Raw genomic sequence first — 72,089 nt, 5'->3', positions numbered from 1 at the left:
TCATGGAATGGACATGTGCAACACACATCTTGAAGAACAGTTACAGCACAGGTTAGTAACCATTTTTTCTTCAAATGATTGCACATGTGCTTTCCACTCTTGGTGACTCAAGCTGTAAGACTGGAGGTGAGATTGGAGTATTTTAATAAAGATTGGAGAACAACTTTAGCATCATCTCTGAAGTCTTGGGCTACAGCATAGTGGGAGGCAAACGTGTGGACTGAGGACCAGGCTGCTGTTCTACAAATGCTGCATTTGGAACTTGTGCCAGAAAGTCAATGACACTGATTGTGACCTCATTGAATGAGCTGTGACTGTCAGGTGGAGCAACATTAGACAAGTCATAGCACATGGGTATGCAGGATATGTCCAAGAAGAAAAACTCTCTGGGTGGAGACTGATTGACCTCTTGCTTTTTCTGCCACTGCTACAAACAGCTGGAAGGATTTTTGAAAGTGTCTGGTTCTGCCCAACACACCAAGGCTCCTCTGAGGTCCAAGGTATGCAAACGCTCTTCTTCCCGGGTTGAATGTGGTTTTGGGTAGAATACAGGCAAAACAATTGGCTGGTTGATGTGGAAAGAGGAAACCACCTTTGAGACAAACTTCAGATGAGGACACAGGTAAAACCTTATCCTTTAAAAAAAATTCATATGGAGGTCCCAACATTAATGCCCTCAGCTCCCCTATTCTTCTGGACGAGGTAATGGCAACCAATAATGCCACTTTCAGTAATAGATGCAGCAGCCGGCAGGTAGCCAACGGTTAAAATGGGGACCCATAAGTCTTGACAATACTAAGTTTAGATCCCATGGGGGAACGGGGTCTTGCAATCGAGGGTATAATTTGACTAAGCCATTTAAAGACCTTATGGACAGGTCATTGGAGAAAATAGAGCAATTGCTCACTTTAGGATGGAACGCTGCAGTAGCGACCAGATGTACTTTAATGGAACTATCTGGCAAACCTTGGTGTTTCAGGTATAATAAGTAGTCCAGAATACGTTGAACTAAAGAATTGGCTGGAAGATGCATCTGGCTACATCTGCACATGTGGTGACCCATAAATAATCTGCTCAGGTGGTCTGCTAGGTTGTTCTACATGCCTGGCGGGTAAGATGCTTCTAGATCTATTGAGCTGGCAATACAGAGCTCCCATAGTAGAGTCACTTCTTGACAGACTGGAGAAGAGCAGGCTCCCCCCACTTGTTGAGGTAAAACATTGCCACTGTTTTGTCTGTGAAGACTAACAGGCTGCTTCCCCTAATCTGCAACAGGCACACTTGGCATGCCAGTCTGACCGCTTTACACATCAATGTCAGAGAACTGAAAGCTAAGTCCTCTGAGGACCACAGACTCTGAATTTGTAGAGAATCCAGGTGGGTTCCCCATCCCAGAGCCAAAGCATCTGTTACTACTGTGAGAGTCGGTTGTGGGTGGGCAAACAGAACGCCTACACATACACTGAGACATGGGAGGGCACTCTTACCACTGAGTCTAACTGACAGCATCTTGGCAAGTAGACTGTCAGCCAGCACAGTTCTGAATTGCAGTCTCGTATATTGAACCATGTGGGTGCAAGAGGCCATGTGACCCATAAACCTCAAACGGTTTCATGTTGTGATTGGGCAAGCCTTCAAATCGATAACAATAGATCAAATTGCCTGGAACCTGGAGTGCAGAAGAAAGGTTCTGTCTTGAGATGAGTCCAATACAGCCCCTATAAACTCTGCTCTTTGGACCAGGGACAGGAGAGATTTTTCTGGGTTAACAGTCCCAGAGCACTGAACATTGACTGGATCAGAACAACACTACTTTGCACTTGAAGTTTGGACCAGTCTTTGACAAGTCAATCATCTAGGTAAGGATAAAATGGAACTCTTGATCTTTGAAGGAATGCAGCTACTACAGGGGTGGGCAAACTACGGCCAGCAGGCCGCATCCAGCCCTTCAGACCTTTGAACCGGCCCCCCCGGAGTGGGGTCGGTGGCTTGCCCCACTCCAGCGATCCAGCTGGGGAGCGGGGTTGGGGGCTTGCCCCACTGCAGCCAGGGAGCGGGGGGGGGGGGAAGCTTGCCCTGCTCTGCCCACTCGATGCTCCCACATGTTCAGGTGTGACTTGCGTGAGGGCATGCATGTTACTGTGGCTGCACAACCCAATTACCAAATGCACCTCACACGCCATCAGAGCCTGGAATGTGCAAGCCCATGTGCCTGCTACTTGTTCTCTTAGATGATTCTGCTGTTTTAATAGTGTTAATTTTCCATTGTTGAGGATAAAACAAAGAGTAGTTGGCCAGAAAGTGCCAGCTGCATTGTTCACACTAATCAAAGAGGGCGTGGAAAGGAGATGTTTGGTTTAATTATTGTATTACTTTGTGATGATGGTATATTTATAATAGTAAGTAAGGTTTCATAGTGGTAGCCGTGTTAGTCTGTATCAGCAAAAAGAATGGAGGAGTACTTGTGCCACCTTAGAGACTAACACATGTATTTAAGCATAAGCTTTCGTGGGCTAAAACCCACTTCATCGGATGCATGCAGTGGAAAATACAGTAGGAAGATACAGATATAGATATATATACACACACACACACACACACACACACACACAGAGAGAACATGAAAAAATGGGTGTTGCCATACTAACTATAATGAGAGTAATCAGTTACGGTGGGCTATTAATGTTTATTTCCACTAAAATGTATCTTTATTAAATAAAGTTTATTTGAATATCTCTGAATTGTTAATTTCATGAGCATTAATGGCCCGCCATACAATTTCCATACCCCGATGTGGCCCTTAGGCCAAAAAGTTTGCCCACCCCTGAGCTATTACCACCATAACCTTTTTAAATAACTTGGGAGCTGCTGACAGGCTGAAAGGTAGTACAGCGAACTGGTCATGATTTTGACTTGGCAGAAATCAGGGGTACTTCCTGTGAGCTTGTTTGATTGTCACATTGAAGTAGGAATCTTTTAAGTCGAGGGCAGCATAATAGTCCCAAGGATCCAGGGAAGGGATAACAGAAGCTAGGATGATGATGTGAAACTTTATCCTTTTTAAGATTTTGTTGAGTTGACACAGGTTTAAAGTTGCTCTGAGACCCACTTTGCTTTTGGGATTAAGAAATATGAAGAATAAAACCCCTTCCCTCTAAGACCAAATGGAACCTCCTCTATGGCTCCCAAGTGAAAGAGTGATTGAACTTCCTGGATAAGGAGTTTCTTGTAACAGTGGTCCTTTAAGATGGACAGGCAGGAGGGAGGAGAAGCACCACACTGGAAAGTATATTCCACTCCCACAGTGCTCAAGGTCCACTGGTTCAAAGTAAACCAGGATCAAGCACTGCGGAAGTGGGGCACACAGTTTGCACAGGTGAGGGGGCTGGGGTCAGGAGAGATGGAGACTGGTATGTTGACCTCAACTGACCCATCAAAACTCCTACTTTACGGTTCCCGGGTGTTTTGAGGGGCCAAGAGCCAGAGACAAAGGAGCAGCTTGGGGAGTCCTATGCCTACCACCCCTGGATCTCTTTGTTGATAGGTCCTGCCAAAAAGAAGGATCAAAATATCAGTGTGCCTGCTGTGGCTGATAGTGCTTCTTGATCAGGGCAGGTGTGTACAGACCTAAGGACTTCAAGTTGGACATGAAAAACTGGAAGCAACCAAAGTCACTAGCCCCTTTTGCAAATCTTGGCCTAAAAGGCCATTTTGCTATCTGCTGTAATTTAGACCATTGTATATTGTTATTTTTAACATGCTTTTTAAGTATTCAAGACTTGTTCTCATGAAAGTATATTATCTGTGCTCTTTTGTGCCACATTAGCAAAAATTCATCATTTCCAAAGGCAGTATTGCCTTCTGCTTCTTCTGGCACTCCCTCCTCTGTTTCTCAGTAGACCATCAGAGCCTTATTCGTCCATCTGTTTGTCAGAGGATGAACAAAATGACCTAGTCAGAATTCTCTCTCTCTCGCTCTCAATTCTATGATATGACATGAGCCAAACAGAACTCCAGATGTGGAGATTGGTGGTCCAACTTGTCAGAAAAAGAGTTCCTAGTGCAAGCACTCAGAGAATTCCAACCACAGCACTTTACATTTATGTTATTTATTATGTGTCTTCAGCCCAAGTACTATTTATATTTTAATGCCGTACATCAGGAATCAAAGGAATTAACTCCCTGCAGATGGAGCCAGGTAGAGGGCCTGTACCACCCCCGAGAACTTGCTCGGACATGAGGTGCTCATCAGGACTGGGAAAGGAAATGGCTGGGGTGGGGGGCACGCTTAGAGGAAAACAGGCAGCAGACTGTCTTTCTTCTCCCAATCTAGGGGACAGCCAGGCAGATCCCAAATCTGTTCAAAAGTAGGTGGATTGAAAATTCCATAACAGACACTGCCTTATTCATAACCAGAGAATTGTGTTAAAAGCCGGGAGATTCCTAAACCATGCCTGATTAGGGCATTCAGACAACCTGGGAAACAGACTCCTTTAACCCTGCCGGAAGAAGAGTGGAAATTCTCACTGGAGACTCTCAGATAAGACTATTTATTTTCCTTTCATTTTGATTTTCTGTCACTGACATGAGCCAGCAGCATAGGCTGGCTGTGTACTCCATCTGGTACCAGATGGAGGAAAATCTTGATTTTGATCCCTGTAAACTGGCCAGAGCAGAAAGAGTATGCTGGGAGACAGGCACATTAAAGAGAGAATAGGTTATTTTGTTTCCATGCTGTTTTTGCTTGATTTTCAAATGTGTAATGCTATAGCCCTGATCAACCACATACAGCCCCTTTTATAAGGTACAGAGATAGTAAATACTTAGGCCTGGTCAACGCTGCAAAATTATGTCAAAGTCAGTCAACTTGAATCAACAAAATTATGCATGTGTGAGGTCTCCTACCAATGCAAGTAACCCGTTACAGCAACGCAACATCTCCCTGAAAAACGATGAGCCATAGTACTTAATTCGACACAGTTCAAGGGTAGTTGCTGCATAGTTTACTCCTGGGGAAATTTATATCCCCCCCAGATTTCTTTGCTTCCCTGCAGAAAAATGACTTTCTGACAGGGAAGCCACAAGAGCAATCCTACGACCCTCCCCAGCAGTATGTTTCGGGCGGTCAGGGCAGGCGGCAGAGATAAATCACTGTAAGGTGGGGCGGGGACAGGACTGGAGAAGACCCAGCTGGTGGCTCCTACCTTGCGCCGGGCTCGGCTGCTAGTCCCAGTTGGGTGGGGAGGACAGGATTTCCTCTGCACTGCATCCGGGGCCGTGTCAGACTCATCTCCAGATTTCTCCCTGGGCTGAAGGAAGCTCTGCAAACTCTTAACCCCCTCTGCCCCCCAGCCGTACTTCCTGCGCCCATTGCTTCTCAACTGCAGGGGGAGGGATCACACTCAACTGCAGAGGGAGCTTCTCCCCCATCCACCCAACCCCCCATGCATTCAGACCCCCTCATACCCAGACCCTCCCGCCGAGCCTCACCCCCACGCACCCAGAACCAGCCCACCCCAGACGAACCCCATGCACCTGGACCATCCCAACAAGCCACCCACACCCAGATCCCCATGCCACTGAGACACATTCCCCCATCATCTGGAACCGTCACACAGAACCTCCCACACCCATAACCTCCACCAAGTTCTATCCCCCCCACACCCAGACCCCCCTGCACTGAGCCCCAACCACATTTACCTGGACTCATAGACTTTAGGGTCAGAAGGGACCATTATGATCATCTAGTCTGACCTCCTGCACAATGCAAGCCACAGAATCTCACCCACCCACTCCTGTAACAAACCCCTAACCTATGTCTGAGTTACTGAAGTCCTCAAATCGTGGTGCAGAGAATCCTCCAGCAAGTGACCCATGCTACAGAGGAAGGCGAAAAACCTCCAGGGCCTCTGCCAATCTGCCCTGGAGGAAAATTCCTTCCCGACCCCAAATATGGCGATCAGCTAAACCCTGAGCATGTGGGCAAGACTCACCAGCCAGCACCCAGGAAAGAATTCTCTGTAGTAACTCAGATCCCACTCCATCTAACATCCCATCACAGGCCATTGGGCATATTTACCGCTAATAATCAAAGATCGCCTAATTTTGGCAATTAATTTCTCTCATCATACCATCCCCTCCATAAACTTATCAAGCTTAGTCTTGAAGCCAGATATGTCTTGACCCCACTACTCCCCTTGGAAGGCTGTTCCAGAACTTCACTCCTCTAATGGTAAGAAACCTTCGTCTAATTTCAAGTGTTGTGTCCACATTGGTACTGAGCTTAAATAATTCCTCTCCCTCCCTGATATTTATCCCTCCGATATATTTATAAAGAGCAATCTTATCTCCCCTCAGCCTTCTTTTGGTTAGTCTAAGCGAGCCAAGCTCTTTGAGTCTCCTTTCATAAGACAGGTTTTCCATTCCTCGGATCATCCTAGTAGCCCTTCTCTGTACCTGTTCCAGTTTGAATTCATCCTTCTTAAACATGGGAGACCAGAACTGCACACAATATTCCAGATGAGGTCTCACCAGTGCCTTGTATAACGGTACTAACACCTCCTTATCTTTACTGGAAATACCTCACCTGATGCATCCCAAGACCGCATTAGCTTTTTTAATGGCCATATCACATTGGCAGCTCAGTCATCCCATGATCAACCAATACTCCGTGGTCCTTCTCCTCCTCTGTTACTCCCAACTGATGCGTCCCCAATTTCTAACAAAAATTCTTGCTATTAATCCCTAAATGCATGACCTTGCACTTTTCACTATTAAATTCCATCCTGTTATTATTACTCCAGTTTACAAGGTCATCCAGATCTTCCTGTATGATATCCCAGTCCTTCTCTGTATTAGCAATACCTCCCAGCTGTGTCTCATCCGCAAACTTTATTAGCACATTCCCACTTTTTGTGCCAAGGTCAGTAATAAAAAGATTAAATAAGATTGGTCCCAAAACCGATCCCTGAGGAACTCCACTAGTAATCTCCTTCCAGCCTGACAGTTCACCTTTCAGTATGACCCGTTGTAGTCTCCCCTTTAACCAGTTCCTTATCCACCTTTCAATTTTCATATTGATCCCCATCTTTTCCAATTTAGCTAATAATTCCCCGTGTGGAACTGTATCAAATGCCTTACTGAAATCGAGGTAAATTAGATCCACTGCATTTCCTTTGTCTAAAAAATCTGTTACCTTCTCAAAGAAGATCAGGTTGGTTTGGCACAATCTACCTTTTGTAAAACCATGTTGTATTTTGTCCCAATTACCATTGACCTCAATGTCCTTAACTACTTTCTCCTTCAAAAAATTTTCCAAGACCTTGCATACTACAGATGTCAAACTAACAGGCCTATAGTTACCCGGATCACGTTTTTTTCCCTTTCTTAAAAATAGGAACTATGTTAGCAATTCTCCAGTCATACGGTACAACCCCTGAGTTTACAGATTCCTTAAAAATTCTTGCTAATGGGCTTGCAATTTCATGTGCCAGTTCCTTTAATATTCTTGGATGAAGATGATCTGGGCCCCCCGATTTAGTCCCATTAAGCTGTTCAAGTTTGGCTTCTACCTCAGATGTGGTAATATCTACCTCCATATCCTCATTCCCATTTGTCATCCTACCATTATCTCTAAGCTCCTCATTAGCCTCATTAAAGACTGAGGCAAAGTATTTGTTTAGATATTGGGCCATGCCTAAATTATCCTTAACCTCCACTCCATCCTCAGTGTTTAGCGGTCCCACTTCTTTCTTTGTTTTCTTCTTCTTTATATGGCTATAGAACCTTTTACTATTGGTTTTAATTCCTTTTGCAAGGTCCAACTCTATATGGCTTTTGGCCTTTCTCACTTTATTCCTACATGTTCTGACCTCAATAAGGTAGCTTTCCTTGCTAATCCCTCCCATCTTCCACTCCTTGTAGGCTTTCTGCTTTTTCTTAATCACCTCTCTGAGATGTTTGCTCATCCAGCTTGGTCTACAACTCCCGCCTATGAATTTTTTCCCCTTTCTTGGGATGCAGGCTTCTGATAGTTTCTGCAACTTTGACTTGAAGTAATTTCAGGCCTCCTCCGCCTTTAGAGCCACGAGTTCTTCAGTCCAATTCACTTCCCTAACTAATTTCCTTAATTCTTTAAACTTAGCCCTTTTGAAATCAAAAACCCTAGTCCCAGATCTATTTTTGTTTATCCTTCCATCTAGTTTGAACTGAATTAGCTCATGATCACTCGAACCAAGGTTGTCCCCTACAACCATTTCTTCTATGAGGTCCTCACTGCTCACCAAAACCAAATCTAAAATGGCATCCCCTCTCGTTGGTTCTTCAACTACTTGGTGAAGGAATCCATCAGCTATCGCATCCAGGAAAATCTATTATTATTACTAGCACTTGTCCTCCAGTCTATATCTGGAAGGTAAAGTCTCCCATGATCACACAATTCCCATTAGTGTTTACTTCATTAAAAACATTAAAGAGGTCTCTATCCATATCCAAATCGGAGCCCGGTGGTCTGTAGCACACCCCAAGCACTATCCCAGGGGAGGCTCTAGTAGCTTTCTTTCCCAATGTGATTTTTGCCCAGACAGACTGTCTTGTCCATTCCATCACTTATTTCTTTACAGTCTACCTCATCATTGATATACAATGCTACTCCACCACCTTTGCCTTCATTTCTGTCTTTCCTAAACAACACATACCCTTCAATACCTGTACTCCAGTCATAACTACTATTCCACCATGTTTCTGTTATCCCTATAATATCTGGTTTCACTTCCTGCACCACTTCCTCCCCTGCAGAATCCCATTACCATTGCACCCAGAACTCCCCCAACAAGCCCCTGTGCATTCAGATCCCCCACTGAGCTGCCGGCACCCAGACTGCCCAACACAGAGCCCCTCCATACTTGGATCCTGCATTGCTGAGCCTGCCTGCCCACACCTGGTGCACCTAGCAGAGGGGGCAGGGCCCTGGGGTGTTTCTGGGGCAGGCCCAGTCCTTGCACTGTGTTAGGGTTGGGTGCAGCCTCACCGCTAAGTCTGTGTCCCAGGAGGAAGCTGCACAGTGATCTCCCACCTCCGTGCAGCCAGTGGCCTGTGCTCCCCACTGCCAGGCTGGAGTCTCCACATTTATTTGACAAATAAAATTCGCAGAATTTTAAAATATTGTGTGCAGAATTTTTATTTTTTTGGTGCAGAATGCCTTCAGGAGTAATAGTTGTGATGACCCTAAGAAGTCACGCAGCATCTGTCCCACAATGCCCTAGTCCCGGTGTCAGTGACGGGTTGAATCATAATTTTGAACACCACTACCCAGGGATCACAAAGACTAGAAGCTCACTGTTCCCGTCTCCCCCCAAAAGCCTTCCACATGTTTTTGAAATGCCTTTTTCTGATTACCCACCTTGACAAGCACACGTACCAGCTCACCTTTGCTGTGTGCATCCGACCATCTCCACACAGAGAACTACTAGATGCACTCTGCCTGGAGCAGGCAAGAAGTCATGGATAGCCTCGCCCCGTGGAGTGAAGAAGCTGGGTTGTCCAAGCACTGTTATGGAACAGCCATAGAGGATGGTGCAACAGGGGCACAATAGGGATGAACAACAGTGCCACATGAAAGTGAAGGAACTTTGCCAGGCATACCACAAGGTGAGGGAGGGCAACCAGAAATGTGGTGCTGCCCCACACTCCTGCCACTTTTACAACATACTGCATGCCATACTTCAGAGTGATCCCACCAGCACCTCTCAGACAACTGCGGACTCTATGAAGGAACCTGAAGTGGAGACCCCTGCCATGAACAGCAAGGAGGAAGCAGGGCGAGATGCAGCAGGTGACTCAAACCATGCTGCAAACCAAGAATAGCTCAGTGGTTTGAGCATTGGCCTGCTAAACCCAGGGTTGTGAGGTCAATGCCTGAGGGGGCCACTTAGGGATCTGGGGCAAAAATCAGTACTTGGTCCTGCTAGTGAAGGCAGGGGGCTGGACTTGATGACCTTTCAGGGTCCCTTCCAGTTCTATGAGATAGGTACATCTCCATAATCAACTGTCAAACTCTGCCAGAGTCAAGCGAGTCCCAGAAGATGAGTCCACTGATTAAGGGAAAGGGCACTCAGGTAAGTGTGTACACGAATTACTCTTTCTAGGTTTTTTTTTTTTTCTTTTAATTTCCCTGAAACCTCATTTCTCCCACTCTTCATCCTTCTTCCCCATTTAAAAGGGAGATGGGATATCTCCATTAATTATTATTATTATTATTATTATTATTTAAAAATGGTGCCCATTCCATCCGCAAGTTTAGAGAACAGAGATATTGGAGTTTTGATTGCTTTACTGGTATAATGTTACAAAATAAAATGTTAGGGAATAAATTTTAAAAAGTGTAGTGTTGAAGCCTGATTACACAGTCCACATCAGTGTCCTGTGCTCAGGTATGGAGAGAAAAAACAGAGGCAGAGTCAGCATCCACTTTTAATTTCTTTGGTTTATTGGGCTAGGCAGGGAGAGCCATGAGAGAATTTTGTTTACCTGAATAGGGATGACCCTTTTGTCCTCAAGAGATCTCGATGAAACTTTCATGGGGATACTTTGCAATCCTCTCCTGCAGATTTCTAAAGAAGGCAGCCTGCCTCGTTTCTTCCACCACAATAGAAGATTTTCACACATCACTCTGTGATGAGTTCAGCTGGCACCATTGCACTAAACAGGATTGTGGCATACTGGCCCAGACAGCCTCAGGACTGCAGCAGTAACTGGGTCTTCCATGCCTTTGTCACCTTCAGGAGTGAGATATTAGCCAAACTCACCACTGCCTGTGAAAATAGTGCCAATATTCACTGCACTTTCCCTATACCCAGGGAGGGGCATCCAATGTTTAATGCTTCCATGAAACAGAACACCAGCCCCTCATCTCATGGTGCTGTAGCGATGCACTCCAAAACTAAAGTGTCAGCCTTTTTTTATTATTATTAATTATTATTATTATAGGTACATATGGGACTAATGTAAGGGAGTTTTGAGACTTATCTTTCCCTTTCCATTGTGATGGTAAATCTAAAGGTGTAGCTGTCTATTTTAATCTGAAGATCTGCTGAACATCTGACCCTGAACAGGAGCAGTAAGAAGAGGACTATGGAAGATATGTTCTGTGAGATCCTCCAATCCACTACAGCCATGATCCACAAACACAGGGCTTGATGGGCTCATGTGAATATGACCATAGAGAAGTACTACAAATGGAGAGAACAGTTACTGCAGGAGAGGCAAAAGGACTGAGGTGCATCAGGAAATGCACCAGGACATAAGTGGTATTCTCAGGCAACAAACTCAAAAGTTGCAGAGCAGTGTTGTTCTACATGCACAAAGATCCCAGACTCAGCAGCTTTTCCAATTCTTGGAAAACTCCAAGATCGCTGCTTCCTACCCACTACTCCCCAAATATACCACATGGAACCATGGTGTGTATCCTTACCCCACCACTCCACGCTGCACAAGGAGAACAATAGCCACATATGCACGGATTTGTAAAAGCCACAGATCGGTGTATGTGTAATCTACTACATTATAGTAGGTTTTAGATATATGGGCATAAATGTTGACTGTTTACTTCCATTTTCATTTTGGATTTTAAAGTATGGTTCATCATGTTACAGTGTTGGTAGAAGTTTGTAACCATGTATTTGTTTGCATTTTAATTTTGTTCCATGCTTCTTTGATCACAATAAAGTTCAATTTTGGAAACTCAGGATATATTTATTAATTTACACAAAACATTACAGAATTCAAAGCAGGAGACAAAGCCCCAACCAGACTTAATAGACAACACTACTGTGGATGATAATTAAAATGGCCTTCTAAGGCTTCCCTCACCTGCACAGCTTCAAGTTAGTCTTCGCATCTCGCTGCTCAAAGTCAGCAGACAGCTGGTCCACCTCACCCCTTCAACACTGGTGGCAGCTTTTCTCCCCTTCACCTCACAGATATTATGCAGTACATAACAGGCAGCTATAACCATGGGAATGTTTTTCTTGCTGAGATCTAATCTAGTGAATAAACACTGCCAGCATCCCTTCAATCTACCAAAAGCACATTCAACAGTCATTCTGCACCTGCTGAGCCAGTAACTGAATCTTTCCTTAGTACTGTCCAGGTTTCCAGTTTACAGCTTCATGAGTCAGAGGAGCAAGGGATAGTCTGAATCCACCAGAATCACTATTGGCATTTCAACATTGCCAGTAGTTATCCACCAGTTGGGGAAGAATGTCCCTGCTTGCAGCTTTTTGTACAGTCCCATAATCTTAAAGATGCAAGCATCATGCCCTTTCCCTCATGATCTCAGTGAAGTGTCCCCAGTGATCAACTAGCACATGCATAACCAAGAAAAAGTAACCCTTTGTGTTGATTTACTCACTGGCAAGGTGAGCTGTTAGAATAGGGAGATGCATGCCCTCTATCACCCACCACTGCTGCAAATCCATCCACTAGTGTTCTGTACATTATCAAGAGTCCGAGTGCTGTGTAGCAGGATACACTTAATGGCCTTACACTCTTGGGTGTCAATGACCCCCACTGTGGATTTTCCACTGACTGCCCACTGACCAATAGCAATTCAGCGCTGCAAATTTCCAGAGTGCAATCACCCTTTGCTTTCAGTGCAGCTCTTGTTCTCATGTCCCTGCACTGCTGCTCTGAGCCAAGCTTGGCACACAGATCAAGGAACATGACCTTTTGCATCCAAAATCCCAAATCTGCATTACGATGCAATCACACCAATCAGTGCTAGTTTCTCAGGCCCACAGGCAGCAATCCTCCATGGGGAGCTGTTCAGTGAATACTAGCAATGACTTTACTATGACCATCAGCATCCAGTTGTTGAGCTCAAATATCTGTCTCTTCCTCACTGGAATCCTGAATGTAGCAGTAGCCCACAAAACACTACAAAAATGTCTCACAAGACACACAGAGCCAGATGGCATCACACTGGGATACCTACCTGTGAGATTACACTCCATATTATTTATGGAAATATGTTTATATGGATATGATATAACTGAGATGTACTTTATGGAAGATGAGTCTTGTGAGGTATCATTGGAAAGGTTATGATTTACTGGATGTGAGTATCCAATTTATATGCCTGTATCATTTCTGTATCTGAAGTTAGGAATACTGACTATGTAACTGTATTTCAAATGGGTTACTTTGGGGGTCATCCCCACCTAGCCCTTCAGATACAACACTGAGAAAGCCAGACAGTGCTAATGGCCCATTAGCAAAGACAATGGACTGTAAAAGAGCTTAGTCTTTCTGTGGAAGCGGGAGACAGCCTTCGAGTAATGGCTGCCACAGCCTTGCAGAGACATGGGTCTGAGTCACCTGGTACTGGACACCTTTCCTCCCCTTTTGGAATCCCAGTGTTTTTCCACTAGAAAACAAGGGGTTCCCGCCTTACACAAGAGCTATATAAGGCAGGGGAGTGACATCATCAAAGTTCTCCTCTGCCTCCTCACCCAAAGAGAGACTGAAAAACACCTGGAGGCAAGAGCTGAACTGGGGGAAGAAGGGTTGAGCCCAAGCTGGAAGGGCATCTAGCTTGTGAATAATACCACCTGAGGTCTCAAGCTGGAGACCAGTGCAGCTGCCTTTCAAGACTTTCTGTAATCTGCCTGCAACAATATATAGGGTAAGAAATTACTATTTGTAACCAATTTCTTTAGTTAAACAAGCTTAGTTTGCATGTTTTGTTTTATTTGCTTAGTAATCTGCTTGCTATCGCTTTAACCACTTAAAATTCACCTTTTGTAGTTAAACTTATTTCTTGTTTATAATATAACCCCATTTGTGCAATTCATAATGGGGGCAGGGGGGAGAAGAGGCTGTGCATTGAGGGAGGCGGCGGATTTCATAGTATACCTTTGGGTCTGCATTCCAAGAGAGGTGGACACCTTGCAATTTCCACTTACTGATATCCAGGCTGGGGGGACCATCCAATGTGAAAGGTGCCTGCTGGTGGAATCTCTTAGGCAGCAGGTGGGAGAGCTACAGGAGGAGGTGGCTAGGTTGAGAAGCATCCGAATCCACGAGCAGTTCCTGGACAGTGTCCATGTGGAGACAGCTGAGGTAGCTGTCCCAGTACACAGGACTGCTGATACACCACTGGTGGAGGAGGAGATGGCTCAGGGTGGACACTGGCAGCTGGTTACTTCTGGCAGCAGGCAGTGCTCCACCCCTGCTCCGAACCCTCCCACTGTGGTAATAGGTAACCGTTATGCTCTTCTTGATACAGGAAAGAAGGCATCACCCCCTACAGTAAAGGAGGAGAAGCCTCGTACCCCTAAGGCTGGGAGGTCTGCTGCCACCACTGCGAATAGGAAACGTAGAGTAGTGGTGGTCGGAGACTCTCTGCTGAGGGGGACGGAGGCGCCCATCTGTCGCCCTGACATTTCATCTCGGGAGGTATGCTGCCTGCCGGGAGCCCGTATCCGAGACGTTACGGAGGCATTGTCGAGGATTATCTAGCCCTCTGATTACTACCCCATGCTACTCATCCATGTGAGCACAAATGATACTGCGCGGTGTGACACTGAGCGGATCAAGAGTGACTACAGGGCTCTGGGAGTAGGGGTGAAGGAGTTTGGAGCGCAGGTGGTATTCTCTTCGATTCTTCCTGTCAAAGGTAGGGGCCCGGGCAGAGACAGATGCATCATGGAGGTGAATGCCTGGCTGCGAAGATGGTGTCGCCAGGAGGGCTTTGGCTTCCTAGACCACGGGATGCTATTTGAGGAAGGACTGCTAGGCAGAGATGGCGTTCACCTTTCGAGGAGGGGAAAGACCCTATTTGGACACAGACTGGCTAACCTAGTGAGGAGGGCTTTAAACTAGGTTCGACGGGGACAGGTGAGCAAAGCCCGCAGGTAAGTGGGGAACATGGAGACCTGGGAGATGGGTCGGAAACGAGAGGGAGTGTGGGCTATATTGGCAGAGAGAAAGGAGGGTCAGGACAAAACTGGGAGGAAAGATCAAACCAGTATCTTAGATGCCTATATACAAATGCGAGAAGTATGGGTAATAAGCAGGAAGAACTGGAAGTGCTAATAAATAAATACAACTATGACATTGTTGGCATCACTGAAACTTGGTGGGATAATACACATGATTGGAATGTTGGTGTGGATGGATACAGCTTGCTCAGGAAGGATAGACAGGGGGAAAAGGGAGGAGGTGTTGCCTTATATATTAAAAATGTACACACTTGGACTGAGGTAGAGATGGACATAGGAGATGGAAGTGTTGAGAGTCTCTGGGTTAGGCTAAAAGGGGTAAAAAACAAGGGTGATGTCATGCTAGGAGTCTACTACAGGCCACCTAACCAGGTGGAAGAGGTGGATGAGGCTTTTTTTAAACAACTAACAAAATCATCCAAAGCCCAAGATTTGGTGGTGATGGGGGACTTCAACTATCCGGATATATGTTGGGAAAATAACACAGCGGGGCACAGACTATCCAACAAATTCTTGGACTGCATTGCAGACAACTTTTTATTTCAGAAGGTTGAAAAAGCTACTGGGGGGAAGCTGTTCTAGACTTGATTTTAACAAATAGGGAGGAACTCGTTGAGAATTTGAAAGTAGAAGGCAGCTTGGGTGAAAGTGATCATGAAATCATAGAGTTTGCAATTCTAAGGAAGGGTAGAAGGGAGAACAGCAAAATAGAGACAATGGATTTCAGGAAGGCGGATTTTGGTAAGCTCAGAGAGCTGATAGGTAAGGTCCCATGGGAATCAAGACTGAGGGGAAAAACAACTGAGGAGAGTTGGCAGTTTTTCAAAAGGACACTATTAAGGGCCCAAAAGCAAGCTATTCCGCTGGTTAGGAAAGATAGAAAATGTGGCAAAAGACCACCTTGGCTTAACCACGAGATCTTGCATGATCTAAAAAATAAAAAGGAGTCATACAAAAAATGGAAACTAGGACAGATTACAAAGGATGAATATAGGCAAACAACACAGGAATGCAGGGGCAAGATTAGAAAGGCAAAGGCACAAAATAAGCTCAAACTAGCTATGGGAATAAAGGGGAACAAGAAGACTTTTTATCAATACATTAGAAGCAAGAGGAAGACCAAAGACAGGGTAGGCCCACTGCTTAGTGAAAAGGGAGAAACAGTAACAGGAAACTTGGAAATGGCAGAGATGCTTAATGACTTCTTTGTTTCGGTCTTCACCGAGAAGTCTGAAGGAATGCCTAACATAGTGAATGCTAATGGGAAGGGGGTAGGTTTAGCAGATAAAATAAAAAAAGAACAAGTTAAAAATCACTTAGAAAAGTTACATGCCTGCAAGTCACCAGGGCCTGATGAAATGCATCCTAGAATACTCAAGGAGCTAATAGAGGAGGTATCTGAGCCTCTAGCTATTATCTTTGGAAAATCATGGGAGACGGGAGAGATTCCAGAAGACTGGAAAAGGGCAAATATAGTGCCCATCTATAAAAAGGGAAATAAAAACAACCCAGGAAACTACAGACCAGTTAGTTTAGCTTCTGTGCCAGGGGTTTAACTTCTGTGCCAGGGAAGATAATGGAGCAAGTAATTAAGGAAATCATCTGCAAACACTTGGAAGGTGGTAAGGTGATAGGGAACAGCCAGCATGGATTTGTAAAGAACAAATCATGTCAAACCAATCTGATAGCTTTCTTTGATAGGATAACGAGTCTTGTGGATAAGGGAGAAGCTGTGGATGTGGTATACCTAGACTTTAGTAAGGCATTTGATACGGTCTCGCATGATATTCTTATCGACAAACTAGGCAAATACAATTTAGATGGGGCTACTATAAGGTGGGTGCATAACTGGCTGGATAACCGTACTCAGAGAGTTGTTATTAATGGTTCCCAATCCTGCTGGAAAGGCATAACGAGTGGGGTTCCGCAGGGGTCTTTTTTGGGACCGGCTCTGTTCAATATCTTCATTAACGACTTAGATATTGGCATAGAAAGTACGCTTATTAAGTTTGCGGATGATACCAAACTGGGAGGGATTGCAACTGTTTTGGAGGACAGGGTCATAATTCAAAATGATCTGGACAAATTGGAGAAATGGTCTGAGTTAAACAGGATGAAGTTTAACAAAGACAAATGCAAAGTGCTCCACTTAGGAAGAAAAAATCAGTTTCACACATACAGAATGGGAAGAGACTGTCTAGGAAGGAGTACGGCAGAAAGGGATCTAGGGGTTATAGTGGACCACAAGCTAAATATGAGTCAACAGTGTGATGCTGTTGCAAAAAAAGCAAACATGATTCTGGGATGTATTAACAGGTGTGTTGTGAGCAAGACGCGAGAAGTCATTCTTCCGCTCTACTCTGCTCTGGTTAGGCCTCAGCTGGAGTATTGTGTCCAGTTCTGGGCACCGCATTTCAAGAAAGATGTGGAGAAATTGGAAAGGGTCCAGAGAAGAGCAACAAGAATGATTAAAGGTCTTGAGAACATGACCTATGAAGGAAGGCTGAAAGAATTGCGTTTGTTTAGTTTGGAAAAGAGAAGACAGAGGGGACATGATAGCAGTTTTCAGGTATCTAAAAGGGTGTCATAAGGAGGAGGGAGAAAACTTGTTCACCTTAGCCTCTGAGGATAGAACACGAAGCAATGGGCTTAAACTGCAGCAAGGGAGGTCTAGGTTGGACATTAGGAAAAAGTTCCTAACTGTCAGGGTGGTTAAACACTGGAATAAATTGCCTAGGGAGGTTGTGGAATCTCCATCTCTGGAGATATTTAAGAGTAGGTTAGATAAATGTCTATCAGGGATGGTCTAGACAGTATTTGGTCCTGCCATGTGGGCAGGGGACTGGACTCGATGACCTCTCGAGGTCCCTTCCAGTCCTAGAATCTATGAATCTATGAACAACCTGAGTGCTGGGGCAAGTCCCTTAAGATGAATCTTCCCAGAACTGATCTCAGTGTCTGTTTTGTTCTGCAGTTGGGTGTGGCCCTGCCTGTGTGTATGCTGGAGCAGGCTTAATAGCCTGGCTCAACAAGTCAGATAAAAAGGGTGCCCAGGCTGGCAGAACAGACGGGCTCAGCAGTATCCCAGTACATCAAGTGGCATCTTGAAGGTGGGCAACCTGTCACATTACCCATGGTGCACTGCATTTTACATTGATGCAAGAACTCCTGGTGAGTACGTGCAGTGCCAACAGAAGCACCCCAGTGTTGCATGCACACGAACAATATACAAACTTCATCGGCTGTACACCAATGTAACTTGCATGGACCAAACTTTCTAGTGTAGATGTGGCCGTAGTCATCAAGGGCTGAAAAAGAGAAGGCTCCATGTTGAGAGGAATTTTGAAGGGTTGGTGATCTCGGACTGTCAGAGCAGATGTGCTGCTTCCAGGAAGAACAGTGAAGAAAATGTTTCAGAGTGGTTGCCGTGTTAGTCTGTATCAGCAAAAACAACAAGGAGTACTTGCGGCACCTTAGAGACTAACAAATATATTTGGGCATAAGCTTTCATGGGCTAAAACCCACTTCATCAGATGTATGGAGTGGAATGTATCCAAGCGAAGTATGTAAGAAGAGAGAAAAGTGTTTGCTTAGAAAACAAGTTAGAGATAGAATATAGTGAAATACTAAAACGACATTTTACTCAACAATCGTAACAGGTGCACAAAAAGGAGATTTATAAAAAGTAATTTACTGTAAAATAAAGCAATCCATTTAGAATCAGTTTTATAAAAGAATCTAGTGCAAAGCGTAAGACAAGGCTCCAGAACAGCTTAGGTGGGCCCTTCAGGAATGCCCTCAAACCACCCTAAATCAGACGATCAATATCAAACCTGTAGGTTACAACTGACAACAGAAGTACTTTGAGACACTTCAATACAGCATTTGAGAGCAGGGGTAGTGCAAGGATCCAGGACCCAGAAAGCTACTCTAAGCAAGACACTGTTGCTTATTCAACCATTTTATATAATGTTCCTTTGGCATATTCACAATATAGAGAACACTATAATATGGTTACGTATTAATTGAGGATGAGATTTAAGATTTGGAAATACTTTTTGGAGTAATATGTTCTTCCCTTGTAAATGATCAAGTCAACCTATAACCTTCTCTTTGTTAAGCTAAATAGAGCTCCTTGAGTTTATCGCTATAAGGCATGTTTTCTTATCCTTTAATCATTCTCACAGCTCTTCTCAGAACTCTCTCCAATTTATCAACATCCTTCTTGAATTATTGACACAAGAACCGGGCGCAATATTCCAGTAGTAGTCGCACTTGTGACAAATACAGGGGTAAATATTACCTCCCTGCTCCTACTCGAGATTCCCTTGTTTATACATCTAAGGATCGCATTAGCTGTTTTGGCCACAGTGTCACACGGGGAGCTCATTTCAGCTGATTATCCAGTTTTCAGAGTCTCCATTTCCCAGGATAGACACTCTATGTTGAGAAATATATTGTCAAGGAAACTAGGTAAATAAATCCTCACCCACTGAGAGGAGAACATACTCTTGAACATATAATTTGTCTTTGGTGGGGGTAAGTCATTTTTATCTTGGACAACAATAAAATCTAAAATTATTTACTGGTATCAAATTAACAGTTGTACTTCTGCGGCCTCAAAAATAAGGCAGCAAATAAAGCAAAATATGATTCATGTTACCATTCCTAAGCTGTACAACAAATTGTAGGTCCCTGAAAATATTTTAAAAAACCTTATCTGAGCTGGTACTAAACAGCCTGCTAAACCCAGGGTTGTGAGTTCAATCCTTGAGGGAGCCACTTAGGGATCTGGGGCAAAATCAGTACTTGGTCCTGCTAGAGAAGGCAGGGGGCTGGACTCAATGACCTTTCAAGGTCCCTTCCAGTTCTAGGAGATGGGATATCTCCATTAATTTTGGGGGGAGGGATAGCTCAGTGGTTTGAGCATTGGCCTGCTAAACCCAGGGTTGTGAGTTCAATCCTTGAGGGGGCCACTTAGGGATCTGGGGCAAAATCAGTACTTGGTCCTGTTAGTGAAGGCAGGGGGCTGGACTCGATGACCTTTCAAGGTCCCTTCCAGTTCTAGGAGATAGGATATCTCCATTAATTTATTAAATTTATTTATTAAAAGAAGACATAAGTCAGACCAAAGATGATCAGTTTGTGCAAGTACACTACCATATTTTTACCATAAAACATTTTTGGTTGCTGCAAACAGACAATATGTGAATCAGTTATCAGAAAACATGGAAAAAAATTCAAAACAGATCAAGGTGATCAAAAAGAATCAAAGTGAATTTTTATTATTAAAGTACAGAAACTCTGTAAACCCTACATTATGCATAGTCTTCAATACACTGTTAGTGCTCAAAATAAATAATAAACCCTAAATTATAAAAGCTGTTCAGACATGGAGCTAGCTATAAAGGTCATTTCTGACCCTTACTGCAGGCAACTTCTTTAAGTTATAGAACTCTTTTCATAGCACAGAAAGCCAACTGAACACCAGATAAACTTACGTGATGGTATAACAGTCCATCTTACTGACTGCCCAAAACAGTAAGGCTGATGTGTGTGTGTAAACCTGTTAATGTTAAAAAAACCTTTTCTCTTATTATGCTGTGTTCCTGCTGTTAAAATTAAACAATACTTTGTTTTGGAAAGGCTGTTTTGGATCACTGTATTCACCACTAGCCAAAGATCTCAAAGGGAAAACTTGAAGGTAGCCAAACCCAGTTGGACCTGCTGACCATTCATAGTTGGTACACAGAGTCCTATCTAATAGTGTTCCAGGCCCTGGCTAAGAGTGGGAGAATCACACTAACAGGTATGCCCAGAGAGACTAGAACATTAAGGGGCAGCTATCTCTGAACTGAGACAGTCTTCTCCCATTTACACTTTACACTTATTTAGTGACTAACATAGCTGTTGTTCTTTACCTTTTGCATCAATCTACGAGCCTTGAAATACTTCATCCTTTTATTTCCTGTCCAGAGTATGCTGCTGAGTGGAGGATGGCGTGTGGCTGAACATCAACCAAAGTGCAGATTGCTGCTAGCAGCTCAGCTGCAGAAATAAGAGAAGCTACAGCTTCAATGAGTACGTTCCCAGGCTGAACAGACTGCACATAAAGATTTGGCAGCGGAGACCTTAAGAGTTGCTCCAGATAGAATATTACAAGCTTTTCCTCTCTGGTTCCATCTCTAGCTCCTTAAACTAGAAAAGAATCAAAGCAGGTATTTTAAAAGACTTCACACTAACTAAAATAATCTAACCTAGCAGTTATCACTGTCACTTGTGTTCTGACTTTCCTTGTCAGCAGCAGGAAGCAAATCTGTTACATGTAAAAAAGGAATCTAATCAGCTGAAGATCATGGGACCTGTGCAATCCCATTGATCACCAGTCCACCTGCATTATTGTCAACCAAAGAGAAGACTAACCACAGCACTCTGCAACAGTGGCAAGAGTCAGAATAAAATTACTTACTTCACACTGGCCTTAGGATACTATAAAAAGCAACAGAGGGTCCTGTGGCACCTTTAAGACTATTGGGAGCATAAGCTTTCGTGGGTAAGAACCTCACTTCTTCAGATGCAAGACTTGTGCTTATGCTCAAGTCTTATGCTCCCAATACTTCTGTTAGTCTTAAAGGTGCCACAGGACCCTCTGTTGCTTTTTACAGATTCAGACTAACACGGTCTAGTATCCCTCTGATACTTAGGATACTATAACACTCAATTCATTAATTCTGATCCTAGGAAAGGAAAATTTAATTTTTTCAACTTGGTGGGCTTTTTTAATTATAATTATATTTCAGTGTAGTTACCTTTGCAATTTTCTCAGCCAAGAGCAACTAGAAATAGTCCACAGGAAACCAGTGTAGTTTCCTGAATACAAAGTTTACTGAGAATTATAGGTGGTGGAAAAAGTTAAAACAGGTTATGAAATTTTTACTAGGCTAAACACATAGTAGATGAAACAACGATCTTCGTGAGAGTTAAGTATCAGAGGGGTAGCCGTGTTAGTCTGGTTCTGTAAAATGCGTCTGGCAAGGTGCCACAGGACTCTGTCGCTTTTCGTGAGAGTTGTGGTTAAATATTACAATTGTGTGAAGACTACACAAAATTAGACTAATATCTTGTATAAACTAAAAATGACAAATCCTTATCAAAGTGGTAAAATTATTCCCATTCTGTACTCTGTTCAGCATCTAGTTATGGACATTTTGCACACTTGCGTATAATTTTCAAATTTAGAATATCTGGAGTTTGGGAACTAAATCCTGTTTAGATACCCAGATGAAATTGGTCTGATTTTCAGAGGTCCTTAGCACTTACAGATCCCAATGACTTTCAATGAAATACTTGCAGTTGAATGGCTAATTCTAACCTGGTATTTTTAAAGGGCCACAAACTCTATGGCAGAAAGCGTGTACTTTTCTAATTTACTTTATTAGTGAATTATATGGTAGTATTCAAATTACTTCTGGGAAGTGGTATTCTATAACATCCAAATTTATGTTTTGTTTTTTTATTTTGTTTTAAGTGTATACATCAACACACATATGCACCAGGGTGAAAGCAACCCCGAGTTCCATTTTAAAGTTTACAAATAAGCGTGAATGCTGTACTTAGCCACTTGCTACAGTCAGTATAAAAATAATTTGACTAAGAGCAATGCTGTGAAATTTCACTGGCTTAAATACTGTCCATCAGTTGTGCTGAATGATTATATTTATCTTGCATTTGTTGTAGATTTTTATCAAACAGTGCCATCACTGCCAATCTTCTTAAAAATCAGCCTATCCAAGCATTAGGCTGTTTTATATGGACAGCAGGTACATACTTGAAGTGCTAATGACTTTGTAGAAAATAACTTTAATGAGTAAGTGTCTTAGTGTAAAAATGTCCTATCTGTTCTAAAGCATCCCTAAGTAACAAATAAATTTTCATCCCTGGGTTCTGTCAAACAGTTTATAAAATTGATATCTATTATTTGTGCATAACACAAAAGCTCCAAGGAATATTGAGGCCCCATTGTGCTAAGCACTTTTCAAACATTTAAGAGACCATCTCTACCTTAAAGAGCTTATGATCTAGGTTACAATAGGTCAGTGGTTCTCAAACTTCATTGCACCGTGACCCTCTTCTGACAGTAAAAATTACTACACGACCCCACAAGAGGGGACCAAAGCCTGAGTTTGCCTAAGCCTTGCTGCCCCAGTGGGGGGTCCAAAGCCAAAGCCCGAGCCCCACCACCCCAGGCGGGGGAGGAGGGCAAAGCCAAAACCCAAGGTCTTCAGCCCTGGGCAGGTGGCCTGTAACCTGATACCTGCCGTCCAGGGCTAAAGCCGAAGCCTGAGCCCTGCTACACAGGGCTGAAGCCCTTGGGCTTCAGCCCCAGGTGGTGGGGCTCGGGCTACAGCTACGACCCCAGGGCCCCAGCAAGTCTAACACTAGTCCTGGCGACCCCATTAAAACGGGGTTGCGACCCACTTTGGGGTCCCAACCCACAGTTTGAGAACCGCTGCAATAGGTAGATGAAACAATTGCGGGAGGGGAGCCTTAAAAGGTAAGAACAAAAGCTTGTTTTACGTAATGGAGAAGCAAAGTGACAAATGGTTCAGCAGCAGCATTTTGAATGCATTTGAGGAGGCAAAACCCAAAGATGAGGTTACAATAATTAAGGTACAAGATGGATGACTGGATGAAGGTCTTGCTCGTGAGCACAAGAGGAAAACCTGGGTTTTGGAGATGTTGCACAGGAAGAATTGGCAAGACTTAATCACAGCCTAGGGGGTGTAGGTCTGAGGAAAAGACTGAGTCGGATGGTACTCAGATTATGGGCCTGGGTGGGTGGAAAGATGGTGGTGTTGTCCACAAACTAAGAGGAAGCGCTGGAAAAACAAGGGAGATACCTATACAAGGGCACTTCTGGAAATGTAATCTGTTCTACTTTGGCCTTTCTAAGCCTCTTACAAATATGTATGAAGTAGAAGTTTCCTCTTCTCTTACTAAGAAATGACAAGCATTCACTTATAATCAGACAGAACAGAGATATTTCAAGAACAAACCACAGCAACATCTGAACATCACTGTCTGTGACCCTGTATAGCACTAAGATAAGCATTCTCCAACTTCACACCATAAACAGGTGTGTAAGAAGGTAGCCAAATATAGGAGAAAGTGCAATTAATATTTGAAGAGAAAGGAGAACTTTTTTGTTTCCTTACTTTCTGGGTCGCAGGGCTTGTCTGCACAGTGCAGCAAAGCACGCCAGAAGGGTGTGATCTGTAAAGCGCACTAATGTGTTGTGCTCTAACTGCCCCATGTACATCCTATTGGTGCATTCTAAAATGTACCTAGTTTGGATTAATGTCATGCAAAATAGGTACCTTTGTCATCTCCTTGTACACAAGCCCCCAGATTCCATTACTCTCAGAGTACCAAGAAGTTGATAGGACATCGCCGTAAGAGTGTTTGACCTGTTTATTCACAAATGGAGGGAAGAGCCTTTACTGCAACTATAGATCAAAATATTTCCTCCACCTTACTGAATTGTTCCCTGAAGTCAGAAGAAACTGCTGTAAAATTCACAGGACACAGGTGTATTCAAGCCCGGGGAATAAAGCCTGACAAGGCTACCAGAACTATGCAAGAATTCTTGCCAGGAATCTCTCCTGATTGAATACTAACAGAATAAGAGCCTTCAGTTTCATACCTCTTGAGAGATCTCTACCCCTGCAGACAGTCCACGAGAGCTCCCAGATATGAAGTGTGCTAGGCAAGAACTAGAGAGCTTTTCTCTTTGTTGGCAGTCAATCCCAGAGAATGGAATAACTACTGTTCTGTGCAACCTGAGCCCGAACCAATCAGATGTTAAGGGAGGGGATCATGGGCTGTGATTCCTCTCCTTCCAGAGAACTGCCATCATTAATTCTTTGTTGAAAACTCTTGGTGGGTTTGCCAAGTCAAAGACATGGACTGGTTGGAATCTGTGGCATCCAACTATAAATTTCAAAAAATTCTATTGACTCAGGTACATGGGAATGCACAGATAAACAGCCTGCATGTTTACTGATGCCAGAAAAATCACTCAGGCAGTGATTAATCGCAGTTTTAATCACATTGTTAAACAATAGAATACCAACTGAAATTTATTAAATATTTTTGGATGTTTTTCTACATTTTCAAATATATTGATTTCAATTACAACACAGAATACAAAGTGTACACTACTCACTTTATATTATTTTTATTTATAATTTTTACAGTGCAAAAATTATAAACAAAATAAACTATTTTTCAATTCACCTCATACAAGTACTGTAGTGCAATCTCTATCATGAAAGTACAACTTACAAATGTAGATTTTTTTTTTGTTACATAACCACTCAAAAACAAAACAATGTAAAACTTTAGAGCCTACAAGTCCACTCCGTCCTACTTCTCGTTCAGCCAATCCCTCAGACAAACAAGTTTGTTTACATTTATGGGAGATAATGCTGCCCACTTCTTATTTGCAATGTCACTAGAAAGTGAGAACAGGTATTCGCATGGGACTTTTGTAGCATTAAATTTGTGACTCAACTCCTTGGGGGAGAATTGTACATCTCTGGCTCTATTTTACCCGCATTCTGCCATATATTTCATGTTCTAGCAGTCTCTGATGATGACTCAGCACGTTGTTCATTTTAAGAACACTTTCGCTGCAGATTTGACAAAACGCAAAGGTACCAATGTGAGATTTCTAAAAATAGCTACAGCACTCGACCCAAGGTTTAAGAATCTGAATGCCTTCCAAAATCTGAGAGGGATGAGGCGTGGAGCATGCTTTCAGAAGTCTTAAAAGAGCAACACTCTGCTGCAGAAACTACAGAACCCGAACCACCAAAATAGAAAATCAACCTTCTTCTGGTGGCATCTGACTCAGATGATGAAAATGAACATGTGTCGGTCCTCACTGCTTTGGATGATTATCGAGCAGAACCCATGATCAGCATGGATGCATGTCCTCTGGAATGGTGGATGAAGCATGAAGGGACATACGAATCTTTAGCACATCTGACAAGTAAATACCTTGCGACACCAGCTACAACAATGCCATGTGAACCCCTGTTCTCACTTTCAGCTGACATTATGAACAAGAAGCAGGCAGCATTGTCTCCTGCAAATGTAAACAAACTTGTTTGAGTGATTGGCTGAACAAAAAATAGGTCTGAGTGGACTTGTAGGCTCTAAAGTTTTACATTGTTTTATTTTTGAATGCAGTTATTTTTTGTACATAATTCTACATTTGTAAGTTTAACTTTCATGATAAAGAGATTGCACTACAGTACTTGTAATGGGGGAATTGAAAAATACTATTTCTTTTGTTTTTTACAGTGCAAGTATTTGTAATAAAAAATAAATATAAAGTAAGCACGGTACACTTTGTATTCTGTGTTGTAACTGAAATCAATATAGAAAACATCCAAAATATTTAAATAAATGGTATTCTATTATTGTTTAACAGTGCGATTAATCTTTGTAATTGCTTCACAGTCCTACTAGTAACACGGAAGAGCTACATTCCCTCACTTGCTTTTTTGAGGTTGTGTAAAAAAAATAAGTGAACAGACTTCTGATGAGCACATGAAACAAAGAACAGGGCAAAACAATTCATATACAGAGGAGATACTTCAGTCAAGTCACCTGGTGATATTTTATAGAATTCCATCCCGCATCCCAATTGCCACACGACAGTTATATCTTCTGAAGCAAGCTGTCTTCTAGCAAGACCTCAAGTAATTGCTGTCCACTCCTTAGAAAAACAAGGAAATCCTCCCTTCCCGTGTATCCCAATCTGCCCCAGGGAGAACAGACACTATCAGAAGGAAGGTTTTATCCTGATCTTTATTCTGTGTCATCCTGGATGTTTGATTACAAAATAGCAAATTCCGATGGAGAGACCGGGACTCTAAGTATTTAACCAGGGATTTCCAAAATTGAAATACTAAACCTGAAGGAAAGGGCAGACCCTTCATTAGAAGACATACAGTAGCACAAAGAACTTGGGGGTGAACCACCCCAACAGAACAGTTTTGTGATCTGAAATATCTTCGAGGGCTATATTTAATTTATCCCCAGACAGGCATGATCCTTTAAAAGCAGTGGTTTTCAACCTTTTAGGTTGTGTACCCATTCCAAATAATGTAGTCTACTGCATACCCCCATCTGAGATAGGGTCATAATATACCTATGATTACATTGCCAAGTCTTACTAAATAAAATGCGTTATTTGCCATTACAGGATTTTTCTCACATGCCCCTGACGAGAGCTCGCATCCCCTAGTTTGAAAACCACTGTTTTAAAGGAATAGGGGTCAACAAACATGTGGCCAAGGGGGATCCAGTGGACGTAGTGTACTTAGATTTCCAGAAAGCCTTTGACAAGGTCCCTCACCAAAGGCTCTTACGTAAATCAAGTTGTCATGGGATAAGACGGAAGATCCTTTCATGGATTGAGAACTGGTTAAAGACAGGGAACAAAGGGTAGGAATAAATGGTAAATTCTCAGAATGGAGAGGGGTAACTAGTGGTGTTCCCCAAGGGTCAGGCCTAGGACCAATCCTATTCAACTTATTCATAAATGATCTGGAGAAAGGGGTAAACAGTGAGATGGCAAAGTTTGCAGATGATACTAAACTGCTCAAGATAGTTAAGACCAAAGCAGACTGTGAAGAACTTCAAAGAGATCTCACAAAACTAAGAGACGGGGCAACAAAATGGCTGAAATTTAATGTGGATAAATGTAAAGTAATGCACATGGGAAAAAATAACCCCAACTATACATACAATATGATGGGGGCTAATTTAGCTACAACTAATCAGGAAAGAGATCTTGGAGTCATCGTGGATAGTTCTCTGAAGACGTCCACGTAGTGTGCAGAGGCAGTCAAAAAGCAAACAGGATGTTAGGAATCATTAAAAAAGGGATAGAGAATAAGATGGAGAATATCTTATTGCCCTGATATAAATCCATGGTATGCCCACATCTTGAATACTGCGTACAGATGTGGTCTCCTCATCTCAAAAAAGATATACTGGCATTAGAAAAGGTTCAGAGAAGGGCAACTAAAATGATTAGGGGTTTGGAACGGGTCCCATATGAGGAGAGATTAAAGAGGCTAGGACTTTTCAGCTTGAAAAAGAGGAGACTAAGGGGGGATATGATAGAGGTATATAAAATCATGAGTGGTGTGGAGAAAATGAATAAGAAAAAGTTATTTACTTGTTCCCATAATATAAGAACTAGGGGCCACCAAATGAAATTAATGGGCAGCAGGTTTAACACAAATAAAAGGAAGTTCTTCTTCACACAGCGCACAGTCAACTTGTGGAACTCTTTGCCTGAAGAGGTCGTGAAGGCTAGGACTATAACAGGGTTTAAAAGAGAACTAAATAAATTCATGGAGGTTAAGTCCATTAATGGCTATTAGCCAGGATGGGTAATGAATGGCATCCCTAACCTCTGTTTGTCAGAGGGTGGAGATGGATGGCAGGAGAGAGATCACTTGATCATTACCTGTTAGGTTTACTCCCTCTGGGACACCTGGCATTGGTCACTGTCGGTAGACAGGATACTGGACTGGATGGACCTTTGGTCTGACCCAGTATGGCCATTCTTATGTTTATGTTCTTATGCTAAAATAACTTGGAGAAAAAACATTTTCTGCCCACAAGAGTAGCAGATTTTGTGAGGGTAAATGGTGCACCTTACAGGGGTGCAGACATGGAAGATTCCTAAAGAGAGAATATCCCACAGACTCAGCTTGCACTCTAGAAAAGTCCTCTTTCAGCCACGGCTTGAAAGCACAGGGCACTCCTTTGATATGCTGCCAGAAGCTGCCACAAGGAAGCAAGCAAGCCTTGGGCTGAGTCATAGGACTGGCAGAAGGAACCTGCCAGTGTGGGCTGAACAGTGTGACTGCAACTGTGGGCTTTCTCCCCTCTCCTTTTTCTCCATTCATTTGCCCAAAATGCTTCCAAGTTTTGGACATGCTGGAAGACAGAAAAGAAAATCAAAAACTTACTTCCAAAAAGGCAAAGTCTGCAGAATGCTGCCTTTTACCAGAAAGACAGGAGAAAAACTGAGATAAGAGTAGGAGTTCAGCTGGCTGAATGGCACCAAATAAGTTATTGGCTGCTAACCAGTCTAGTCTGCATACGAGTTTATTATTTCTACTTCTATTCCAATGGAACTGAGATCCGGAAACACACAGCACTTAAGCATCTGTTCATAGAGTTTCAAACGTTAGCTAATTCAAAGTAGAGGAAACAAATCCAGAAAAGCTTAACTTCAAACCTTAAGATATATTAAAGAAAATGATCACCCCCAAAACAGGGACAAAAACATGGCCAAAATGGTTTTATATTTCTACTTATATAATATGTACAGTATAGATTATATAGGTTAAACACTCAAGATGCTTCTTTTAATACCTTTATATAAATGAAGTTTTAAAATACTTGCTCAATTACTCTTTCGTATCAAAGATCCATTTTGTTAAATAATGTCAAAGGATGTTATTGTTGGTTCTTTTCATATAGACTTCACTCCTATGACTTACTGACATTCAACAACAGATACTCAAAAAGAGGAATCACAAGAAAAAGGGAAGCGGTAACATCCTTGCTGACTTCTTTTAAACTAAATTTGGATGGACTGGCAAATAAAACTACAAATTTGATAACACTATTTACTTAAAAATCAATGTGAAAAAAGTTACAAGATTTCATTTGCTATAGCCACTGGCCCAATTCTAAGTCAGTACATCTGAAAATTCACTCACTGCTTTTTTATTATTTTTATCTATTCAACCCAACTACTAATTTAAAGGAAACAGTGCTGGATGCTCTAATTGACCCTGTTCTCTTCCTTCCCTAGTTTGTCTCTATAATTAGCCCTTTCTAGCTCAGCCAGTAAACAGCATCAGAAACTGGTCTTTTTTGAACCACACCCTAACAAGCCACAGCAACTGGCTCATATTGTTTCCCCACATCAGCATATACTTCAGGATTAACTACTTCCTAACTGGTTTTTGAATGTTATGATTCCTGATGTCAGATGTGTGTCCATTTATTATTCTGCGCAGAGACTGTCCGGTTTGGCCAATGTACATGGCAGAGGGGCAATGCTGGCACATGATGCCATCATGTGTGCTTCCGGTATACTCTTCCTTCATGTTCTTTCTCAAGGAGGGATTGCTCTCTCTTCAAAAAGTATGGCCAATAACAAAGCTGTGATGTGAGCCCTCTGGCTCTACACTTGGGCTGAAACTTCTTCAGCTCAAGTTTTAAAAACTAATTTTTTCATGAGAAATTACTTGAACTCCCTAACCAAGTCCTCAGTGATACAGATTACAAGTCTTGGCTGTCTTACTTTCTAAAGACCACCTCACTCCTTTGATTCCACAGAGGGGACAATTCTTTTCAGAAGTGTCTTTTGAGGATTTTTGGTCCAGAAATAAATAGAGCCGGCTGTTGGGCATATTTGCTATTAGCATTTGTGGATGGGCTATACGCCACTGTAGGTAATTTAATCATCCATTCACCAATAAACTTATCAACCTCAGTCTTAAAACAAGTTAGGTTTGTCCATCATGTGCCAGCAATGCCCCTCTGCCATGTACATTGGCCAAACCGGACAGTCTCTACGCAAAAGAATAAATGGACACAAATTTGACATCAGGAATCATAACATTCATACTTCATACTTCCTAAATGAGATTCTGAGGAATGTCAAAGGCAAATGTGTTTCTTCTGTTATTTCTGGGGATGGGGTAAACAATAACACATCTTGTGAAATATAACGATCTAGAAAACTGAACTATTTCACATTTTGCTTGTGTTTATTCACAAAAATTATTACAGAAAAATATTTAGAGCTTGTCTATGACAAGAAAACGTATAAGTGGTATAACTACACTTGTGTACAATTCACTCTAGTGGAAGTTTCTCTAATGTATAAAATGCAGAGAACAAATCAGGTTTACAGAGCAAATGAGGCTGTTGTCTCTAGGAAGAACCCAGGTCTCACTTACTCTGAAAATGGGAAGACATAGATTCATAGATTCCAAGGCCAGAAGAAACCATTGTGATCATCTAGTCTGACCTTCTGTATAACACAGGCCATGGAACTTGCCCAAACTAATTCCTAGAGAAGATCTTTTAGAAAAACTTCTAATCTTGATTTAAAAATCACCAATGATTAAGAATCCACCACGACACTGGGTAAATTGTTCCAATGGTTAATTATTCTCGCTGTTAAAAAATTATGCCTTATGTCCAGTCTCAATTTGTCTAACTTCAACTTCGAGCTGTTGGCTTGTATTATACTTTTCCCTGCTCCACTGAAGAGCGCATTATTAAATATTTGTTTGCATGTGGGTACTGAGACTGTAATCAAGTCACCCCTTAACCTACTCTTTGTTAAGCTAAACAGAGGATGCTCCTTGAGTCTATATCTGTAAGGTATGTTTTCTAATTCATAATCATTCTCGTGGCTCTTCTCTGAAGATTCTTCAATTTATCAATAACCTTCCTGAATTAAGGACACAAGAACTGGACACTATTCCCAGTTGCAGTAGTGCCAAATACAGAGGCAAAATAACCTCTTTACTGCTACTCATGATTCCCATTTATGCAACCAAGCAGGGCCGGCTCCAGCTTTTTTGCCACCCCAAGCGGCGAAAAGGGGGGGGGGGGGGAGAGAAAAGATAAAGCCGCGATCAGTGGCTCTTCGGCGGCAATTCGGCAGCCGGTCCTTCCCTCCAAGAGAGGCTGAGGTACCCCAAAATTTTTTCAGGGTCACTGCTTCCTGGGATAGCATCCCCCATCTTGTAAGTATGGCCTACATTCTTTGTTCCTAGATGTATACATTTGACCATATTAAAATGTATATTGTTCGCCTGCACCCAATTTACCAAGAGATCCAGATTGTTCTACATTAGTGACTTGTCCTCTTCATTATTTAACACTCCCAAATTTGTGTCATCCACAAACTATCAGTGATGATTTTATGTATTTTTTCCAGAGTCATTAATAAAGATATTAAATAGCATAGGGCCAAGAACTGATCCTACGGAACCCCACTAGAAACACATCGTTCAATGATGATTTACTGTTTACAATGACAAATTTTAGACCTCTTACTTAGCCAATCAATTTAACCTGGGCCATGTTCATTTTATATCTTCCCAGTTTTTATCAAAATGTCACGTGATACCAAGCCAAATGCCTTACAGAACCCTAACGATATTACTTCAACACAATTAACTTTGTCATCCAAACTTGTAACCATATCCAAAAAAAAATATCACATTAGTTTGACAGGGTCTACTTTCCATAAACCCATGCTGATTGGCATTAATTACACTACCATCATTGAATTCTTTATTAATAAAGTCCTGAAATAGCCATTCCATTATCTTGCCTGGAATCAACGTGAGACTGATAGGACTATAATTACCCAGGTCATCCTGTTTAGCCTTTTAAAATATTGACCGATCAGCAGCTTTCTTCTAGACTTTTGGAACTTCCCCAGTGTTCTAAGACTTATTGAAATATCCACATTAACAATCCAGTGAGCTCATCCACCAACTCTTTTAAAACACTTGGATGCTGATTTAGAAGTGTTTAACTTTACTAGCTGCTGTTTAACATCTTCCTGAGATGCTAGTAAAATGGAAAGAGCATCATCATAGGATATATGACTACATCATATGTTTTTTCCCCAAAGACAGACCAGAAATATTTACTGAACACTTCTGCCTTTTCTGTATTATTGATAATTCCACCATTTCCATCTGATAATGAACCAATACCATTGTTAAGAGTCTCTTTGTTTCTAATATTCTTTAAAAAAAAATTCTTGTCGTCCTTAACTCTGCTGACCATACATTTTTATTTATGCTCCTCTGCTTCATTTATCAATTTTCTACAATTCCTAGCTTCTGATTTATATTCATTATTATCAACTTCTCTTGTCTTCCATAAGAATGAGGTAGGGAACTACTAAAAAAGAAAGGATGGTCCTGTGGTACAGGTAGGTGAATGCCACCCAGGAGAACTCAGCTCTGCCCCGCCTCAGACTTTAAGCAATGTTGGACAACTTTTGCAAACGGCCACAAATTGCATGCTCCTCATTCTATAGGTGCCCAGATTGAAACACCTAGGGTCTTATTTTCTGAAGTGCTGAGCACCTACAACTGCAGATATCATCATTCACTTGTAAATAGAGTTTTTGAAGAAGTGTACATAAGAGAATCTCCAATTCCAGATTTGAAGTAGCTCAAGCAATTTGCAGTTTAAAAACAAAAAGAAGACTCCATATACAGGTGAGGTTATCAAAATCTGTTAAGCCATCAATCGAGGAGACCACAGCTCGTTAGTGGATCTTCATTATTCCTTCCCATAAATCACTTGAATCAACAATAGCTGAGGCTTGCCATGGGTGCAGTTTTGGTTTCCCATGTTTAAGAAAGATGAATTCAAACTGAAACAGGTGTAGAGAGGGGCTACTAGGATGATCAAAGGAATGGAGAGCCTACCTTACAAGAGTAGGCATAAGTAGCTTGGCTTGTTTAGCCTAACAAAATGAAGATGAGGGAAGATATGATTGCCCTCTATAAAAACATCAATATCTATAAATACTAGGGAGGGAGAGGAGTTATTTAAGTTAAGGGCCAATGCTGGCATAAGAACAAATGGATATAGACTGGCCATCAATAAGTTTAGGCTTGAAATTAGATAAAGGTTTCTAACCATCAGAGGACTGACGTTCTGGAACAGCCTTTCATGAGGAGTAGTGGGGACAAAAAAACTAACTTGTTTTAAGACTGAGGTTGATAAGTTTATTGGAGAATGGAATGATTAAATTGCCTACAGTGGCATATAGCCCATCCACAAATGCTAATAGCAAATATGCCCAACTGCCGGCTCTATTTATTTCTGGACCAAAAATCCTCAAAAGACACTTCTGAAAAGAATTGTCCCCTCTGTGGAATCAAAGGAGTGAGGTGGTCTTTAGAAAGTAAGACAGCCAAGACTTGTAATCTGTATCACTGAGGACTTGGTTAGGGAGTTCAAGTAATTTCTCATGAAAAAATTAGTTTTTAAAACTTGAGCTGAAGAAGTTTCAGCCCAAGTGTAGAGCCAGAGGGCTCACATCACAGCTTTGTTATTGGCCATACTTTTTGAAGAGATATCTAGCATACATTTTCTTGCAGCATTAAATTTAAAAGTCACAGAGGTTCCTGAATGAAAGATAAAGTGAAGGTGGCAAGAACTTTGCTTCTCTGCAAATTGTCCTAGCTTAAGGCAGAAAACAATAGGGGAAATGAAATCACAGAGACTGAGGGAAAAGTTGTCAAGTCATAGTTGGCTCTACCACTTGGAACAAACCATCAGTAAATTCGTACATTGAAGGTGCCAGAAAGCAGTTTGATCCAGAACTTTTTTAGAAGTATACAAAATAGAAGAAAAAACTTCTTATGCAACACTTTCCTCAATTTCAATTTGAGTCTTATTTACCTGAGGCAAGTAATTTTAAATGCAATTAAAGTTTCTCAGTATTACAGCAAAGGTGTGTACTTCTGCATTCATTTTTTTTAAAAGATTATTATGCTGTTCCCCAGTCCTCTGACATGTTCATTTAACCGTTTCTCTATTAGTTATTGTATTGTTTCTTGCAGCTGAGTAACAACTGCCCTGGAGATAAGTTACACTGCTTATGAATGAGGGAAAAAAGCAGAAAGTATATAATTTCTTAATATACTACTACAATATTTTTTTATTTTACAGGAATGGCTTTCAGCTATTTTACTATAATACAAAAAAGTAAATGTAAGTGTAAAACAAGTAAATGTTCACTATAATGTCCTTTCCATAAAGTATCAAAAAGGAAAGCAGGGGGGAAATTGGCAAGGGATGTGGGGGGTACTATCAAGCAATATTCCTTGATAACTGAATTTCTGACAGACAATATCAATCCTGTGAAAAAGACTTTACTGCTCAGCTCTCAGTGTTAATGGAAGTTTCTTGATCCAATCACTGGATTGGAAATACTCTGAAAATACACTGCTCTATTTATCCTTCGCTGCATATGACCTCTGTGTCTGGACAAGATCAGCTCATGAATGAAGAATATCTGGGTAAAAATGAACCTAAGCAACACAAAAGTTATGCTGGTGGGCAAATAAAGAGTTTGCACTCATAGTACTGTCTCCTTGGGCTGAAGGTACACACCCACAGTTGGTCAATTCAGTCAATAGCTTCAGAATGCTCCTGGATTTCTTGCTGATACTAAGCCCTCACATAGCAGCATCCATGAGTAATGCTTTCTGCTATTTCTGGCTGGCTACAAGACTCCATCTCATCCTGGTGAATGATGACCTGGCCTCAATTACCCATGGTTTTATCACCTCACAGCTGGACTACATCAATGCAACATAGTTGAGAATGAAGACATCAGCCCTTAAGAAACTCCAACTATTATAGAACACTGCACTGTCGCTCTTCAGCCACATAACTATTACAAGCATATCAGACCTGTCCTCTGCTCTTTACATTGGCTTCCTATAGAATATCAAAGAAACAAGGTGGATAAGGTAATATCTTTTATTGAACCAAATTCTGTTGGTGAGAGAGAGAGCACCTTTCAAACTACACAAAGCTCTTCCTCAGGTCTGGGAAAGATACTCAGAATGTCACAGCTAAATACAAGGTTGAACAGATAGTTTAGCATAAGAAGTTAGCAAATATTCCATGGGACCATTCAAGGTGAAGTGACCAGTTAACATGCCTGTAGTCACAGAACAAAAGGGGGCAGGGGGTAGAGAATTACAGATTGTTGTAATAAACCCATAAATCCAATGGCTTTATTAAGACCTGATTTTTAGGGCCTAGCAAAGTTGTAACTAGCCCAAAATTTAATGGGAGGAAATTAACAACAAATGTGAAAGATAATTGGGAGTCATTTAAGAATATTTTACTAAATGTCCAAAAATAACAATTCTACAACTGAGCAAGACTACTTTGGTTAAAATCTTTCCTGGTTCAAAAGGGAAGTGAAAACAGTAATTATATATATATATATATATATATATATATATATATATATATAGGAGAAATTGACAGCAATGACTGTGAGTAGCTTTGAAATGCAGACAATTGATAAAAGAAACTAACGTGGTCAGTGGGGGAAAAAAAATCTATAATCAGTAGGGATAAGGATAAGACAGATTTTTTTAATATAATTAGAAAAAAGAAATCCTAGCAATGATATAGGTTCATTACTTTCTCTTCTAACAGTAACCCTGGAGGATGTTAAACAGCAACTACACTAAGTTAAAAAATTTAAATCCACAGGACTGGATAACCTGCATCAAGGAGTTTTAAAAGAACTGGCCAATGAGATCTCTGAATCCTATATTTTAATTTAAAAAATATCTTGCAAAACTAAGGAAGTTCCAGAGGATGTGAAAAAAAGGACACTGTGCCAAAGAGTAAATAGGATGACCCGCGTAACTATAGGCCAGTTAGTCCAATACTGGTCCTGGACAAAAATCATGGAAAGGCTGATACAATATGGAATCAGAAAAGAATTAAAATATGGCATTATAATTGGCAATATAGTTAATGACAATCAACTGGGGTTTCTGGAAAATAGGTCTTGTCATATTTGATATTGGTTTTTGACACCATCACAAGTTTGGTTGATAAAGGAAACTATGTTGTCATAATGTACTTAGACTTCTGTAAGGCACCTGACTTAGAACCACGTCATTTGACTGAAAAATTAGCACAACAGAAAAATCAACGTGGCACATATTAAATGGATAAAAATGTGGCTAACTAATGGATCATAAAAAGTAATTGTCAATGAGGAAATCATCATCCAGCATGGGTATTTCTAATGGGATCCCACAAAGATCTGTTCTCGGCCAATGCTATTCAACCTTTATCAATGACAGAGAAGAAAATATAAATTTAGCTGCCAAAAAATATCATTAACACAGAGTTAAGGCTGCCCAGTGGTGCCTCATGCTTTTCCAGAGCATGGAATTCAGCTACATTCAAATGTCTGAAAACCAGGAAATACAGAATTCAAGTACACACCATACCTATAATATCCAATTTCCCTCCCCCTCCAATCGTTCTGCTCTGTCAGTGGTTCTGATCTACCAGAGAGCAAAGGTCCCCTTGATCACGATCCCTTATTTGTTGAGGGATCATAGGAAAAACTACATTTTTGGAAATGCAGTTCTTCATCATAACTCCAGTCATAGAATATCAGGGTTGGAAGGACCTCAGGAGATCATCTAGTCCAACCCCCTGCTCAAAGCAGGACTAATCCCCAGACAGATTTTTGCCCCAGATCCCTAAATGGCCCCCTCAAGGATTGAACTCACAACCCTGGGTTTAACAGGCCAATGCTCAAACCACTGAGCTATCCCTTCCCCCCCCCCCCCACACTGGGTTTTCAAGAACTGTGTTTGGATGATCCTTTACACTAATAAGGACTATCTAGAGGTTTGCTAACCCCTAAGTACACCTATACCCCAATGTAACACGACCCGATATAACACGAATTCGGATATAAGGCAGTAAAGCAGCGCTCCGGGGGGGCGAGGCTGCGTGCTCTGGCGGATCAAAGCAAGTTCAATATAACGCGGTTTAACCTATAACGCGGAAAGATTTTTTTGGCTCCCGAGGACAGCATTATATCGAGGTAGAGGTGTAGTTCTACCAGAATATAATCCTAAAGGGTGAAGTTTGTCAAAGAGGTAGAACCCCTTCCCTGCACCATCCCAATCCCCACACCCTATTTACTGCTCCAGCACCACTCACATTCCCTAGATCTGCACCAGAAATTATAACAATCTTAAAATGTTATGAGCATCTCACGTTAGGCAGCTGCATTTCAGTTAACCTGTTAACCTAAGGACCCCGTGACTTGCTTTCCTTTAATCACACTCAGTTCCATTGTGTAGGAAATGAGTCATGATTACATCACCCTAACTATTTACTGGAGTCTTTAATGTCCTTGACCACACCATAATATTAAAATCAGAGCCTGTATGTGGATTTTAGGGCACTTTAAAATATTGCCTCAAACCAAAAACTTCCAAAAGGCACCCATGAATAATTCAGGGAGAGAACAGATTCCCAGAAAGCTGCTAAGGATAGGAATACTTGGGTGCTGATCAGGTTCAATAGCCACAACGTCACCTAAGCCAGCCACCTAAGCTATAACAGCTACTGTCTGCCTGCAATCCATCTAGCAACAAAGCTCTCATCTTGCCGCACATGTGCATTTCACGGTCTTTGGCTCATGAGTTAGACTCAACCTGGGCCTGAGTTTTAAACTTAACTCTCAGTAGCATTTTAAATATTGCTTCTGCAAAACGACACTAGCTGAGATGAATCCTGAGCAGTGAGATCATTTTGTGGAGGATGAGAGCCATAGTTTGAGCTCCAAGTGTGTGCAAAACTACAAGAACCAGCTGATTTAGTAGACAAATTACATTTTAGAAGGGTTGTATCTTGGGAAAACTTTACTTAAATGACCCCAAAAATTGTACCAATCACCCTACTATAAACCCTTAATAGGCACAACAAATTTCAAGACAATCTGAATAAGCAGATATATTTTAGAGCACCTAGTATAGTCATCTTTTAAACAGCAAGCAGCACTCAACCTTCACTGTACAGAACTGCCACTCCACTATAATCTTTGCTAGTAAAGTTTGCAAATGACAAAAATTGGTGAAGTGGCAAATAATGATAAAGAATGGTCAGTTTCCAGAGTGATCTGGATTGAATCTTAGAATATCAGGGTTGGAAGGGACCTCCGGAGGTCATCTAGTCCAACCCCGTGCTCAAAGCAGGACCAATCCCCAACTAAATCATCCCAGTCAGGGCTTTGTCAAGCCTGACCTTAAAAACCTCTAAGGAAGGAGATTCCACCAACAACCTAGGTAACCCATTCCAGTGCTTCACCACCCTCCTAGTGAAAAAGTTTTTCCTAATAGCCAACCTAAACCTCCCCCACTGCAACTTGAGACCATTACTCCTTGTTCTGTCATCTGGTACCACTGAGAACAGTCTAGATCCATCCTCTTTGGAACCCCCTTTCAGGTAGTTGAAAGCAGCTATCAAATCCCCCCTCATTCTTTTCTTCTGCAGACTAAATAATCCCAGTTCCCTCAGTGTCTCCTAAGTCATGTGCTCCAGCCCCCTAATCATTTTTGTTGCCCTCTGCTGGACTCTTTCCAATTTTTTCACATCCTTCTTGTAGTGTGGGGCCCAAAACTGGACAGAATACTCCAGATGAGGCCTCACCAATGTCGCATAAAGGGGAATGATCACGTCCCTCGATCTGCTGGCAATGCCCCTACTTATACAGCCCAAAATGCCGTTAGTCTTCTTGGCAACAAGGGCACACTGTCGACTCATATCCAGCTTCTTGTCTACTGTAACCCGTAGGTCCTTTTCTGCAGAACTGCTGCCTAGCCACTCGGTCCCTAGTCTGTAGCAGTGCATGGAATTCTTCCGTCCTAAGTGCAGAACTCTGCACTTGTCCTTGTTCAACCTCATCAGATTTCTTCTGGCACAATTCTCTAATTTGTCTAGGTCCCTCTGTATCCTATCCCTACCCTCCAGCGTATCTACCACTCCTCCCAGTTTAGTGTCATCTGGGAACTTGCTGAGGGTGCAGTCCACGCCATCCTCCAGATCATTAATGAAGATATTGAACAAAACCGGCCCCAAGACCGACCCTTGGGGCACTCCTCTTGATACCGGCTGCCAACTAGACATGGAGCCATTGATCACTACCCGTTGAGCCAGACGATCTAGACAGCTTTCTATCCACCTTATAGTCCATTCATCCAGCCCATACTTCTTTAACTTGCCGGCAAGAATACTGTGGGAGACCGTATCAAAAGCTTTGCTAAGGTCAAGGAATAACATGTCCACTGCTTTCCCCTCATCCACAGAACCAGTTATCTCGTCATAGAAGGCAATTAGGTTAGTCAGGCATGACTTGCCCTTGGTGAATCCATGCTGACTGTTCCTGATCACTTTCCTCTCCTCTAAGAATTGATTCCTTGAGGACCTACTCCATGATTGCTTAGTAAGGCAGACTTATTTGAACAGCATGCATTCTAATACAGCCAAATGCAAGGCTATATATCTAGGAACAAAGAACACAGGTCACACTTACAGGATGGGGAACTATATTCTTGAAAGCAGTGACTATTGAAAGGACCTAAGGGTCAGGGTGGATAGCCAACTGATCATGAGGTCTCAGTGTGATGTGGTGGCTCAGCACTAATGTGATCCTTGTATTTATAAGGAGGGGAATATTGAGTAGGAGCAGGAAGTATAATTACTACTGCGTACAGCATTTATGAGACAATTAATGGAATTCTGTGTCCAGTACTTGTAGTCATACTTTAAAAAAAGATGTTAGACTTGAAAGGGTTCAGAAAAGAACTACAAGAATGGTTTAAGATTTGGAAAAACCTGACTTATAATGACTAAAGAAGTTCAGTCTATTTAGACTATACACTAGAAGGTTAAAAAATTACTTGATCGCGGTCTAGAAGTACCTTTTTCTTTGTGATGTGGCCCTCACAACAGTCTCTTACACTTGTTAATATCAATTCATTACCCACAGGTCACTGAACATCCAGCTGATAATGGGCAAAATTCAACTCATGTAAAATGGGGGGAAATTTACTAACTTCAAAGAACAGCAGTAAAAAGACTCTGTACTTTATTACCAATTCCCATTGTCCAATAACACAGCATTTTCAATATTATTCATTCCTATGAATACCAAATTACTGACAATTCTGTGTAAATGACATAAAAATCTGCATTTTGGGAAGGGTTCTATCAAGTGGTTTCAGCCCTGAATTTTGCATATAGTAGATTACAAATTGCATATTATAATAACAAGTGTCATAATTCCACGCAGTTGTGAGAACTACATTTTAGTTGTTAGCAGAGTGGTTTTTTAATTCAATACTGCAGTTAACTGTCAAAAGAAACCCTAGGAAGCCACTTAGCCCTATAATATCCAACATTTAAAAATATTAAATTTGGAGCCTAAACAACTGGCTAATGTCCCTTTAATAAAGTGAGTAATGTATTTCTAATTACTTGTTGCCGGGTTTGATGGATGAAAGCAAACAGATCCTGAACACACACACAGACCTGCTAAACAGCAATAGCATTGCAAATCCTCAATTAATGATTCAAGCTAAGTGTGTTATCAGCAAATAAAATCCAAGTTTGGTGAAAATGAATGTATTTGTTTTGTCAAACATTACATCGGTTCTCATTAATTAATGTACCACTGAGTCACAAGCAAACACTGATTGTCTACATCACCATAATATCTTTAGGCTGGCGCCCTATATAAAAGACACAAACAGGTGGAAAGATAGAGATGTTGAATAGCAGTTGACTGTACACCATGAAATTTTACTAGATCAAGCTTTCACTTAAAGGTATGGCATCAACTTGAAATCAAGTCGTTTTCAAAGCTGAATTAGAAGTGGTTTTAGATATTATACTTGCTACTGAGTTCCCTGCAAATTTTTGTGGTTTTACAATCATATTTTTAAAAACATTTTTCTCTTCTGTTGAAGTATGAAAAATCCCCACATATAGACGACAATAGAAAAAGAGAGAGTTCTCTGGTCTTTCACTTACAGTAACCTTAGGTGTTACATGAAACATTAGAAAGTTAAAAATACTTCAAAAGCAGTTTTAAGTTTATGATGTCTCTTCATAGGCAAAAATGCAATTTGCAGACCATTTGTCAAAGAACTAATGTTTGTTTAAACATCATCCTTACCACGTCTGCAGAAGTTCCTGAGAATTCTAGAGAAATGGAGAGAAAGAAGCAACAGAGATACTGAACAAGCTAGTCACCTCATACGCTTTGTAAAAAAACCAAGATTTATTCCCCTCTGAGAAGCTGAACACCCCAATATAATTCATTTAAAAAAAGTTTGAAAACTGAAGACTCAGTTAAGATGGTCTGAGCACAAGGACTCCTAAAACTGTGAGGTACATTTGTGTGTAGCCTCATCAGGCCAGAATGAACTTCTTATCCCGGAATAAGTAGACCTAAAAGGAAATGAAAATTATTGAAAATAAAGAAGGCCCAGCAAGAAACATAAGCACCTCTAATGGCAGAGGTAAATAGTGATGTGTCTTGCACATCCACAGATGCTAAAAAGGCAACTTTTGTCATAAATGCAAGCATGGATTTGAATAACCCTGTGCTGAATTTGGTGGTAAAAATGAACAGATACAGCCACTTCAGATCTAAGAACAATTAAATGCTCCCTGATCTCTTGGAAGATAGGGAACAGTTGGGAGTCCACTTCTGAGAATTCCTGTTCCTTTAGCACTTTGATGATGGCTCACATCTAAAAGAGCAGATGCACTACTTGCAGGAAAAATTCTCTCTCTAAAGACTGGTACTGAAAAAATTATGTTTTTGGGAGGGGAAAGGAACATTTTGTGAAATACAGCTTCCTTTAGGAATTCAGAGAAATCAATGATCATTTTTTTCAAACTCCAAACTTCTAGTAGACATTGAATTCTCCCTTTTACCAGATTAGTGGAATAAGAGAAGAAACTATAATTAGGACTCTTTCCCATAATTCTTATTCCGAGAGAAGGAATAGAAGAGGCCCTTTCAGTGTGTATATAAATCCATTGGGAGGGCTACTGAAGAAACATGAGCAAAGGCTTCAATATGTCAATACCTTGCTCTATGTCTCTTATGTCTGATCCCCTGGGTGCAGTAGGGCAAATGAACCAGTGTCTGTATGAGACTAGAGCTTGGTGAGAAAATCTCAAATCAAGACAAGACTAAGGTAATGTTGATAGGCTGGAAGAAAAAAAAAAAAAAAAAAAAACAGGAAAATTAGGTCAGCAACCCTGATGAAGGAAGTGCAGTCACTGTTTGAAACATGGGTTGTAGATACTAGACTGTTCCTGGATACTCATGTTGGCAGAGTGATCAAAACATAATCACCTAATCTTGAGTTTGACTAACATGTTTGCTGTGGGCCTGGAACTTGAGACCACTTGGAAGCTGAAACTAAAGACAACTGCATTGACCAAGACCATATTACACTAGTGGCTCCACTATCTGCCCTGACAACCTGTTAGTTTCCAGACAGAATTTAAGATGTTGGTTTTAATCTATAAAAACCATACATGACCCCTCACCCTGATTATCCCACTAACATGACCAACCTGCACCATCTACCCACCCACTTCTCCCACAAATACTCTCACAATTTTTCCTGCCATACTTTGTGAAATGCACTCTCTCAAGTAATTCATAAAGCTACTAAAACTATCCTTCAACCCTCTACTTGAGTCGAACTTATATCAAAAGGTATAAACTATGTTGCCAACAAATAATGATGAGGCAGGTGGCCAGCAGGGATTACTGACATCAATATCTTCAATTTCTCTATTTTAAAAAAAAAATCTCATTTGAAACCTGCTCATTACCACCTGGCTAGTATATGTAACCAAACGTTCCTATCACTGCTCTCCTCGTCCACTCTCCCCTTTGCTCTCTATCTATTATACTCACTTGTTACATCACGTCTTTATTCAGATAAATTCTTCGGGTCTTTTAATGTGTTTGTACAACATCCAGCATAATAGGGGCCCCAATCCTGATTAGGGTTTCTGAGTACTAATACAACACAATGATGAATAATAATAAGGGACCTGGTTATCTTCAAAATAACATCTTTCCTTCTGCATTTGTGATCCCCAGAGGCGCTTGAGCTTCCCTATTTTAAACCAAAGGGACCATTTCTGTAGCACCACCTATGACTTTTGAGCTCAATCCCTACCTCTATTTGGCCCAGAGCCTAGAATTGTGAGCCTTCAAGACAATGTGAATACCATCTTTTTTCCATATTTTGATAGAGGTAGTGATGAAGTAAGTGGGATGGAAGATAAGTCACAATTAAGTTATGATTATTATTGTGGATATATATATATATATATATATACTAGTGTATTTTAACTGCTTGAAAGCACCCAGAGTAATGGAAGGATGTTTTTATACAAATCAAAATCAAATACTGTAAATGTCCATCAGTATAGACCTTGGCAGGGAGCTGCAGAGAGAGGAAGCCACTCTCAGACTTCAAAGGACTGCTGGAAGCCACTACCTGCTCACATGAGCTTTGAGGAAGTCGGGCAGAAAAAAACTGAGACATAGGCAACACTGTGCCTTTAAGAAGGGCATTTACAGTCATTACCCTCCTTTTATAAGGTTTGGGGTCCATTTCCAGAACAGAAGAAAATAAATGAAGACGTAGATTAAAATATTATAGAAGTCTTAACACTCAAAGTATCTGGCTTCAAAGAATGAATGTAACAAAGAATACAGTTAGTGCAACATCATCCTTCGGTTTACAAAGGCAGAAAGTAAAATTGAGGAGAGATGGAAAAAAGGGCAAACAGGAGAGGTGGCCTGAGCTGGACCATGCCTAAAATCCTGTAGTTGCGGTTGCTATGTCCCAGTTTGAAAGATGGGGGTTGTTACTCAGCCTATATTAACTGGTAAAATCCAAGTGCATTGAAAAACTGTGGTTTTTAGCCATTGCTAGACAGTGAAGGAGAAGAACACAACACAAAGGAAACGAGTAAGCAGAAAGAATCTCTAACTTTTTGAAAACTGTATTCCCTATATATCAGAGTTAGAAAAAAAACTGAATGCAATCTTTGGAAGACTTGTTTTATTTCTCTCTCTCACACACACCTCCCTTCCCTTCCCCCCCCCCCCCCCCCATTCCAAACCTCAAGTTTCAAGAACCTTATTTTACTAATAAGTTGTATAGAGAACATCTGAACCATTTGCTTAATTTTTATGACAATCAACATCAAGTAACTATATTGTAATCTATATATAATTTATTAATTTGCATTCTTATAGCTACACACCTGAGAACATAAAGTGTCTCTTCCCCAATTCACAGGGAATGATGGACTACATGATCACTGATCACATCGTGCACCATCAGGATCTGAATCCTGATTCTTCAGCACCGCAGAAGAGACTTGGGCTAAAGGACTAATTACATTAGCTGGCAGAAGAAAGCGGTTATCCCAGAGAAGGGGAAAGATAAACTACTGGTGCCATGTGCTAGGTGCAGGAGGTGGTCAAGAGTACCACCCCCCCTCTTCATACACTACCATGCAGGAAGTGGGGTGGTGTCCCCAGAGATTTGGCCCATGCATCAGATAAAGGGGAAGAAAGTGGCCCAATCCTGCCACGTTGGAGCAAGAGTAGCCTGCTCCAGCACACCCTCCGAAGCATTCCCAGTGCAATATGCACTGCTGCGGTAGAGGCAGCAGCGGGAGCCCAGCTCTTTAGAATACAAGTGTACAGTTTTCCTGACAAATGCAAATCGCAGCAGGGCAACTGTGATTTTTAACAGTTCATAATTCAGTTAAATCTCAATAGAATTTCATGGGACATAGAAAAGGCATTTTGCTGACCCTAAGGTTTTCTCCCTGCTGAATCTCAAAGACCTGTTGCAAACAATGGAGGTGTTACAGATTCTCAAAAAGAATCTCACAAGAATCTTTCATAATGGAAAGTGTCAGACAACCTAAATATAGGGGTCACTAACAGCTTCCTCTATAGTAAAATATAGTAATAGCGTCTGAGTCAAAAGGACTACCAAAATAGGTTCTGTGTGGTGCTAGTGACAGACATTGTACATCCTCAGATTCCTTTGACGTTAAATGCACTTAATTAAAAGGGTCTGACCTGATGATTAATTATAATGTTCTGCACTACCAGAAATGTGGGAAATCTGGATTCTGTTTCCGGTCTCTGTCTCTTGCTCCTCAAGCCTGCAGGAGATGAGGTTGACACAAAGGCAACTCTCTCAGCCCCTGTAGGGGAAAGAGAGCCTCATAATGCTCATAGCAACACCTCTGGCTGGCAGAGGAGCAGCATTGACATATCAGGTATCTTCAGCCAGAATGAGGGTACCTGTAAGGTAAAATCAGGATGGAAAGGATTAAAGGGGGGAAATGCCTCCCTGCTCAGACTAAAGGAATTCTGATAACCTGCTTGAAAGGCAAATAAGCATTTTACTAGGTGTTTGCACCTAGTAATGATGTCTAATACAGCTACCTTCCCTGAAAATAAAATTAAAAAACCTAAGGTAAAAAAAACAGAGGTGGGATTTTGTTACTGGACAGTAATAAAGGATACGCTATTTTTTCTTTTTCTTTTTTTTTTTAATTAAAGGTATCTGTGGCAAGGACAGCCAGTTCTCATTTTACTTATAAAACTGCTTTATGGCTACCTGTCAGATAATCCCACCCCACTACAAAAAATTCTAACAGAATAATTTGCATTTAAAATACATACAGAAACATAACTCTTAAAAAGTTTTTACACTTATTAAGCCAGCAGTATTACATCTCTTCCTAATAATCTCAGTCGCAATTCAATATTCATATAAGATCTAATAATTTGTCATTTTCCACAAAGCCCCCTATCTAAAGTGTGAGTTTATTTTAATTTGACCAATATCAAAGATTCCTAAAATATAAACGTGAAATATTAATACAATGCTTAATTTATAAGTACACCAAGATAGTCAACTCTTATTACTATATTATTTGACAATATTAAGATATACAGAGATGCATATGCAGAGAACCTTTACAAAAGACTATTCAATTTCCCTTTTTCCCCCCTCTTCATCATCTGGCATGAGCTGTGCATGTTTATTTTATTTATGGAATCTAAATCCTGAACACGTGTTCTTATAAGATACCACATATATGAACTCTGTGGGAAAATTTAGCATAAATAAGACAAAAGACTGACCATAAAAATTACCTCAATCTGGAAACAATTCCATCACATTGTTTCTGATATTCTATATATGTATGCTTAGAAGTATTACTCTAATAGCCCAATAAGAAACTCACTCACCCGACACTAGTGTAATGAGCTGTGATAACCCCAGAGTCACCTAACCTGAAAATTACAGCTACGTATTTTTATACCACTATGTAACAGGAAGATCACACAATTAACAAATTTTATCTCAGAGTACATTAACCATCTGCTTAAAAGTAGAACCTATCATTTTGTGTTTCCCTAGAGGAATGCCAGGGGAAATCATAAAATTGAAATTTTAAGCCCTAATTCAAATATGTATGCACATACACCTCTACCCCGATACAACGCGACCCGAAATAACACGAATTCGGATATAACGCGGTAAAGCAGTGCTCCGGGGGGGGGGGGGAGAGAGGCTGCGCACTCCAGTGGATCAAAGCAAGTTCGATATAACGCGGTTTCACCTATAATGCGGTAAGATTTTTTGGCTCCCGAGGACAGCGTTATATCAAGGTAGAGGTGTATTTAATTTAGCAGCAGGAATAGTCCCATTCACTTCAGAGGAAGTGGTCACATGCACAATGCTATGCAAATACATGTTTGCAGGAATGAGGCTTTAGCAAGTGAAATACAAGGCTTTTTATTTTTAAGCAAAATAAAGATCTGGCACTCAGAGGTTGAATTATGCACCATTTTGGAAGATTAACTTTTGGTAAGAAACATGCAAGTCACACAAACCATATACCAAGTAAGTGTTTCAATACTTAGATACACCATAATCACATGTAAGAGCTAACAAATTTCTCTGATTGTTTTATCAGATAGCTGTTATTCCCAAAGCACTGAAAAAGACTTAATTTATTTATGCTTTAAAATATTTCCTATTTAATTTTAATTACAATTCCAGCTCATTTAGAAAGGGAATAAAAGGCAGCTTGGGTAGAGAGGCCGACAGTTAAGATTGCCCAACACTTTCAATTATAAGACCCAATTTTCAGTTGCTTCTAACTTTGCCAAATTCTTACCATTTGAGCTGAAATTTTCCATGCCTATGGCTGGTTTTTTTTTTTTTTTTTTTTTTTTAATTTCAGCAAGTGTTTCAGCTGTTTTTGAGAACGAGATCAGGCAAAATATTTTCCTTTGCCCATGTTAAAAACAAGTTCTTAAGACTGTTTCATTAAAAAGCTCTTATGCCTCCATATTTTGCAGCAGGGGCTTGAAGTTTCGCAAGGGATGGCCTTTGCGTCAGGACGTGCCTTTTGTTGTTCCCATAAAAAAACAAAAACAAAAACAAAAAATAACCCACCACCCAAGTTTGGCCAGTTCACATATGCCCAAGAGAGAATTGTTAGAGTTTGGCAGCTGAAGTCTCTGAAGATTGTTCTGTACTGGGCATATTTTAGCCCAGGGGTGTAGGGATTCAACGGGATTTTCTCTGCAATTGCTCCTCATAGCTGCCAGGAGCTGCTGTGGTGCCAGACAAGGAGACTGTCTCCCCTGTGCTCTCAATGCTATCCCTGCGGGCACCCCCAGTAGCATGGAGGAAGAATCATCCCTAACTTGAATGCAGAGGGAACAAGATCCGGTTTGGGGTAAGGAAAGTGGTCCTGTGTAAAAAGTGTATGAGAGTCTTTAATTCCATGACATCATAATGCATATAGCCCCAAGGGAGTCGAATTAAGATTGCACAGGCTACCTTAATTCTCACATTTCCTAACTTTTGAGTGCTTGACTTTGCAACCTTGACATTCTTTTAATAGTTTGTGTGTAATTATGATTTATATTGACTAAAATTATCTTAAATATCCTAGACTAAAAAAGAATTTAGACACACAACACTAAACAATTATATTTGTCAATCCAATCTGGAAAGTTTAGCGAGAAGTTTTCTAACATCCCTACTTACTGAAGTTTTAGTTCGTACATATAGATGTCAGCACGTTCAGATCATACCAGAAACAGGTCTATTGTTTGTATTAGTTTCCTAATGACCCCTTCAAATTACAAAGAGCTGGTTTTTTGGTGTAAATGAAGGACTGAAAAAATCAAACTTTATAAGCCATAATTTCAATGCTGTTCCAAAGGGAAAAACAACTAAAATATACTGTACTTGTATTAACTATATACAATATGTGTAATATAATTAACTATACATCATATTAATTTTTGCTCATCTATTTTAATAACAGAATTAAATGACCAATGCTGAAATTGAGTTTTGATTCAGTTTACTTGAAAGCTGTTTCAAAGTTGCTACTTTTGATTGATGGGATCCGGGCCTCACAAGTGGATCATCTTTATTAAATGGCATTAAATTAGTCTTATACAGTAAAAGCTGTATTATCCGGCCCTGTACCAACTGGTAAACTCTATAAACTGACATTTCTAATTTTCATAGAAAGTCTGGATTATAATCCGGTTGGCACGGGGCCGGCAAGCTCCCTACCTGACTCCACGTGACTCCTTGGAAGCAGCGACATGTCCCTGCTGCTCCTACGTGGAAGAACGGCCACGAGGGGTTCGGAGTGCAGGAGGGAATGCGGGACTGGGATTGGGACGCAGAAGGGGGTACGGGCATGGGCTCTGGGAGGGAGTTTGGGTGCGGGGAACGGGTTGGAGCGCAGGAGAGGTTTCAGGGTTGCAATCAATGGAAGCTGCGGAGCCAGCACTCGGGGCGGGGGTAGCGCAAAGAGCCACCTAGCCATGCCTCCGGCTAGGAGCAGCAGGGACTGGTCACCACTTGCGGGGAGCCACCGGAGGTGAGTGCCCCCCGGATCCAGCACCCCAAAACCCCTCCCGTGCCCTAACCCCTCTCCCGCACCCAAACTCCCTCCCAGAGCCCACAGCCCCCACCCCCTCCCGTGCCCTAACCCCCAGCCCCTCACTCAAACTCCCTCCTTCTTAGTTAACCGGAAGTTTACCATTCCCTCAACGTGCCGGATAAAAAGCTTTTACTGTACTTCCATTGTGACTGCTATCCGTATAACACTGCAAAAAACTAGAGGGATATAGGCTCATTAGCTGGGTCTCAAAGTTCATAAATTATTCACCTGCCCTTACTGAAAATAAGCAACTAAATAAATATTTATGGAAACACAAGTACATACAGAGTATATTTAAACCCAAGAATTAAGATACTAACTAATATCCTTCTCCGACAGGGTAACAAGCCTTGTGAATGGGGGGACGCAGTAGATGTCATACATCTTGACTTTAGTAAAGCTTTTGATACTGTCTCACATGATCTTTTCATGAATGAACTAGAGAAACATAGCCTAGACAAACCTACTATAAGGTGGATACACAACTGGCTGGAAAACCATACTCTCAGAGCAGTTATTAATGGTTCACAATCAAGTTCTAAGAGCATATCTAGTGGGGTCCCGCAGGATCTGTCCTGGGTCCAGTTCTATTCAATATCTTCATAAATTATTTGAATAATGGCATAGAGGGTACACTTATAAAGTTTGCGGATGATATCAAGCTGGGAGGGGTTGCAAGCACTTTGGAGGACATTTTGAATTCTAATCCTGATCTTGACAAATGAGAAATGGTCTGAAATAAATAGTATGAAATTCAGTAAGTAGAAATGCAAAGTACTATACTTAGTAAGGAATAATCAATTGCACAAATACAAAATGGGAAATGACTGCTTGGAAGGAGTAGTGCAAAAAAGGATCTGAGGGGTATAGTGGATCAAAAACTAAATATGGGTCAATAATGTAATACTGTTGCCAAAAAAAAAAAGTGAACATCATTCTGGGATGTATTAGCAGGAGTTTTATAAGCAAGACACAGAAGTAATTCTTCCACTCTACTCAGCACTGGTAAAGTCTCAGATGGAGCACTGTGTCCAATACCAGGCACAAAACTTCAAGAAAGATGTGGACAAATTGGAGAAAGTCCATAGGAGAGCAACAAAAATGATTAAAACATGACCTCCGAGGAAAGATTTTAAAAATTGGGTTTGTTTAGTCTGGAGAAGAGAATACTGGGAGAAACCTGGGAAGAGGCTGCTCTGCACGCCTGCTACAATAGGAACTGTGGAAGGGCAGTTCAGAGTAGGGTCTATGTACCCTGACACAGCAATAGTCCCTAGGAACAAGAGCAAGTTTAATTCTCAAGTATTAGTCAGAAAAAAAAGCCATGGTAAGCAAGATTAATGAATACATACATTTATGATCTGTAAAGGAAATTTTAGTTATCTAATTCTATACTCGAACACTAAAGGAGGGATGCTCTACACTTGAGTACAGGGTGATGGTGCAGCCTCACTGACATAAGCACCTGTTTAATTACAGGCAAGTAAAGTAGTCTAAGTGTTTGCAGGATTGGTGCCTTTTACTTTTGGTCATATTCTAAATTACTAGTCTACTCCAGTCATCATCTTGAGGATGTGCAAAACCCCTTTTTGCTATATAAAATTTGCTGGAGTTGAGAGGAAGAAAAGATTCACAATCCAATTCTTAGCACTTCACTGTGAAAACTGAAACAAAGGTTTAAACTATATTTTGAAAAATAAAGTTTTACAATCTCCTAATTATATCACTGAACTTAACTGCAGACCGTGACTTTCAGTAATCAACTTCACAAGTTAAAACAGAGCATTAAATTTTCTTCTTATAACTGAGCTTTAATTCACTTTCTCCAATACTTATCTTTACATAACATTCTTCACTACGCTTGCTCCTAGCCTCTAGGTATGGCCAAACCGTGACTTGTGAGCCGCATGTGGTTCTTTTACAGTTAAAGTGTAGCTTGCAGATCCCCATCATGCTTCTCTCCAATTCTCCACCTACCAGACTTTGGGTGGGGGAACTCGGACCTTCTGCCCTCTTGCGGGGTGATGGAGATAGGGGCTTCTGCCCTGCAGGGAGGGGAGTCTCCAGGCTTTAGCCCCGCGCCCCGGTAGACGCTGCCCCATAGGGCAGGTTGTGCGTGTCTTGCAGCTCTCAAACTTCTGAAGACTATTGTATGTGGCTCAGAGGGTCAGTAAATTTGGCCACCCCGCTCTATTGTGTAGTACCACTACAGAGCAGACACTGCCCACTAGTCTGACAGTCACAATAACATACACTACAGCAAACCATCTGAAAGCCATGATTACTTTTGGTCATATTCTAAATTACTAGTCTCAACATGATCTCAGGGTATGAAATGTAACTATATGAAATGAGGGCTGCCAAAATATTCATAAGGAAGACTGTTCCAACAATAAAAGGACAAGGACAGCTAGATACTGTAAAAACTTCTCTATGTCACTTAAATTAGACTGACACTACAGCAAATCCTGTTTGGAGATTCTTTTTTCCTAAAGCAAAGTAGACATTTTTCTACACATAAGAAAAATTCTAGAATAAGGAAAAGAATAGTTTTTTTTTAACCTCGAAGAACAGTACACAAAACCTTGGTGAAGTATTAAGGCACCCTTCATGCTAGGAGTTAAGTACTGTACATTAAGAATATTGCATTTATTGAAAATCAGGATATATCATCTAAATTAGAGGCTAAAAGAGGTTTAAATGCAGCTCTTATTTATTAGCATTACAGTCTATTTTATTGCAATTGCTAAATAATTAAACTGAATAATAGCAAAGGCCATCACAATATGTATTATTGAAGTTTGACACCAGAGCTATGTCTATGCTAGATGTTTTGCAAAAATTTCCCCCATTGCTGTTATTATACAGATCCACTAGTGGCAGCAACACTGGAAACCCTAGGACAAGACTCCCCACAGACAACAGTGTTTAATATCCTATCAAACCCCATCCAAAACAGATCTAATGACACAGTATTTATAATACCAGCATTCACCTGATTCCTTGTCTATGTAGCTTTCCTATTAGTGTTACCAATTATGGGGAATTCTCCTTACTCCACACCCCCCCCAAAAAAAACCAACACTAGTGTAGAAAACTCCTCTGTTTTTTCATTGAGAAAAACATTTTATTCACAAATCTACATTTTATGCCTCTATTTACTGTTTTAAAAAACATTTAAATCACACAACACCTCTATACTAGCCATGCCCTAATGAAAATAACATTAGTGTTTACATAATGTTAAGTCAGAAACAAAAGACAAACACTGAATCCTCCTCCCACCCTTAACTATGGTTGAAAAGACTAATATTTTGATAAGGCATTAAAGGCAAAAAGATTATTTTTTCAGTCTGCATCATCATTTTACCTTAAACAAACTCATCACTTAAGCTTGCTTCACAAAAACTACAACGCTCAATGAAGACTCAAAATAAAATAATTGATTATAAATTTGAAGAGGTAACATATTGTCCACTGTATATTATGCACACTATGCCATAGTTTAAAGTATTCCTATAAAAAATTAATCAGGATACTGCATCCTTTAATAACCATTTGGAATATCATTTGAAGCATTTATTGCCTGGAGTGATTTCCTAGCCTTGTACTGACGACACTAATTTTGCTAACTTGCTAATAGATAGTAGTCTACACTGCAGTGTTCTCCACTTTCCCCTTTGAGCAACACCGAGAGAATGAAGCATCAGCACAAACAAATATATCACCAAAACACTGACCATGAATCATAGGTGTTTAGGTATTGCAACAAATCCTGCCACTATTCTGACATGCCAAAAAGTAACTTACCTTATTTCCTATCCAGTGTAAAACGACAGTAAAAGAAACCAAATGTTGTGAGAAAATCCTTAATGAAACAAGGAATCTATCCAACTCTAATAAAAGACATATGGAAAAACAATGAGACCTCTTCTATAGGTTGCCAATTGAAAATAGCTTCCCCCCTTTGCTCTTTAATTTTACTCTTTTCATCACAGATTCAGCAACTGACCAGCATCATTATCATCCTCTTACAGAGGTATGATTTGTCCAAAGCTGTAGCACAATTTGGGAACACAGTTAAAATAGCTGTCAGTTTTAGTTAGCTTGCAAGCCCAAACCTTGTATTAACCATGTTGGAAGATCAAAATGTTGTAACCAGGTATCTAATATGGTGGATTTTATAGCGCAGATGGGGCCACAACGCTAAGTGTTTTGCTTTACAAGGCCATACTACCTTTTGTAACAATAACCAAATGAAAAGATGTATTAAGTTTTTCTTAATGTAAAGCAAAATCTGTTTCATTGCATAGATGGAATATAACATTGCCATTTAGTTCTCACAAAACCATGCCCTACAGATACCCAAGACAACACACAACTTTGCACCTATATAAACGGCAGATGTTTTACCGGTGCTGAGCACCCGCAAATCTCGTTGTCTTCAATGGAACAGCTTTGCAGTCAGCAGAAGGTGTGGGTACTCAGCACCTCTGAAAATCAGCACATTTATTTAGGTACCTATTTCTAAGGTATTTATTTAGCTAAATATTGATGTAGGTGTCTAACTTTAGACACCCAAGTTCGAAAATCTTGGCCTCTGCGCACAGTTCACTATTTCCAGGCATCCTATACTCCCTTCCCCATCAGAGGCCCTGGGCCCCAGCATACCCCTCCCCTAATAAAAGCTGCAATGGCATCAACACAGGAATATGAGGTGGGGGAGAAGGGAGCAAAGAAAACACAGGGCATAACCCCACCCATCTGAAATGCATGGTCTTATTCACCCCACCCCAATAAAGACTTGTCTTCTCTGTCTGGGGGAGCCACAAGGCATGCATGCAAGAGACCCAGCAACATCAAGGATGCAGCTAAAGACACTACACTTATTGGGGAGGCAACGGTCGATATTATAAAAAAGGATTGAAGAGAGGAAGAATGCAGAAGCTGAAAAACCCGCCTAAGGGAGAAAGACAGGGGGCGCAGTGGCAGGTCAGGTTCCCCGCTCCCATTGGGGGGATACAGGGACGGGACGGAAGGAACAGCAGTGTCAGGGCTTATCCCCCCCAAACGCACACACACCTGGGGGGACGCAGGGACGGGGGGGGGGCGGTAGCGGAGCTATCCTCCCCCACCCGGCGGGATCTAGGGACGGGGCCGCCCCCCCCCCCACCCGGGGGGATGCAGGGACGGGGAGACCGTGGCGGGGCGGGGCTGTGTGTCCCCCCCACCCCGGGGGGATGCAGGGACGGGGGGGGCGTGGCGGGGGGGATGCAGGGACGGCGCTGCATCCCCCCCACCCGGGGGATGCAAGGACGTGGGGGGGCGGGGCTGTCCGCCCCCACCCGGGACGCAGGGAAGAGAAAGCTGGGCGGGCCCCGGCGGGGGGGCAGTGGCGGGGCGCGCCCCGCGCGGGATGTGGGGGGGGAAGGTCTCTTCGGTTCCCTCAGTAGTGGCCGCTCTCTCACCTGGGTGTTGGGGACGCGGCGCATCCCTCAGCTCACTCCCCGCTGCCCCAGCCGCTCGCTCGGAGGCACTGGCAGGGAGGTCGCTCTCCGGGCTCCTCCGGCACCAGCTCCCGCCCGCCCTGGCTCGCACAGATACTGCGCGTCTCACACTGCCCAACTAGCCTGCGCGCGACACACACCGGCGCGCGTGCCCGGCAGATGCGCGGACCCGCGCCCAGCCCGCGCGGCCACGCTACTCAGACACGCCCCCGGCCGCGCCCCCGCCACTCCCCTGAGGCCACTGGATCCGCCCCTCCCCCAGAGCCTCGAGAGAACACGCCCCCTACTAGCCCAGGTCCCGCTCTCCAGCCGCGCTCCTTTCTAACCATCTGCGGCTTCCGCGCTCTCTTTCTGCGCCTGCGCCGTAGCTTTCTGCGTCGCTTTCGCTACCTCGTTTTGAGCCCTATGCTAATTAGCCCCCTTCAGGGGCGGGGCCAGTTTGACCCCCCCCCCTTCCCTTGTCCACGCCACGGACGTTGTACAGCGCGATGCCGGTTTACGACAGTGTTTTTTCTACCTTTACGGCTGTTATTAGCAACCGAACCGACAGGGGCCTGCTGGCTCGGGACTGCTGCGGTTAGGTGGTGCCCGGGCTATGAGGTGGCAGGTGAGGCGCGGCGGTGTGGGAAGGGCCCCTCCTTGGCGTGGGTCGGGGCCGCTCTGGCTCCTCCTGGGGGGTTCGAGCCCCACAAATTGTCTTTAGTGGGCAAAGCCCGCCCCGCTGGAGCCCCTGTTATTCCCTCAGGTCTGCACACTGCGCTCGTCACTGCAGCGTCTGAGCCGAGTGGGGGGTTCCCCGAGCTGCCTCGTGGGAAAGCGCTTGTTCGGGCCGCGCGGGCAGAAGGGGCCGGTGCCTGCTGCACCCCGCGGGGAGAGCTGCCTGCCTTGGGCAAACCGCGCGTGTTTCTGTGCCCCTGGGAGTATCTTCATGCGAGAAGCACCCCGTCTCTGTTACCCCATAAACTAGCCAGCCCTGCCACACCCCTGTACGTAGGGTGACCAGATGTCCCGTTTTTAAAGGGACAGTCCCGTTTTGGGGGACTTTTTCTTATATAGGCGCTTATTACCCCCATCTCCTGTCCCATTTTTCACAGTTGCTATCTGTCATCCTACCTGTATGCCCTGCCTGAGCCTTCCCCATGGGCCTTACAGCATGCCCCGCCCGCAGTCTAAAGCTTTGGGTTCTTTCAGTTCAAAGGGGGAGCTGCCCACGTTCTCTCATAGGAGATGTGGGGTGAGGGGAGTGTGATGAACCCCATTCTCTTAGGGTTTGGCATCTATCTGCTGGTGATCCACCAACCAGGGGGATATAGGCAGCTTGTGACCACACCTGCCTTGTGGTCAGGCCGCACAAGCCGCTTAGGCAGCCCAATACTTAACTCCACAAAACAGCTGGGTGGGAGAGGAGGAGCAGCAGTTTTATCATCTTTAGCACAGTGGTTAAACTTAGAGCACTCACCTGGGGTGCATGTGGTAGACCCCAGGCTTCAGCACCTCCTCTGCCTGACAAGGAGAAGTGAACAGGAATCTGCCACCTCACAGGAGGAGGGCTGGATCAGTAGAGCTCCTGATATAGAAGGAGTTAAGGCAGAAGCAAGATTATTGTGAAGCCTTGTTAGGGATGCATAGCAAAGCTGTGATACAAGTTTATCTATGAAGCCCTGGGAAGAGGGCCAGAAAGGATTTGGGGAGCCCACACACAAGGGTGAAGAGCTGAATGGCCTTCAGACCTCAGAAGGGGAGTGGCATTTGATTCTTCAAAAGAAGGGAAACTGAGGCATAGCAGCATACTCACCCAGAGAGGTACAGCAATCCGGTGACAGTCTCTTATTGTCTAATATTATATAACTACATTTGTAAATGCTCAGATTATACCAACTAAAAACACTGGGATCAGCCATGTCACCTGATAGCTATGTTATCATGTCAGTTACAGTGGATACTATTTTTAAAAGATCAAACAACATAGTGCCCAAAGCAATTCTTATGACTGAATTCCACCATACGGAATGGTATTCTTTTTCAGGAGGAAGATGCACACTTTGATTTAAGTATGTTCTTTCTTTAGGCCTTTTCAATATTCTGTTGAATAAATGCTGCTTGAAAAATAAGTGAATAGTGATCCACTTTGCATTCTGATTTTTCTACTTAAGTTCCAGATTCTGATTTTATCTGAGGTGATTTTTCCCCTTCTGTTCACCAAGCTTCATCTCCACCAGATCAGATTGCTGTACTCTGCTGATCTCACATCTTTCTCCCTCTCCCCACCCTTGAGTAAAATATAAGCCCATGGCTGCAGTCCTGGCCTGTGTACATTTTATTTAAGTTCAAAGGCTTTTATATTATTTATAATATAATATATTATCTATATTACCATATAGGATTTTGAAATAAAGTAGAATTCTAAGGCTTGCTTTATTGATATGTAAATACCAAAAATGCTATTCCATCTTGCAGCTGGATCGGGCTGGTCTCTGAGCTTTGGTAACAAACTGGAAGGTTTAGGCCAGGCCTGCACAACTCGTAAAGCGGTGAGGGCCATATTACTCCAAAGAAAATAGCCGAGGGCCGAAACCCCCCGGCCGTACTGAAACGCCCCCCCCCCCCCGCGCGCGCGCCACCCAGCCCCGCCGAACCCCATCTGCCCCCCCCCCAGCGCCGCCCAGCCCCCGTGTAAGCAAGCAGGACTCACCCCGGCGGCGCCTCCTGCTGGTCTTCTCGGGAATTAGCTCATCCAGCCGTTGGAGGGTCCGGGGGCATTAGCTGCCTTCCCCGCAGAGCCTCTGGCCCCCCGGCCCACTGGAGCGCAGCCGAGCGGGAGAGGTGCGGGGCTCCCCGGCAGCGGCGGGGAAGTTTATCGGTTTGGGGGACCCTGACCGGCTCCTCGCCCCTGTACGCCGGCCGCCCCGCCTGGGACAAGTCTCGCCCCGGCAGCCCCTCTCCGCCGCGTGTCTCTGATGGGTGGCCCACACCCCCGGGCCGCGCCGCCCACCCGGGCCCTGCCCGCTCCGCGCTGCCCCCGGATGCACCGTGCTGCCCCGTGGGCTGCAGGGCTGGAGCAGCCGCCGCGCTGCACTGCAGCGCTCCCGGCCCCGGCCGGCCATGGCCCGTGTGCCCAGGCTGCTGCACAGGGGCATCTCCTCCCCAGGCCCGGCTCGGGATCCAATGGGGCAGTGAGGGGGCAGGGCTGGGGGCAGGGATTTGGGGAGGGATCCAATGGAGGAAGGAGGAGGCGGAGTGGGGCGGGGGGGGGTGAGAGCCCCTCCGGGCTCCGCCTGTGCGCCGGAGCAGAGGGCAAAATTGTTTGTTTGTCCAGTGTCCCGACCAAACATCGTTCAGGACGCGGGACAAACAAGCAAATATCAGGACAGTCCCGATAAAATCGGGACGTCTGGTCATCCTAGCGCCGCGTCCAGGAGCAGCCCTGGACAGCGCTGCAGCGGCGCTGCTCCAGAGAGGCCTGAGCTCCTCCCGCTCAGAGCCGAGTGGTAAGAGGGCGGGGCTGCGAGCTGCAGCCGAGCAGCGGGAGCTCACGTCCCGCTGGAGCCAGGCCGCTGCAGCGCTTTCCAGGGCCGCTCCTGGACGCGGCGCGCTGAGGCTCTGGGAGACGGGGGAGGCGGGGGTTAGCAGCATGGTGAGGCTCTCTGAGCTGGGCATCCCCCCCCAGCCCTGACCCCCAGCTCCGAGCACAGCCCCTGTGAGCTGAGCAGCCCCCGACCCCATCCCCCAGCAGCCCTGACCCCCAGCTCCGAGCACAGCCCCTCTGAGCCGGACACCCCCTGACCCCAGCCCCCCCCAGCCCTGACCCCTAGCTCCGAGCCCAGCCCCTCTGAGCTAAGCACCCCCCGACCCCATCCCCCAGCAGCCCTGACCCCCAGCTCCGAGCACAGCCCCTCTGAGCCGGACACCCCCTGACCCCAGCCCCCCCCAGCCCTGACCCCTAGTTCCGAGCCCAGCCCCTCTGAGCTAAGCACCCCCCGACCCCATCCCCCAGCAGCCCTGACCCCCAGCTCCGAGCACAGCCCCTCTGAGCCAGACACCCCCCCGACCCCATCTCCCCACAGCCCTGACCCCTAGCTCCGAGCCCAGCCCCTCTGAGCTAAGCTCCCCCAGCAGCCCTGACCCCCAGCTCCGAGCACAGCCCCTCTGAGCCGGACACCCCCTGACCCCAGCCCCCCCCAGCCCTGACCCCTAGCTCCGAGCCCAGCCCCTCTGAGCTAAGCACCCCCCGACCCCATCCCCCCGCAGCCCTGACCCCTAGCTCTGAGCCCAGCCCCTCTGAGCTGGACATCCCCCTGACCCGGACATCCCCCTGACCCCAGCCCCCGTGAGCTGCGGCTAGAGCCCAGGCCGGATGCCTCCCCCCTCGCTCGGACTTACCAGGTCTGCCTCGTGCCCAGCCAGCGCTTCCCGCCTCAGCAGCCCCGGAAGTGACGCTGGACGCCAGGCAGGAGGCGCGGGAGATGGCAACGCGTGTGCGGGGGGGGGGGGGGCGACCTCACAGCCCGCGGTGGGGGGCAGTTTCCGAGTTCACCCCCTGCCCGGGGGGCCGACCTCACAGCCCCGCGCGCCGCGCTCTGACTGTCCTCAGAAGCGCGGCTGCCGGGTTCGCCCCCTGCCGGCGGGGGCGACCTCAGCCCCGCGCACCGCGCTCTGACTGCCCTGACAGTCAGAAGCGCGGGGCAGGGGGCAAACCCGGCAGCCGCGCTTCTGACTGTCAGGGCAGTCAGAGCGCGGCGCGCGGGGCTGAGGTCGCCCCCCCCGTGCGCCGCGCTCTGACTGCCCTGACAGTCAGAAGCGCGGCTGCCGGGTTCGCCCCCTGCCGGGGGGGGGGCAACCTCAGCCCCGCGCGCCGCGCTCTGACTGCCCTGACAGTCAGAAGCGCGGGGCAGGGGGCGAACCCGGCAGCCGCGCTTCTGACTGTCAGGGCAGTCAGAGCGCGGCGCGCGGGGCTGTGAGGTCGGGCCCCCCGGGCAGGGGGTGAACCCGGAAACCGCCCCCCACCGCTTGCCCGCGGGCCGCACAGTGGGCCCACGCGGGCCGCATGCGGGCCGCGTGTTGTGCAGGCCTGGTTTAGGCATTGTCTGTGGATGCGGTCTTTTCTGTATGTAGGCATGTGAGAACTGTGAAAATTTTCCTCAACTTCTACCATCTAGAACCTAACTGAAGCCCTGTGACATTCGACTTACCCTACAGTGCATAACCTTTAATTGACAAGTTATTCAAATAGCATTAGTTTTTTGTAAATAATAATCATACTTATTGTAAGCGGTGGATGAGTAAACCTCGTGCCTGGGCTGGTAAATTGTCATAACTTTGGAAGGATGTTTTATTGTGCTGGAATTAAGTAATAGAATATATTAGCAGCTCTGACATATATGAAGAGGTAGATTAAATTAACAATGTCCTGCAAACAACAATTTGGTGGTAGTCATGCTAGTAGTCCAGGACAGTCAATGACAAAGTAGAAATCAATATCCCATCAAATTTCAATACCATTGAAAATGAGACTTTGACTTGGTATTGCATGGCATTTTGATTTTAAAAAATCAGAAAGATATCAAATGAACATGACACATTACCGTTACATCAGTTAGCTATTTTTAAATCCATTTTATCATATTGTAATTGTAAATGAGGAATCATCATTGAATGGATGTGTTCCTCTAGTGAAATCCTGCAGGGATTGGTTCTTGGCCCTATGCTATTTAATATTAATGACTTGGAAGAAAACAATCACTGAAAGTTTGCAGATGACACAGGAATTGGGGGGCTGATAATTAATGAAGACAGGTCACTGACACAGAGAGATCTGGATCGCCTGGTAAGCTGGACACAGGCAAACAATATGCATTTTAATATGGCTAAATGTAAAGGTATACGTCGAGGAACAAAGAATGTAGGCTATACTTACAGGCTGGGGGAAGCAGTGACTCTGAAAAGGATTTGGGGGTCATGGTGGATAATCAGTTGAACATGAGATCCCAGTGTGGTGATGTGGCCAAAAGAGAGAATGCAATCCTTGGATGCATAAACTAGGAAATGTTTAGTAGGAGTAGAGAGGTTACTTTACCTCTGTAAAGCACTGGTGTGACTGCTGATGGAATACTGTGTCCAGTTCTGGTTCCTACAGTTCAAGAAGGATGTTAACAGATTGGAGAGGGTTCAGAGAAGAGCCACGAGAATGTTTTCTAATCCTCTAATCACACGCCTTATAGTGATAGGTTGAGCTCCTTCAGTTTATCTATCTTATAGAGAAGGTTGAGGAGTGACTTGATTATAGACTAGAAGTACTTATGGTGAACAAATGTTGTTAATTAGCTCCTCAGTGTAGCAGAGAAAGGTATAACACAATCCAATAGCTGAAAGATGAAGCTAGACAAATTAAGATGGGAAATAAGGCAAATTTTTAACAGAGAAATTAACCATTGGAACAATGTGATGGAATCTCCATTTTAAATCAAGATTGGATGTTTTTCTAAAAAATCTGATCTAGGAATTATTTTGGGGAAGTCTTCTGGCCTGTGCTATATAGGAGGTCAGACTAGATGATCACAGGGTACATCTAACCTGCAATAAAAAGACCCGAGGCATGGCTATAGCTGGCCCTTGTGGGACTTAGGCAGCAGGGTTAAAAATGGCAATGTAGATATTCAGACATGGGCTGGAGCCTGGCCTCTTAAATCCCGTGAGGGGAGTGGGTATTAGAGCCCAAGCTCCAGTCCAGACCCCAGTGTCTACACTGCTATTTTAGCCCCACAGCCTGAGCCCCATGAGCTCCAATCAGTTGACCTCAGCTCTGAGACTCAGTGCCATAAGTTTTGTATTGAAGTGTAGATGACCCTCAGTGGGCTCTTCTGCGCCTGGAATCTATGAAAAAGCACTGACATGCTATCAAAAACTACATTGGTTATAAGGATGGTACTGTGGTTAAATCATGGGGCTGAGAGGTGGGTTTATATTCCTATCTCTGCCAAAGACTTCCTATACGACCTTGGGCAAATCATTTAACATCTCTGTTCCTCAATGTTTCTATATCTAAGGTTTGGATAATATCTTCCTCTGCTGGCTTTTTGGGCTTTCTCCAAATTTTGTAGATTTGCTAAAGGGGCACAATAAATAACATACTTTAAAATATTCTGTCCATATATTCTTAACATATTATTAAAACAGAAGTGTAACAAAATCTGATTCACTTTTCACCGTTTGTTCTTTTTTGCTCAGGTTAGATGATAAAAATAGACTTTCACTTTTTCTGTGTCACTTTCTAGTCAGTTTCACTTCCTAGTTCTCATGCACTAGTGCACAGCGTGGCACAGTTTGTGTTCACAACTTTAAAAAGTCTTCATTTATGTTTTATTAAAATAATTCAGGTTTTGCAAAATTTTAGTAAAACACCACCACCCTAAATTTTGGCTTCAAAGGGACACCATCAACTTAAGAATCACACTTCTGTCTTAATTTTTTTACTGGTTATTAGTAGCACTTAAGGTTGCAATAACTGAGATGTGACAGAAAAAAAACCATGGCATATTAATGTGGTAATTCAGTCATCTTAATGCAAGGTAACCTTTTAAATTACTGAACCATCTGGACAACTTCAGAAGTGGGACTTGATAGAATAAACCCAAATACTAATGTAAAAGTCAAATTTCTATTTAAATTACTTTCCTCTGTCCCCAAATACTCTGGATCTTCAACTTCCACTCAGAAAGAAGGCATGCCCATCTGCGTTTGTTTCAAAATCAATATCCAGTTGCTTTATCCAGCAGGGAGGCAGAGAAGTATATGTTGCTTTCACAAGTTCAGCCAGCTACTTGACAAAAAAACAAAGAGCATTACTCTTATAATCTTGATTACTGCTGTAGTCCTCATTGTAGCCAATTGGTATTTCTTCTAAATTATTAGGGATTTTGTATGAGGCGTGCTAGAGATTCTCTACAAAGAGTAGGTCAGATCTGTAACTGAGAGCTGAAAAAGACTCCCCTTAAGATATGTGGGAAGTTCTGATTGGAATTTTGTGACTTGAACTTGAAACACCCCTAACCTGTAGAAAAGTTTGGATCCAAATCCAAACTTCACACAGAGTTCATCTTTAGTTCTAATTGGAAGGTTCTGTTTCACAGAGAAAAAGCTGCACTTTCCAAACTGGCTCTACTATCTGTGGTGCAGTATGTACCACTTATGCTGAGTGGCTCTGGAATGAATGTGAGTCTGTGAAGTGTTCTCCTTTAAGCTCTGCAATACATCTGGTGAGTCATCATGCAGATCTTACAAGCAGTTTCACAAATACCAGATGGCAATAAAGTTAAAAGTAGTAGCTAGTAGCAATTAAGTGTTGTTCATTATAATCGGAAAGAGAGAGTGCTTGTGGGAAGCCACCAAATTATTTACTTAAAAAAAAAATGGAAAGCCAAGTTTCATTGCTACAGGGAGGAAAAAGAACAAAGTTCAGAATGCAAGCTTCATCATGCAACCATTAATCCTTGCAAGGCTTGATTGGCAAGTTTGCTGTTTTGATCTGCATGTCTCTGGGAAAAGATGAAGCACACATCTGAGAAGTTTCTCATTAGCAGACTGGCCAAAGACTGCCCATTTTTAGACTGTATTGCGAGGTATATACCTGTTTATCCAGAATTTCAGTTCAGTGAGAGTTTGGGAGTCTTGGAGACTTAATGCATTCTCCATGTTTTCTCTACTGTCCTAAACTCCAGGTTGTTCCATTGTACTTGCTCCTTACATTTGGAAATAATGGATCTGAGTCCAAACTAACATGTGAAATGGTCCCAGATACCATTGTGTCTGGCTCAGTAGACATAATAATGGGCTTTTAAAAGTTAAGATATTTCACCTTGGGCCTTCCTTCCTGTGTATTACACATCCAACCTGTTTCATGCAGGTTACCTTGGATCTTCCTTCCAGTATATTACACATTTAACATGCATGTCATTGTTATTCTATTTAACAGGCTTTCTTTGGCAAAGTCACATATTAAAGGGACCCTGCCAAGATTTGATAGGTTAATTTTAGGCTTATCTTCATTTACATATATCTAGCCTAGGAAAGGCTTTTTTTGTTGCCATGAGGAAGAGCCCAAATCCACTCCTTCCTAATGTGTAAACAAACCATGCTCGAGCTGTTTTCTATCATAATGGATAGGTGTTGCCTTGGTTACAATGAATCATACTAAAGTGACACTTATTAATTTTTCACAGCACTTTGGAAGTATAGGGCCAGATCCTGGCTTGCTTCTGTGCTGCACGGGGCATGGCTCAGGAGTGTGTGGGAGCAAAAGTTATTTAAAGCCACCTTTACAATTCCCTGATTCTGGGGCCATCAATCTGTCAGCCCAGTACCCGGCATTAAGGAGAGCAGCCTGTGGATTCCAGCATGCTTTAGCAGTTGAGGATCACCAGGCATGGAGATGCTTGGGCAAGGGGAGGAAATGGGGAGGCATAGAAGTCACTGTCAGCCCCACACTACTAAGCAATTTCCCTCAGCAAGGGGAATCTTCTACTGGGCAAATCCTAATCTGGGTTTGAAAGTGCAGACAGTGCTTATTATTTACTATTAAATAGCTCTTTTCCTTCCTTGTGTTGATACTTTTAACAAAATATATTTTTAAAAATCTGATTTTAAAAGTCTGATTTCATTTTTATTATTTATGCTGTCTCATTAATGTGCATTTCACTTGGACATTAGATTAGTCATTTTCAACTTTGTTAGTCAGTTTCACACCCCAGTTCTTATGCTCTAACCCAGAGGGGTTCTCAGTCTTTTTCTATACCAGGACTAACCCAAAATCTCCTTCCTATTTTGCAATAAGGGAAGGGAGGGGTGGTCATAACTACCTGCTGAGTTGTGATTCACCCCATGGTGATAATACATACATGTACACAATGCTTTTGTGTTTAGGTTTCCAACATTACAGAGGAAAATTTAAATCCCCAAACAGCTGTTGAATTCCAGAAACTTCTATAAACCCCTTTTTTAAAATAAAATCTTCATTTGGTACCTGAATCTCTCTTTAGGTCAGGTATTTGGGGCAGTGTAGGGTTATTCAGTTGTTTTTATTTGCCTGCTGAAGCAAGGATCAATTAGGGGCGGGGCAAATAGATACCTAGAACTGTCCAGAGAAGAATCTCAACATGAGCTAAATGTTGAGGTGGGCCACTCTTTAGAGCAACCCTTCTTAATTATTTTTTACAACACCTCTTCCTTATGATTAGTCAGGAGACCAGTAAACAGTATAACTACTAAATCCTTTCTCTTTGAGCAGAAGTGTGTCAAGCGAGGATTTCAGTTGCGGTTAATGCACATCTTGAATTAACACATACTTAATATAGATTTAGACAGTCCAAGAAGTAACAAAATTGCTAAATTGGGTCCTAAGGAGTGCTTGCATGTGGGGGAGTTTTATCATGTTAGTAATCTTGTTTTTCTTTAGTGTATTCCTCCCATTACAGGCAGCTGCCTTTCCATCAAGCTGGAAGACAAGCAGTTTCGCGTGGACCAAGTAGTTCTTCTGACATCACGAGCCATGCATCCATCTGTCTATCTTAGGTACCTTGTGGATAAGGGAGAAGCTGTGGATGTGGTATACCTAGACTTTAGTAAGGCATTTGATATGGTCTCGCATGGTATTCTTATTGAAAAACTAGGCAAATACAATTTAGATGGGGCTACTATAAGGTGGGTGCATAACTGGCTGGATAACCGTACTCAGAGAATTGTTATTAATGGTTCCCAATCCTGCTGGAAAGGCATAATGAGTGGGGTTCCGCAGGGGTCTGTTTTGGGACCGGCTCTGTTCAATATCTTCATTAACGACTTAGATATTGGCATAGAAAGTACGCTTATTAAGTTTGCGGATGATACCAAACTGGGAGGGATTGCAACTGCTTTGGAGGACAGGGTCATAATTCAAAATGATCTGGACAAATTGGAGAAATGGTCTGAGTTAAACAGGATGAAGTTTAACAAAGACAAATGCAAAGTGCTCCACTTAGGAAGAAAAAATCAGTTTCACACATACAGAATGGGAAGAGACTGTCTAGGAAGGAGTACGGCAGAAAGGGATCTAGGGGTTATAGTGGACCACAAGCTAAATATGAGTCAACAGTGTGATGCTGTTGCAAAAAAAGCAAACATGATTCTGGGATGTATTAACAGGTGTGTTGTGAGCAAGACGCGAGAAGTCATTCTTCCGCTCTACTCTGCTCTGGTTAGGCCTCAGCTGGAGTATTGCGTCCAGTTCTGGGCACCGCATTTCAAGAAAGATGTGGAGAAATTGGAAAGGGTCCAGAGAAGAGCAACAAGAATGATTAAAGGTCTTGAGAACATGACCTATGAAGGAAGGCTGAAAGAATTGGGTTTGTTTAGTTTGGAAAAGAGAAGACTGAGAGGGGACATGATAGCAGTCTTCAGGTATCTAAAAGGGTGTCATAAGGAGGAGGGAGAAAACTTGTTCACCTTAGCCTCTAAGGATAGAACAAGAAGCAATGGGCTTAAACTGCAGCAAGGGAGGTCTAGGTTGGACATTAGGAAAAAGTTCCTAACTGTCAGGGTGGTTAAACACTGGAATAAATTGCCTAGGGAGGTTGTGGAATCTCCATCTCTGGAGATATTTAAGAGTAGGTTAGATAAATGTCTATCAAGGATGGTCTAGACAGTATTTGGTCCTGCCATGCGGGCAGGGGACTGGACTCGATGACCTCTCGAGGTCCCTTCCAGTCCTAGAATCTATGAATCTATCTGGCCCCATCACCATAGTGTCCGATCACCTCATGATCTTGAATGCGTTTATTCTCACAACAGCCCTGGGAGGTAGAGAATTACTGTTTATACCCATTTTACAGGTCAGGCAGAGAGAGACCAAGTGATTTGCCTAAGATTACACAGGGTGCTTGTGGCAAAGCAGGAATTGAACCCACATCTCCCACAGCCCAGACTAGCATTCCAACCACTGAACCATCCTTCCTCGTCAATGTATTATTGGGAACACAGCAATGCAGTTTCTAGCATTAGCCTGGGGATCCAGGAGGCCCCACGCAGCCTCCACCACACATCACTGGGTAGGGGGAATGTACTTGCAAACCACCCTTCTCTCCCTTTTTACATTTCTTGAAATGTGATCGATTATTTAACCCTCATTCCTTAAACACAGGTGGGGAAAATCCCTTAGTTTTCACATGACTCAATGTCAGATATAGTTGCTCCTTCACAGTATAAAAGGTGCAGCCTATTTGGATAGTAACTTATCTTATCCCCTTTGGTTTATCTTAGCTTTTGACCTTTCTTGGACTGCTGTGGCCCCTGCCTGTGCAGAATGGACCCTGTTGTTCTGAGTTATGTGGACAGTTTGCTGAGGCAGTCGGATGTTTCCTTGCTGGATCCCCCCAGCTGGCTTAATGACCACATCATTGGGTTTGCTTTTGAGTACTTTGCTAGTGACCAGTTCCAAGACTTTTCCGAACAAGTATGCTTTGTCAGTCCTGAAGTGGCTCAGTTCATCAAGTGTGCCACCAGCCAGGAGGAAGTAGCCATGTTCCTGAAGCCGCTGGGCCTCCCGCACAAGGAGGTTGTGTTCCTAGCCATCAATGATAACTCCAACCAGGCTGCTGGGGGCACCCATTGGAGCCTCTTGGTTTACTTCCGGGACAAAAACTGCTTTGCCCATTATGACTCCCATAGTAAGAGCAACTCTGCCCATGCCAAGCTGGTGGCAGGGAAGCTGGAGGCATTTCTGGGAAAAAGAGGAGGCAAAGTGGCCTTCATAGAGGAGAAGGCCCCTGCCCAGCAGAACAGCTATGACTGCGGAATGTATGTGATCTGTAACACAGAGGCTCTGTGTCAGGGATACTTTAGGGGACAGCAGGAGCCAGTACTGCAGCTCCTCACTCCTTCTTATATCACACGGAAGAGGGCAGAATGGAAATCTCTCATTGCCAAACTTGCACGCAAATGACTTAAATGTAATTGTCCCTGCTTTCAACAACTACCTTTCCAGTCCTCTAGTCTCCACCCCAGTGCCTGAGGGAGATATCTGTGTACAGAATTTCTCTGCAGAAAGAATGTGACCCCTCCAGCATGGCTACACCCTGCACTACCCCAACTGAAAAGCCTTAGTCTGCTCTACAACCCACTAGCCTTCAGACTTAAGTACTGGTAACATCACTTTTTGCATTCAGCAGAACCTTCTGAAAGGCAGTTTTATTACTTCAAGCACTTTTCTGGCTCTCAGACTAGGTTGGTGAAGATTCCTCTCACCCCCACAGTAAGCAATGTGCCCTCACTATGTGATTTTCAATTTTCTATGGACATTGCTAGTCTAAATCTAATCCAGTTCAGTGATGTCCATCATACATACGTGTGTCCTTTTAAAATTAGGCCCTCTCTGATTTGTCCCTGACTTTAATTGTGTTTCCAAGTTATAGGATTTAGTAGTCTAGCTACACAACTCTGCCCCAAAATTTGGTTTTGGGATATCTATATCTTGTGATCTGAGAATGCAAAATCAAAAGTAAAGGTGAGGATCATTTAAAGGTGCCTCAAAAGGTAAGAAGAAGAAAAGTGATTTTTGCTCGCTTTTGCTGCTTTAAGGATGTATAACAAAGGCCTGGATTTTTCTTGTTTTTTTTATTGGAAATACAAATTTTTTGTACCCGGGATAATTGAACCACTGGAAAGCTAGTAGAAGAGTGACAAAACAAGTACTAAGAAAGTGAAACCTGATTGAGGTGGAAAGTGTTTTAAACAGTGAATAAAGGTTATTTTCATCAACACATACTTAGTACAAATATCCTACAAAAAGTTGGGGGGGAAAAGCCTTCGATTCCACACCTCTACCCCTCCAGTCAAGTTTTAAGACAACTTGGAATACGCATGAAACTGCCAACAACTTCTCTCTCAAAATCCCCAAAAAACAGACTTTACATTCCTGATATTTCTAATGGAAAAAATGAGAATGAAAAAAGCCTTTGACCCTCTCATACATAATAAAAAGCAGTACCAGGGGAGAGTGTAGTATCTGATTTTTATTTGTTTTAGAGGTGCTGATATCAATGGAAGCTGCAGCTCTTCTGAAAAATCAAGCTGTTAGTCCTTGGTATACTTGTCTATCATACCAAATATAAATGGCTAATTCAAAATAGAAAAGCTTTTGCTGCAGCACTAGATTACATCTGGGATCTAAGAAAGTAGGGCCCATTGTCAGAAGAAGGGGATGTTGATTGAAGAGTGAGCTGTCAGTGTAAAATGAAGTAGTATGAATATGTAACCGACAGCCTCACTGGAGACAATGAGCCAGATCCTTAGCCTATGTAAAACAGCATAGCTCCATTGATTTCAACAGCGCAACCCTGATTCATACCAAATGAGCATCTGGCCCAATGAATTCTTCCAAAATGCCCAGTCAAATAAACAGAAGTGATTATGGGATTGGGAGGAGGGGAGTTAAAGATCATTACATTATGATCCTTGTTAGACTTTCCAATGCTGACAGACTGGAGGGTTTGCCTCTGGCTCTCTGCTTTCTCTTTATCTTCTTGAATACATGGGAAAAGTCTGTTCCACTGACCTGGGTCTAAAATCCCTGGAACTGTCTGACAAAATAGGGTTGCTTTATGCTAAGTGCATTGCCTAGCTGAACAACAACATTCTGTACTGCTTGGACAGCCTGCCAAAGTGGGTCAGAGGCAGGACAGTGGGTTGGTCACTCTAAGGTACTGTAATTTAGGGTTACCATATTTCCACAAGCAAAAGAGAGGACACTGGGGGGGGAGGAGCCCTGCTCTAGCCCCGCCCCTACCCCACCCCATCCACTCCCTCCCACTTCCCACCCCCTGATTGCCCCCCTCAGAACCCCCAACCCCCCCGCTCCTTGTCCCCTGACTGCCCCCTCCTGGGACCCCTGCCACTAACTGCCCCCTAGGACCCCACCGCTTATCTAAGCCGCCCTGCTTCTTGTCCCCTGACTGCCCCCTCCTGAGAACGCCCTACGACCCTACCTGTCCCCTGACTGCCCCGACCCTTATCCACTGCCCCGACCCTTATCCACACCCCCACCCCATATTCACACCCCCGCCCCCAGACAGACCCCCGGGGACTCCCATGCCCTATCCAACTGCTCCCCACCCCCGACAGGACCCCCAGAACTCCTGACCCATCCAACCCCCTCTGCTACCTGCCTGTCTCGACCCCTCTCCACACCCCTGCCCCCTGACAGCCCCCCCAGAACCCCAGACCCATCTAACCCCCCCTGCTCCCTGTCCCTGACTGTCCCAACCCCTCTCCACACCCCTGCCCCCCTGACAGCCCCCCCAGACCCATCTAACCCCCCCGCTCCCTGTCCCTGACTGTCCCAACCCCTCTCCACACCCTTGCCCCCCTGACAGCCCCCCCCAAACTCCCGACCCATCCAACCCCCCCTCCCTGTCCCCTGACCAGGGCCGGCTTTAAAGAGCCCAGGAATCGGGCTGCGCTCCGTCCGGGGTTGCGGGGCTTGGGGCCGGGCCGGAGGGCCTCGGCCGGGGGTGCTGGGGGCCGAGCCGGGCCGGGGGTGCTGGGGGCTGAGCCGGGCCGGCGCTGCTGGGGCCCGAGCCGGGCTGGGTCCGGGCTGGGGGTGTTGGGGCCCGAGCCGGGCTGGGTCCGGGCTGGGGGTGCTGGGGCTCGAGCCGGGCCGGCGCTGCTGGGGCCCGAGCCGGGCCGGGGCCGGGCCGGGGGTGCTGGGGGCCGGGCCGGGGCCGGGGTGCTGGGGCCCGAGCCGGGCTGGCGCTGCTGGGGCCCGGGCCGGGTCCGGGCCGGCGCTGCTGGGGCCCAAGCCGGGCCGGGTCCGGGCCGGGGGTGCTGGGGCCCAAGCTGGGCCGGAGCCGCTGGGGCAGCCAGGCGCCGCTCGGCCCGGGCCGGAGGGAGCCGCTCGGCCAGGGCCGCACCTCCCTGGAGCTCTCCTCCTCGCGCCCCCCCCCCCCCCGCCCCAGCTTACCTGCTGCTGCCTCCCGCTTGCCCCTGCTTCTTTTCAGACTTCCCACGAAGATCTGATTCGTGGGAAGCAGGGGAGGGGGAGGAGCAGGGGGGCGGAGCATTCAGGGGAGGGGAGGAGGGGGAAGACAGCTGCGGGCCGGACAGCATGGTAAGGCTGCAGGGGATGGGGGGAGCCGGGAAGGGGCTTTGGGTGCCCAGCGGCGCTTGGCCGCCGCTTTTCTATCTATAAATAGCCGACCCGGGGGAAATCCTGGACATTTTTAGATTTTTAAAAATCCCCCCCGGACGGCTATTTATAGACCGAAAAGCCGGACATGTCCGGGGAAATCCGGACATATGGTAGCCCTATGTAATTTGCTTGTTTTTCTCCCCATTCCCTATTTGTTGCCCCTGCTGCTACCAAGAAGTAAGTAACTAACACACAGAGACACATCCTCATGCATTTGCCCTGCAGCACTGTTGTGCAGACACTTACTACTTCTAATATCCATTCCAGATTAGCTGTTCAGTCAATACACAGAAATACTTCTGTCTGTGGTGTGATATCAGCATTAGGTCTCCCCCCAGAGAGAATGCTTTTCCGTCTTTGATCATTACAGTATATGATAGGAGGGGGAAAGAAATCAATCCACCTCCGACTCCCTCCTCCCAATCAGATACGTCACTTGGAGAATCCAGTACCAAGAATAAAGAAAGATACCAATTTAAAAAGCAAGTGTTTTCTATTTTGTAGAATTGGGTTTGTTGTTTGGGTTACATTTTCAAAATGATTGGGGTGGGGGGCCAGGGGAGGGGAGAGTGTTCCTACATCATGTTATCCAGT

At 43.6% G+C, this 72,089-nt stretch overlaps 1 protein-coding gene across 1 annotated transcript; it reads left to right on the top strand.

Annotated features, from left to right (window-relative positions):
- The first annotated feature begins 55,831 nt into the window (after positions 1-55,831).
- SENP8 (SUMO peptidase family member, NEDD8 specific) lies at positions 55,832-69,291 on the top strand. Its single transcript, XM_065412223.1, has 3 exons — positions 55,832-55,892; positions 65,733-65,848; positions 67,571-69,291. Exon 3 carries the CDS (start codon positions 67,614-67,616, stop codon positions 68,250-68,252), a length of 639 nt encoding a protein of 212 aa, XP_065268295.1. The 5' UTR covers positions 55,832-55,892; positions 65,733-65,848; positions 67,571-67,613; the 3' UTR covers positions 68,253-69,291.
- Positions 69,292-72,089: the final 2,798 nt, after the last annotated feature.

Source organism: Emys orbicularis, chromosome 10 (assembly GCF_028017835.1).
Source record: "Emys orbicularis isolate rEmyOrb1 chromosome 10, rEmyOrb1.hap1, whole genome shotgun sequence".
Taxonomy (NCBI): Eukaryota; Metazoa; Chordata; order Testudines; family Emydidae; genus Emys; species Emys orbicularis.
The sequence above is the reverse complement of the archived record's forward strand: the minus strand, read 5'-3'. Positions and strand labels throughout refer to the sequence as shown.

What these genes read in the sequence shown, in the direction of transcription:
- SENP8 (XM_065412223.1), top strand. Translation starts at nt 67,614, where the DNA reads ATGGACCCTGTTGTTCTGAGTTATGTGGACAGTTTGCTGAGGCAGTCG.